This window comes from Tenrec ecaudatus, chromosome 4 (genome assembly GCF_050624435.1).
Source record: "Tenrec ecaudatus isolate mTenEca1 chromosome 4, mTenEca1.hap1, whole genome shotgun sequence".
In the NCBI taxonomy this organism is placed as follows: domain Eukaryota; kingdom Metazoa; phylum Chordata; class Mammalia; order Afrosoricida; family Tenrecidae; genus Tenrec; species Tenrec ecaudatus.
In genome coordinates this window covers 65627841-65699929 of record NC_134533.1, presented here as the reverse complement: position 1 = coordinate 65699929, position 72089 = coordinate 65627841, and the positions used below count along the sequence as shown (strand labels likewise).

General features: G+C 37.3%; 5 protein-coding genes across 5 annotated transcripts; 3 read left to right on the top strand and 2 right to left on the bottom strand.

The window, feature by feature from the left end:
- The first annotated feature begins 3473 nt into the window (after positions 1-3473).
- Positions 3474-4433, top strand: LOC142446777 (olfactory receptor 56B2-like). Its single transcript, XM_075548519.1, has one exon. It carries the CDS (start codon positions 3474-3476, stop codon positions 4431-4433), a length of 960 nt encoding a protein of 319 aa, XP_075404634.1.
- A 12032-nt stretch (positions 4434-16465) lies between these two features.
- LOC142445860 (olfactory receptor 56B34-like) lies at positions 16466-17422 on the top strand. The gene has a single exon (XM_075547737.1). It carries the CDS (start codon positions 16466-16468, stop codon positions 17420-17422), a length of 957 nt encoding a protein of 318 aa, XP_075403852.1.
- Positions 17423-27101: 9679 nt separating this feature from the next.
- On the bottom strand, positions 27102-28055 carry LOC142446776 (olfactory receptor 52N5). The gene has a single exon (XM_075548518.1). It carries the CDS (start codon positions 28053-28055, stop codon positions 27102-27104), a length of 954 nt encoding a protein of 317 aa, XP_075404633.1.
- An 8182-nt stretch (positions 28056-36237) lies between these two features.
- On the bottom strand, positions 36238-37191 carry LOC142446775 (olfactory receptor 52N1). Its single transcript, XM_075548516.1, has one exon. The coding sequence runs from the start codon at positions 37096-37098 to the stop codon at positions 36238-36240; it is 861 nt and encodes a 286-aa protein (XP_075404631.1). The 5' UTR covers positions 37099-37191.
- A 23737-nt stretch (positions 37192-60928) lies between these two features.
- LOC142446774 (olfactory receptor 52N2-like) lies at positions 60929-61891 on the top strand. The gene has a single exon (XM_075548515.1). It carries the CDS (start codon positions 60929-60931, stop codon positions 61889-61891), a length of 963 nt encoding a protein of 320 aa, XP_075404630.1.
- Positions 61892-72089: the final 10198 nt, after the last annotated feature.

Here is a 72089-nt window from a genome sequence, read left to right as displayed (position 1 = left end):
GTGAAACTACATTTGTGGGTTACTGAGACTGTAACCCTTAAGGAAGTAGAAAGCCTCATCTTTCTCCCTTGGAGCAGCTGGTGCTCTTGAACTGTTGACTGTTTGGTTAGCAGACCACCTCACCTAGACTTTCTTAATTCCTTGAGAAACTGCAGTAAGTATATTATTGGGCTGGGGCTAGTCTTTTCAACCTTCTGCAGAGATTTGAGGATGCTTTAGAAAAGAGTAGGACCCAACTATGATAGAAACATCTATAGTGATTATTTTTCTACTAAGGAAGTGTGTGTGTTTTCCCATAATTAACAGACATTTACAAAAATCTATAGCCTCCAAATGGTTAAGCCTGGATAATATTTTAAGGATCCTTCTGCACAACTTAGCTAACTGATGGCATTTAAAAAATGCAATTTCAGACTTAATTTTGTCATAGGCACAAATATTTATTAGCAAGCACATGTTCATAACGTCTATTTTCTAACTGGTGGATTTCTTTTTCCTCTGCATGTTAAGAGCACCCCCCCACCTATGACAGTGGTAGATAATCCTGAAAGACAGATTAAGAATAATATTCCAATGGTTCTTTAAAAAATAGTATTGTAATTTGAGTGAAAACTTATAGAGAAATTCATTTTCCATATAACAATTTATACACATTTTCTTTCATGATATTAGTTGTAAGTCACTCAATGAAATAGCACTCATTCCATTTCAATCTGGGCTCCCCATTTACAATAACCATATGAAGCACTCTCTGTATCAAATTCATATAAATACTAGAAAAATTTATAGGAACTTGACATGACAGAATATTAATTGTCCCATATCCGCTATGTACCAGTGCATAGAAATACTAAATTATACTGTTATAATAACATCAATACTTTTTAGAATCATTTTAATTTTTCTGCTTTTATTGGACGATTATTAGGTGTTTTTACTTATATATTTAAGAGCTACATGATTCTTCAAAAAGTTTTCCAAGCCTAATGATGAGCTGGTTACACGTTGTCATTATTGTTGCTATTGTTAGGTGCTGTCTATTCTAAGTAATAGAAAGCTAATGTCCAAGAGAAAAATGGCATGCCACATGCCGTGCCATTCCCACAGTTGTTTTTATGCTTGAGATCATTGTTGCCATCACCGTATCAATCTACCGCATTGAGGGTCTTCTTTTCCATTGACCCTCTACTTTACTAACAGGATGTCCTTCTCCAGGGGTTAGTATCTCCTTATGAGTGTTCAAAGTACAGGAGACAAATTCTTGGCATCTTCACTTTTAAGGAGTCTTCTGACAAACTGTATATTTTCCTATAATTATTCAAGCTAATATTTTTCTTAGCTCTCTAACTCCTAATAAACAGAGCCCTTGAGTCAGATCTTGATGGCTACAGTCCTGATGAAGGGAAAAGCCACATAGACTTCATAAAATAAACACATAGCTATTAAACCTCCTTCTATCTTGATTTTAATTAAGAACTTTCATAAAATTCAATCCTTACTATAACCCTAGGGCAGCGACCCCTTTGGGCGTCAAACAACCCTTTCATGGGGGTGGCCTAAGACCATCAGAAAACACTATTTCCGATGGTCTTAGGAACCAAGACACTGCTCCTCTATCCATCTCCAGGCAGGTCCGCCCACATGCAGACACGCTCACCTACGAGTACCGGTGTGAAGACTGTGATCCCTGCTACACCATGTTTCAAGGCAAAATTTCATTTATTTGTAATTAGGAACAAATATTTCACAATATATTATTATGTATTATTTTGTGATTAATCACTTTGCTTTAATTATGTTCAATTTGTAACAATGAAAAAACATCCTGCATATCAGATATTTACATTACAACTCATAACAGTAGCAAAATTACAGTTATGAAGTAGCAAGAAAAATAATTTTATGGTTGGGGGTCGCCACAAGATGAGGAACTGTATGAAAGGGTCGTGACATAGGAAGGTTGAGAACCACTGAACTAGGGGATGGAAGTGAAACAATAAATAAAACCTAGGATTCTAGAGGCAAAGGAAACATTTCAACCACACTTTATCTAAAATGTGCGAATGTTGGCAAGAATGATACAATTTTTCACAGTTCTCAGAGGCTTTCTATAGAGTTTCTTGGTGTTTACTTTTACATTATTATGTTTTCTTTCTTTTTTCAACATTTTCTTGTGAATCAGGTGACATTTACAGAGCAGATCAGTGGGCTGCACTGATTAATAGTCATTGAGATTGTAGGTATTTCTATTTTGTACATGAAATAATTTCCTTTGAATCTTTATTACATCATACTTATTGTATTATTTAAAATCTCCTTTTACTTAACTTAAATTGATTAAAAAATAATAAATTGATACAATCAAATATATCTTGGATCCATCTGAGCTTTTGTTATTGTTTCCATGTTGCTGCTTATTAGTGAATTATAATTCAAATGTTTCCAATGTTAAACCATATTTAATGACGGAATTAACTATTTTTATATATTGCATGATTAGATTAGCTAACATTGGATATCCTTATTTCGTCTAATCTAGTACTTTTTCTTTTAAAGGAAAATGTTGTCACTGTTGTCTAATGTCATCCAACCTGCTCTGACAAAAAGTAACTCTCTGTGCAATGAATGAAAGATAATCAGGTCATGCACCATCTTCAAACCATCTTTTCCCAATTGGAAATAGCTTAGTTTCTTTTTATAACTCCATGAGCGATATCTTGATTTTTAATACTTTAAAGAGGTGTTTCATGGCAAATTTGACCAATGCAATGTGCCATCTCATTTCTTGACTACTGCTTCCATGGACATTTACTTTAGATTCAAGTACAAGGAAATTCTTGATAGCTTCAATATTTTCTTTAACAGGTCACTAACATTTTTGTATTAAATTCTGCACTGTAATATTGCTATATTAATGCCCCTTATAAATTTAAAATTAAAACACCCTTAAGAATATTTTACATGATTTCAAGTATTTACATAACAAGATTTAAACTTATTCTGTACTCTCATGTATTCTCTGAAAAGTTTTCATTCATGCATAGCTCCACTTTGAGTCTATGTATTAAGTCTCTAAATAAATCAAAACCAAACATAAACATTCAGACATTAGTACAAGTTCACTTCCATCTTGTATTCCTTCCATGCCTTACTAGATTGAACATTATGAGCAAGAATCTGATTTTCTCCAAATTTCTTTCTTTCTTTTTTTTTTCCTGTTAGGAGAAGGTGAAAATAATGTGATCTTTCCTATGGAAATTTTGTGATGATTAATTAAGTTAGCTCATCAAATGTGTCATCACATTTCTTGTTTCATAAAAAATACCCAACATATGTTAGTGGGATGATGAGGATAATAAAACTAATAGAGATCTCACTTTAAAAATCATGATGATGAGCAATTGCTCTATTCAAAAATCGTGATGAAAATAATCAAGAATATTAACCTTTAACAATTTTCCTCTTAGGTAAGGATGTTCCGAGTTGCCAGAAATTCCAACAACTCTAGTTTCCAGGTCTCCGAATTCATGCTCATGGGATTTCCAGGACTTCACGAGTGGCAGCACTGGCTCTCCTTGCCCTTTTGTCCGCTCTACCTTTTAGCTCTTGGTACAAATCTCCTTATCTTGATCACCATCAACCGAGAGACAGCACTAAACCAGCCTATGTATTATTTTCTGGCCATCCTGGCTGTGGTGGACATGGGCTTGGCTACCACTATCATGCCTAAGGTTTTGGCCATTTTATGGTTCAATGCTAAAGTCATCAGTCTTCCTGAGTGTTTTGCTCAGATGTATGCCATGCATTGCTTTGTGGGCATGGAGTCTGGAATCTTCCTCTGCATGGCTATTGATAGATATGTGGCTATTTGCCAACCTCTACGATATCCATCAGTAATTACTGAGCCTTTTGTGGTCAAAGCAACCATAATCATGGTACTCAGAAATAGCCTATTAACCATTCCAGTGCCAGTGTTGGCTGCTCAGCGACACTACTGCTCCCAAAATCAAATTGAGCATTGCCTGTGCTCTAACCTTGGAGTCACTAGTCTATCCTGTGATGACAGGACAATTAACAGCATCTACCAGCTAATTTTGGCTTGGATACTCATGGGCAGTGATCTTGGTATGATCATTTTATCATATAGTTTGATACTCCACTCTGTGCTAAGATTGAATTCAGCAGAAGCTGCATCAAAAGCACTGAGCACCTGTTCTTCTCATCTCATTCTTATTATTTTCTTCTACACAACTCTTGTCGTCATTTCTGTTACTCATAATGTAGCAAAGACAATTCCCCTTTTCGGAGTTCTACTTAATGTGTTAAACAATGTAATCCCACCTGCCCTCAACCCCATGGTCTATGCACTGAAAAACAAGGAGCTCAGGCAGTGCTTGGTCAAAGTACTTAGACTGGGCATCCAAAGCAGCTAAGGTGAAGATGGTGCTCCTGTTTGTTCAGCACATACTTCCCAAGTATTTTTATTAAAGCTTGCTTCATGACAGAAGATAAAGAAAAGAGACACTATGTCAAATAAAAATCAGTGGCTACTAATGAAACATCTAAAATGCAAGGGGTAGGCCACAGTGATATTTGATATCCTTACAAGTTAATAAAAATCAATTAAATACGCTTGTTTTTAGGTGCTGTCAAGCCAGTTTTGACTCAAAGTGAGTGTATGAACAGCAGAACGAAACACTGCTTAATCCTACACCATCTTCACAAATGTTATTGTTTGATCCCATAGCTGCAGCCACTGTTAATCTAGCTCATGGAGGGTTGGTCAGTTTGTTGTGCTGTGATGACTTGCGTGTTGATGTGATACTATATTTCAAACACCAACAGGGTCATCCAAGGTGAACAGGTTTTATCAGAGCTTCCAGAATAACAAAAGACAATGAAGAAAGAGTTGATTGCCCACTATGAGGAGTTAGACACCGAAACATTATGACTAGCAGTGGAACATTGTCAGATATACTGAAAACCTTACACATAGAGGCAGAACATTTTCTGATTAGTTCTGGAAGATGAGGCCCTAATGTCAGGAAGGTACTAAATATCAGACCGAGGAAAAGCAGCCTTATCAAAGTAGAGGCAATCATAATGACATGCATCGACTAAACCTCTTAAGAATTTAATTTGGATTACTGAAAACAAGAAGGAACACCTTCAAACAAGCTGTAAGAAGTTGAACATGGAATTTACAAAATATGAACCTAGGAAAATTAGAAGTCAAAATTCAAAGGAAATGCATCAAGAGCAATAGAGTAAGCATTAATGAGCTGAGATTAATTGGTCTTGGCCATTTTGAACCAGGCGCTGATGTGATTTACTATGCTGTAATGACAACTGCTAGAGGACTAGCATCCCCTTATTGTCAAAAAGAACTTTTCAAGATCTATCTTGAAGTGCAATGCTCTCTATTATAAGGTATTATCCATATGTATACAAAGAAATACAATTAATCCAGTTTAATAAAATATGTTAGCATATTATAACAATGTTGATTGTTTCAAAAAAACAAGAAAAACACATCTGGAATATGTGGACTGATTTCCTCAGGTCTATTTTATGCATCTTTCTATGAATTTTTGCATTCATTTTTCTTGCTGAAGAATATTTTTTCATGTTCATTTCTCAGTCTATGAGAAAAAATACCTACTTTCAAAATGGATCATCCTTATTATATAAGACATTTTATAATTAGTTGGCATTTATTGTCTTTAAGCACTTACCCAGATAAGTTTTCTTATTATTCTTGCTTGGTTTGAGTAATCCATTCCTATATAATTCATTATGGTACAAGAGTTATATCCTTAATGGATTAATAATTAGAATGACTAAATATTCCTTACAGTCCCAGCAAACAAGAACTCATAAAATAATGAGCATAGTACACTTTCATTGAACCTATGGGAAGTAGTATAATATGAATTACTATGGCAGGAAAAAAAACTAAACACTTTTACAACTTGGCAAAACTTTAAACATTGTACATCATTTGAGTTCTTCATATTTTGAACATGTTCCAACATAATGAATATTATATATTCTGTGGTTTATTGCAATTGAAATATGACTCTCAAGGTTTCATGTTGCTGAACTGATAGTGGGTGAAAAGTCAGATCCCACAAAGAGGAGGAATGTTAGTGAACAAGTAATCAAAACAAAAGAAAATAAAAGAAACAAAACTCAATATAATTTACATGGGAAAAAGAAACATTTTCATGATTACACTATTTATAAAGTAATAATAATTATTAGAAATGAAAAATCATCAGAAATGTTTTTCTTTTTTTACATTTTATTAGGGGCTCATACAACTCTTATCATAATCCATGCATATACATACATAAATTGTATAAAGCACATCTGCACATCCCCTGCCCCAATCATTCTCAAAGCATTTGCTCTCCACTTAAGCCCTTTGCTTCAGGTCCTCTTTTTTTTTTCCCCTCCCTCCCCACTCCCCCCTCCCTCATGTCCCCTTGGTAATTTATAGAATGTTATTTTGTCATATCTTGCCCTATCCGGAGTCTCCCTTCCCCCCCTTCTCTGCCGTCCATCTCCCAGGGAGGAGGTCACATGTGGATCCTTGTTATCAGTTCCCCCTTTCCAAACCAATCACCCTCCACTCTCCCAGCATCACCCCTCACACCCCTGGTCCTGAAGGTATCATCCACCCTGGATTCCCTGTTCCTCCAGCCCCCATATGTACCAGTGTACAACCTCTGCCCTATCCAGTCCTGCAAGGTAGAATTCGGATCATGGTAGTTGGGGGGAGGAAGCATCCAGGATCTGGGGAAAGCTGTGTTCTTCATCGGTACTACCTCGCACCCTGACTGACCCATCTCCTCTCCTAAACCCCTCTGTGAGGGGATCTCCAGTGGCCAACACTTGGGCATTGGGTCTCCACTCTGCACTTCCCCCTTCATTCAATATGGTATACACACACACACACACATACACACATATAAACATACATATATACATGTACATGTGTGCGCACACACATATATATACATATACATATGTATATCTATCTTTTTTGCATGATGCCTTATACCTGGTCCCTTTGGCACCTCGTGATCACAATGGCTGGTGTGCTTCTTCCATGTGGGCTTTTTTGCTTCTGAGCTAGATGCCCACTTGTTCACCTTCTAGCCTTTAAGACCCCAGACACTATCTCTTTTGATAGCCGGGCACCATCAGCTTTCTTCACCACATTTGTTTATGCACCCATTTGTCTTCAGCGATCCTATCATGGAGGTGTGCAGCCAATTATATGATTTTTTGTTCTTTGATGCCTGATAACTGATCCCTTCGGGACCACTCGATCACACAGGCTGGTGTGTTCTTCCATGTGGACTTTGTTGCTTCTGAGCTAGATGGCCGCTTGTTTATCTTCAAGCCTTTAAGACCCCAGTCACTATCTCTTTTGATAGCTGGGAACCATCAGCTTTCTTCACCACATTTACTTGTTCACCCACTTTGGCTCCAGCCGTTGTGTCGGGAGAGTGAGCATCATAGAGTTCCAATTTAATAAAAGAAAGTATTCATGCATTGAGGGAGTGTTTGAGTAGAGGCCCAAGGTCCTTCTGCCACCTTAATACTTAACCTATAAATATAGAAGCATAGATCTATTCCTCCATCCTCCTATATATATTTGCATGTACATGTCTTTGTCTAGACCTCCATAAATGCCCTTTGACTCCTAGCTCTTTCCTCCATCTCCCTTGACTTTCTTCCTGCCCTACTACCATGCTCCATCCCCACCTGGGTTACAGCTATACCTCAATATAATTTACATGGGAAAAAGAAACATTTTCATGATTACACTATTAATAAATTAATAATAATTATTAGAAATGAAAAATCATCAGAAATGTTTTAATACAGCCAGCACGATGGTTTTATTATCCTTAGCATATATCAAAGATAATTAGAGCTAAAAGGCCATGGTCTTGCCCAAGATACTTCTTTTATATTTATGATTTACTCTTCTGTCTCAGAGTACTCCAAATGAGGTCATCAAGCAATGACCCGATTGATAGGCTAAACTCCACCCCTTCACTCTAAATAGTCTCAAGTTGACACCAGAATATGTAACTACCACAATTATAGATCCCAGAAAACAAAACAAAATCCTTGAAAACTTCAATCTTTTCTCCATTATTCATGATGTTGCCTGCTGCTCCAGTTGTAAGGATTATAATATTCTTTACATTGAGCTGTAAGCCATACTGAAGCTTACACTCTTCAATTTTTGTCTACAAGTACTTCAAATACTCTTCACTTTCAGGAAACAAAGTTGGGTCACCTGCATATTTCTAGTTGTTAATAGGCCTTCCTCCAATCCTGATGCTGCACTCTTCTTCATATAATATAGTTTCTCTGATTATTTGTTCAGCATATAGATTGAATAACTAAGGAGAATGAATCCAGCCCTGAAGCACACCTTTCCTGATTTTAAATTATGGCATATTCATTATTTCTATTTGCACTACCTCTTGATCCATATACAGGTTTTGCATGAGCACAATGACATTCTCTTGAATTCCCATTCTTCTCAAGGTTACCCATAGTTTGTTATGATCCAAATGGTCAGATGCCACTGCATAGCCAGTGAAGCACAAGTAAGCATCTTTCTGATATTTTCTTCTATCAGTCAAGATTCATCTGACCCAGAAGTGATATTTCTGGTTCCACATACTCATTTAAATCTGGCCTGAACCTCTGACCGCTTTGTTTCATGATCCCTGGCAAAATTTTATATTGTTCTATAAGCTGTCCAAAATCTTTGGTTACCTTTCCTTGAAATGGGTACAAATATAGATCTCTTTCAGTCAGGTGGACAAGTAGCCATCTTCCAAATTTCTGGGAATAGATGAGTGAGTACTTCAGTGCTCCATGAGCTTGTTGAAACAGTTCTATTGTTCTTCCATCAATTTGTGGAGCCTTGTTTTTGGCTGTTGTTTTCAATGCAGCTTGAACTTCCTCCTTCTGTACCAACTCTTACATTCCAATAGCAAATAATTATCAATGCAACTTGATTACATGTTTAATCAACTTTAGACTGAGAGTATCTTTAGAATTCTTCAATTTCTTTTTCACTAGCTTTAGTAGTGGGTGAGTAAATTTGAATCAGAAGGAGTAAAGCCTGGAAGAGTAAAGCCTGAAAGATCTTTACTTGCTGACAGGGTTTGACTCAGGAGAATATCTGGCCAACTCTACCTTGAGAAAGCATGTCCTCCTCAATCATATTCTGGGTGCCTTCCTACCCGAGGGCTTCATTGACTGGCACTACCTCTAAGGGTGTTCCGCTTCAATTCATTAGGTTTTCGGTAACTGACAATATTTTGTTGCTGTCAATAGAGTTTTTGAGATTTTCTCACCTGAGATGGATAGTGTATTCCTCCTCTGTCATCTGTTCTTAGTCTGGAAGCTCTGCTGAAATCTGTTAACCTTGAGTGTCTTTGCTGGCATTTGAAATACTAGTGGCACAACTTCGAGCATCCCAGGTCCTCTAAAACCTGTACTTGGGCAAATTTGGCCCTTCTGATTTCAAATGGCTGATAATTCTGATTATCTTGAGGAGAACCAACATTACTGATATTGAGATGTGAGTAGTATTGTTTTAAATGGCACCTGATCAAAATACAGGGCGATCCTGATAAGCCAGTGGCTAAGTTTTGTTTTTTTTTCCCTGCAAACCAAAAAGGTTAGTGGGTTGTACTCACATACTGTTTCCTCAAGAGAAAGATGTGGTAACTGAATTCTATAAAAACAAAAACACACATCTTAATTGCGGACTCTTGTTAATAGAGAGAATTATTGAATTGTATGATTTGTGAATTATATGCCAATAAAATTGTTTTAAAATTACGTACATCCTTGGGAGCCCTATGGAATAGTTTACTGGGTCCAGTAAGGTTGACATTAGGGTTTGAGTTTTAAACAAAAAACATTTCATTAAGCACTGAAATAACTTAGAAAAGTACCCCAACTAAGCTTGAATTAAATAAGGAATGCTTTGAGTAGATGAAAATTCCATAAAAAGTAAAGAGTAATGGAGCTGGAGGAGCCATGTGGGTGCTTCCACTGACACTGGATCTTCAAGACTTTCCATCCACTTGCCTGAGAGCTTGCATTTGGTATGATAGCATATTTTGCGTGAGTCTGAAGAGGAATTTAGAGATTGGTATCAGACATAAGGGCTACGTATGGACTTGATCTGGATTGGGCTGGGATGCTTTCTCAATATACAATTGCTCTTCTATATAAAGCTCTTTCTTATACACATATGAGTGTCTATAAATTTGTTTCTGTAGTGTACACAAACTAACGCAGTTATCCATGTTCATGGAAAGACTAGTCAGAAGGTCAAAAAACCCACAAGACTTCTTTAAGGTGTTGTTACTTTGAGAACTAAGGTGTGCCTGACTCAAGCCATGATATTTTCTATTGCTTAATATTCATGTGAAAGTTAGGCATTGACTAAGAAAGACTTAAGAGAAATCAATGCATTTGAATTATAGGGTTGGTGAAAAATTTGAAATTGACTGCCAACAGAATAAACAATTGCACTAAATCTTCATAGACTGCCAATAAAATTTTAAAAATCTGTCTTGGAAGAAGTAATGATACATCCTTGCTCACAAGAGGCAAAGGTGGTAAGATTTGTCTCACATACTTTGAACACGTTTTCAAGAGAGACCAGACCAATCCTTGGAAAAGGACATCATGCTCTGTAATGGCAAATGTCATTGAAAAAGAGGAAGATTCATGACAAGATGGATTGACATAGTGGCTATAATAGGCTTAGGTTTTCCTAGGCCAACACTTAACAACAGAAAGGTCAGATTTAGTTTAAATGTGAAGATTATGAAACCCATTGGTGAAAAGCCAGATGCAGTCAAGTGTGGCATTTTTAAAGCTCTTCTCGAGCAAGAGATGGACTCAGAAGTAGAGGTTCAGTTAAGCGAGCTGAATATAACTGCAGCCAAGAAAGTTGGTGGCTGTCAGAAAGCTATTATAATCTGTTTATGTTCCTCAATTGAAATCTTTCCAGAAACCCAAATCTGGCTACTATATGAACTAGAGAGAAAAAAAAATCAGTGAAAAGCACCGATTTGGAAAAGTCATTGAAAGAGTAAACAAAAGCATCCCCGGAGCTGCACTTTGACAGCTCTGCATAATGCAGTCCTTGCAGACTTGGTCTCCCCTAGGGAAATTGAGCAAGAGAGCTTACACAAATGTGGATGGCAGCAGGCTTATCACTTGATTTGGACAAGGGACAACAGAGCAATGTAGAACACAGGTTGAAACCTTTTCTGGAGTTTATAAGAAGTTCACTGGCAAGATGTTAATTTTGAATTCCCAGAGTTTCAACTATAAACAAAAATGAGTAAATAGAATATTATTCACATGCAAAGAAAACCAATGGGCACAAACATATGAGCCATTGTCAGGCACATTCCTTTCCAGTATTTTCTTCCATCATTTCCAGTATCTTGTAGTCACCTGAGCTCCAAATCTCTCTTCTCTACTCAGTCATAGTGCCGTCTTCTGTTTGAATGTCTGTGGTTCAGAAAGTACTTCCAAATGGCGAGCCAAGGTAGTCACAGATCTCACTTCACTTGTTTCCTATCTTTCAGGGATTACATTCTTTCACTGTACAATATTCCATGTATTAATAACTTTTTTCACTCATTCTTTCAAATTATCTACTTGTTTACATTGATTATACAAATTTTAGTCTGAGCCACTCTCTTCTGCTATAAACAGAATCTCTTATGATTATTTGACTTTGACAAAACAAACCAAAAAAACTCTTAGTTTCTTTAAAACTAATTCTAATATTATACCAACTGTGGATAATAGGCAAATATATTATCAAATGACTATGAAGACTGTATTAGATAATGCAGTGATAGAATCACCACTATAGATATCCTCTTGCTAGACAATGCTAACAAAACTTAAAATATTTTTTCCATAAGATAGAGGGAAATAGTCTTAAACATAAATGTACATACAGACAAGCAAAAGGTTATATCATATTAAAAATGTGTCTGATTTTGTAAATGGCAAGAAATGAGAAAGCAAGGTCCTGGCATTTCGGTGGAAAAGAACATGTCTTTCTTTGAATCAAGGTTTAGTAAGTCAAGCGCTATAGACTTTCAGAGTTAAAAAACCCCGTAACACTCACTGCCAACTGAGCAACCCAAAAGGACAGATGAGACCTGTCCTATCGAGTGCTTAAGAATATCAATCTTCATAAAGCCAGAAAGTCTACCTTTCTTCCACACAGCAGCTGGTAGTTTGTCTCTGCTGACCTTGTGGTTCCTTAAAAAAGTTTTTCATAAAGAATTCTGACACTTTGAGGTTGAGAAATTAGGAATCTGGGTAACAGGTATAAGCAAAGAAATCACTAAGCAAACTTGAGCATCAGTCGAATTTATTATGTTCTACCACAACCAAATTTTTAGTCATATTCCAAACTTCTGTTTATTAAACCAAGGTAGATATTTATACAAATTATTGTGTTCCCTATATTCTTTTGGTAGGGACACTGATGATAGTAAATCCCTTTCCCAAAGTACATGTCTCTGCTTCCAAATACCAACATGCATAAATATAATATTTAGCTCATAGTTTAAAAGCATGAAATGTTAGGGAACTCATGCTGGCTTTTCAATCTCCTCCTCACTGCCTTTTCAAATATTTAAAATTATATAGCCTGATCTAAATCCTTTATTATCGCAGACTCATCTATCAATTTCTACTTTAGATAAAATTCATAGGTGGGAACCTATAAACAGAAAGTTCACCATATATGGATTTGGATATTGTGAAGAAAGTTTGCAAGACAAAGCCCTGAGTGGCTGGCATTAATAACCTCTGTGGAATTAAATATGGCTACTTAAAGATTCTGCAGATGTGACACTGAAGTACTATCAATGCATTATTTTTAACTGTGGAGAGAGAGCATGTGAAGAGATGAAGAACTGTGGGTAAGTGCTGTGCTCATTTCCAAGTGCACAGAGAATGTGAAAGCCGTGAACTGGTAAGCTGTCTATAAAAATATAAATTCTTGGCTTAGTCTATCCTTGAGGAAGGAGTAAAAAATGGAGGCAGACCAGATAAATCTCAGAGATCAATATAAATGAATTCTTCCCAGAGGGAATAAATAAACGATTGTAGAATATTAGAAAATAAGCCATAGTGTTTCTTCAAAACAAAAAGTGATTAATAGTTTCAAAGTCTATAGAATAAATAAAGTACTTCCTGGATTTATAATACCATTGCTAATATTAGTAAGAGCAAATTCTCATTTGAGTCAACCGAACAATTAATATGGCCACAAGAAAGTAAAAATTATTGCTTCTTGGGTAGAAGCACTTTTTTAAATGATGAGCAGAGTATGTTGAGGGGATATTCTGGGGGAATGTAAGAATGTGTCATGGAGGGAAAAGTGAAAGAAACTTTATTGTGTTTATTTCTTGAAAGACATGTGAGAAGAATATGATCAATCACCATGGAAGAAATACATATTGAACGTCCACTGTATTTCCATCACATTCGTAGTTGCCAGTGGCATATAGTGTGCACAACATACAAAACAGTGAAAAAAACAGAGAATTCCTTGCAAAAATTTTCAGAAGTCAGATCATAAATCAAATCAGAATCTGTATTCACTGTGAAGACGGCATGTTGATTGAAATGGCATTGATGGGAATACTACTGGCTTTGTGAATCAGGAGCTGGGCCATTTTAATTTCCTTTTTAATTCTGCCACACATACCTTTTTTCTTTGGCAATTATTCCTTGTAATGTTCTAGCCCATTTCTTAACTGCACAAGTATTTTGTTGAGAATAAGCTTAGCTGTAGGACCTTGAAGGAGCTCTGGTACTGCAGTGCTTACCCAAAGTTTAGCAGTTTGAACTCACCACACTCTCCTGGAAGACAGGTGTGGCAGTCAGCATCTTTAAGATAACAGTCTTGGGGACCCTGTGTGGCAGTTCTATTTTGTCCTATTCAGAATCTACTAGATGTCAATGTGCTTTTAAAAGAGTTCATCCATTCATTATGTATGTGGGCCCTGGTGGTGTCATGGTTCAATGTCGGGATGCAAACCATGAAGTTGGGTGGTTCAGGGCCCAGCAGGCACAGAGGTGGAAAGATGAGGCTGACTTCTCCTATAAAGATTCAAAGCCCCGAAAAGCTTAAGGTTTCTACTCACATAACATATAATGGCATATAGTAAGTACTACTTCTACATAATACATATAACAATGAACACACATAAAGATGAAAATAAGAACCGTGCAAAAATACTTGCTTTCAAAGAGCTCTTTTTGATGAGGAAAGTACACAAAGCACACTATATCGTACATGTCAGAGGCAAAGACACGCTATGTAAAAGTTATAAAGCCCAATTTAAAATATGAGCAGGAAACCCTTTGCCAATTTGACATTTGAGCTAAAACTGATGGAGAGAAACATCTTCCTTAGCACAGGTGCCTCTCTCTCAGTGCCTTTCAGTGGATTCTGACCCATAGGGAGCTATAGGGCCAAGCACAACGGCCCCTCTGGGTTTCTGAGCCTTTGCAGGGACAGGCAGTCTTATCTTCTCCAGTGGAAGGGACTGCTGGCTGTCAAAGTTTGGTCTTGTGGGTAGCAGCTCAGAGCATAAGACACTACTCACTAGGGAACCTAAAGAGAGGATTTGCTAAAGAACATCATGTTGATGCTAAGACTATAATTTACACCCTTCTTCAAATATCTGACATAGCTTTCAGGCAACTGTCCCATAGTATCAGCTGAGAAATACAAGACAAAACCGAATCTTTTACTTACCACTGTATGGTACTAGATGAAAACTACAACCGCACCTTCCTGATTTCCACTGTTGAAAATCAAAGTACCCAAAGTCGTTATTTTCTGTTACTTTTCTTTCTACTTGCAGCAGAGGCAAGGCCCACCGATTCATGCCTTGGACACAGCGGCGTCTGCGCTCAGGCGGTTGAGCTCACTACCCGGCACATAGGTTAGACGTCCCCAGATGCGCGAGACCCTGTGCTTCTGAATCAGCCATATTGAGGAGGGGCTGAGCACCGAGCGGCGAACGAGGAATGGCTCCAAGGCCACACAGAGGATAGCAGGAAGAATGTCAGGAGCTGCTAACGGGGTGATGATGGAATTAGTTTTCCAAGTCTCTTCCACCCATTGAAGAAAACCACACGGAAAGGAATGTGCACACGCAGACCCAGCCTAGACAGCAAGACATCAGTTTGTCTGCCCCTCTACCTCTCCGCTCCAGGCACCGGTGCCAAGGCTGGGCCCTAACAAGCGCTTCTGGAAGAGGAAACTATCGCACTGTCTGTCTTGACGCATGGAGCTTTAACATAGAAAGATTCATTTCAACTTGTTGAATGACCCCTGACCTCCCGCAGCTGACAATGGAAGCGGTGATGCTGAATACAGTGCCGTACCCGCCATAGCTGCCATTTCTGGTCTTTAGCCTCTCTGGTGAATGAGCGTTCCAGGTCAAGGTAAAAACCCCAGGGTAGGAAGTATCCGCACCTTTTCCAAAGCAGTCGGAAGGCCATTAAGTCTGCATGGCGATGGGAAGATGTTAGGATTTGTGAAGCCGAGGTCAGGTATAGTAGATTTTGTGGAACCTTACAAAAATACATTGGTTTTTATTCTGAGTTAGGTGAAGAAGACGGCGATGAACTGACTTATATATTTAAAAAATTTCCTCATAAATTGTTTTGGAAATAAATGGATATATAGGAATTTCAATGATGGTCCACTGCTATACCATAAAACTAAATCAAGGTGATCTTGTATCTTAATATAGGGCAAAACTGGGGTGGGAGATTAGGGGTGTTTCTAAGCGATCAGTTAGATACTATTCAGAAGAAGCCAGTTACAAGATAAGTAGAGAGAACAACGAAACAATGAACTTCCTCAAAAAGTGAGAAGCAGTCCATTGCAAGGTGGAGAGCCTTCCCTAGTGAAAATATAATAATTTTCTCGTATTAATATTTTTCTTGTGTTAAGAGGGAAAAACGTTTGGTGCAGATTTAGGCACGTGTAGGTTTTACTCAGAGCCCTGGTGGTTCAGTGATAGACTTCTCACTTTTCCTGCATGAGACCAGGGTTTGATTCTTGGCTGATGTACCTCATATACAGCCACCTCCTAGCTGACAGTGAGATTTATGCATTGCTATGATACTGAACAGGATTCTGCTTGGCTTTCAGACGGACGCAAATTGGTGATCTCTGTGTGACAATTATTTAACCTAGACGCTATGGAGTACAAGGGCCCGCTCCAATTTAAAATGATATATTTTAAATAATATATAATTTGAACACAAACACACATATAGCTAATATTTTTTGTTGTGCTTTATAATATTGATAAAAGATTCCATACTTTTTCCCACTAGAACAATGTCTACTTATTTCAGTGTTTCCAACAGTTCTCAAGGACACGTTTTACAGTTTCTCCTGATGGGATTTCCAGGGATTCATAGATGGCAGTACTGGCTTTCTCTGCCCCTGGCAATGTTTTACTTCTTAGCACTTGGTGCCAACCTCTTCATTCTTTTTACCATCTATCAAATGACTGCTCTGCAGCCTATGTACCATTTCCTGGGTATCTTGGCTGTGACAGATATGGGGTTGGCCACCACCATTATGCCTAAGATCCTGTCCATTTTCTGGTTTGATGACAAGTCCATCAGCCTTCCTGAATGCTTCCTTCAAATTTATGCCATCCACTGTTTTGTGGGCATGGAGTCAGGGATCTTTCTGTGCATGGCTGTGGATAGATATGTGGCCATTTGCCACCCACTGAGATACCCATCTGTCATCACAGAAGCCTTCATCATCAAAGCTACCATGTTCATGGTGCTCAGGAATGGCCTCTTGGTAATCCCAGTTCCTGTATTGGCATCCCAGAGAAATTATTGTTCTAAGAATGAGATTGAACACTGTCTGTGCTCCAATCAGGGTGTCACCAGACTGGCCTGTGATGACACAAGTCTCAACAGGGCCTGCCAATTGGTCCTGGCCTGGGTTGGCTTGGGCGGCGACCTGGGTATGATTCTTCTGTCATACAGCTTGATCTTAAGATCTGTTCTAAAACTGAACTCTAGAGACGCATCATCTAAAGCCCTGAGCACATGTTCTTCCCATCTTATTCTCATTTGTTTTTTCTACACAGCTATTGTTGTAGTGTCTGTCACACACCTGGCCGAGACAAGGGTGCCCCTTATACCTGTACTTCTTAATGTGTTACATAATATCATCCCACCAGCCCTTAATCCCATGGTATATGCACTCAGAACTCAGGAGCTCAGAGTTGGTTTTTTGAAGCTTTTGAGGTGCACTGGAAAGAGAAAATGATATTACCATCTTGCAAATTACCCCCACCATCTCTAGTGGGCAGCACAATTTGTGTATGCTAATATGAAACTGTATTCAAAACTATGGCATTTACCAATTAAGGCATAGAATAATAAATGAAGTACATTAATTTCAATTCCATTCAATTAACTGCATACTCGGTAGCCGTTCATCGAAATGATTCACTCTTAGGATTTATATAACAGCTTATTGGGTGGGACTTGTGTCTTGAAGCTTAATTTGGTTGCAGATTCCTTAGAATTTTGACTAAAAGACTACTGAAGTTGATCCTGTGTTTAAAGTAATCAATTTTATTTGATTATGGGACTATCTATTGAGAGTGATATTTTTATAGGTTTTCAAAGTTGGGTACAATATGAGTTTGATTAAATTAAATTGTTCAAAGAGGCCAATTATTTGGCATAATTCTATAATAAATAGAAAAACCTTGTAAGAAGGCCTTGTAGTGGGGCTATAAAAATGAGATTTGTACGAAAGAAAGATAATTAAGATTGTAAGAGAAAAGTGAACTTTATATAATGAGACACTAAAGAAGAGTGATTGTTTGGAGTAAAACACTGATCAAGATTTTGCTCTTGGTCACTGCTTGGTTCCCTGTTCCAAAAGAAATTGCATATCAGAGTGCTTCATGAAAAAAATCCATTAATTAAAAAATTTAATAACTCTGAACTTAAAATAACAAAATAATTTTCTCACGAGGAGAAAAATGGAACTCAGGTTTGCCAAAGATTAAATGGAGGCATAAAGGGCACATAGACAATTATTTCTGGACACTGCATAATGACCTGTGGAAAACTAGAGGATTGGAGGCTTGGAAGGTTTGGAAACGAATACTATTTCTTTATATTTGTTATTTAGCCTTCATCGTGGTCTTCTGTGTGGGGAAGTTGTATTTGTTTCCCTCTTAGGTATGTCAGTGGAATCAAGGATTATCACAAGTAAAGGTTTCCTTTGTTTGGGGTTCTGTTTAAGGTCTTAAAAATCCTTAAAAATAAGTGTAGGTGGGAGAAATGAAGTGTATAGAAGATGGGGAAACGTTTACACATAGGAAATCTATTTAGGATTTACGGCTATTCCAGATTTCATAGTTATTGAAATCTAATCGTAGTGACACATGACCGGAAATAGACATTGGGGAAAATGTCAACTGACTGCCATTGAGTTGATTTGGACTCAATGTGACCCCATAGAACAGGGTAGAACTGCCCTAATGGGTTTCTAATACTTTCCTGGAGGGGGTTGGGTTTCTAACTGCTGACATTGCAGTTACCAGCCCAATCCATAAACACTGTGCTACCAGGGCTCAATGTTGGTTATAAAGAATTCAAAATCAGGACACTATGTCAGATGGCTAGTGGATCAATGCAATCACATCTGGGTTCAGCATTATTCTTCACTGTTAGTGGGTTGCATATTGTACCAGTAATAGTAGGTGTATCAACCATGGTGACTTTCATGATACTTTGTCCACGTTATTATTCCCGCAATCACGACTTCTTTGTCCATGGCCAATCACCCAAGAAACAAAGTAGCAAATACGAATATGACTTCATTCACTGGATATAATAACCTGTTAGTTTGGTTGATAGCAACCTCGAGAATAGATAAAATGCACTGAGTACCACACTGAGACATCATGTATGAGAGTATGTCTGAATGGCTTTTACCAAATGAAAAGATTCATCTGTATACCTCTTATTATGACTTCCTTATTTTCTAGTTGTCATCTCTACCAGACAAGGTAATTGTCATAATTTAATGTTTACCCAAGTCACCTCTTTCCAAATTAAGTTCATGCACAATTAGAGTGTTCATAGTTTTGTACTTTGTTTCTATTCTTCATGACTACCCAGAATTGGCATAATGAAGTATGCATTTGTTTCTGACTTACACAAACATATCACATGAATCTTATAATCAACCAGGCTCAGCTACTTCACTCCTCTATTGATCTGTTTGAGGAAACATCTTCTAAGGTAATAGATGGAGGTCAAAAGAGAGATTTTCAGTGCAACGGCAACAAAATATATGGGAGTTTAAGTCATGAAAGTTTTATAAATTGTGTCTTACTATCTGTTTGAGCTTAGTAATGGGTGTTCCATGGTCATCTAAAAATCCACAGCTATGTAGGCTGAACTTCGTCATGACTAGGTGGATGTGATTAAACTCAGCTCACCATTGGCATCTGACCTTTATATTCTTTTTGCTGTTCTTGAGGGGTGCTGATGGCACAGTGGTCGCTAACCAATGGTCCTGACAGATTGGCCATTCATACTCACCAGTCATTCCATGAAACCAAGAGGTGGCAATCTGCTTCTATAAAGATTTACAGCCTTGGAAACCCTAGAGGTTTAGAGTTCTACCCTCTTTTATAAGGTCACTGTGAGTCAAATTTGACTTAGCAACAATGTATTTGTTTGATTTTACTGCTATAATGATCCAAAACTTAAGCTCTAAAAGTATCCAGTTGTCCATTTAACCATTTGTTAAATTAAGATGCCTCTTTTTTTTAAATCTTAAAGTGATCATTGTGCCCATTTTTAAAAGTTTCTGTATGTTGATTTCCATTTTATGGGTATACCCCAAAAATTTCCTTCACTGTAGTATCTGCTTTTATGAATTTTGAGTATAATCCTTAGAACATTAATTGTTGCATCTCGTTAATGCATAAATGTGAAAAGCCAGTCAAGAAGTGTGTGTGAAATGTATATGTTTCCTTTATTTGTTTTTAATTACATCTATCCCTAGATTTTGCTCATCAAATGTGATGTGTAGGCCACATTTCTCTGAAGGATGCAGCTTTCCATCACTCAAATAAGTTTGGGCTTCTTTTCATTGACCATTGCAGTCAGTGTAGTGATTATAAGACCAAAATAAAAACTCAAATATGATGGTTTTGCAACAATTCTGACACGCATGTGTTCTAAAGTGGAACTACTCCATAGACTTTTCTTTGCTATAATGTTTGTAGAAGCAGTTCATTAGGCCTTTTCCCCACAGATTCGCCAACTGTATGAATTGCCAACCTATAGGTTATAAACCAGAACTTGGAATATTCAGAAATTTGCTGTGAGATAATAATTCTGTTTCTTTATTCTCCTAGTAAATACTTAAGCCCTATACTTGCACCAAATGGGAAGTTATCTATATCCTAAACATATACTTAAAGTAACTTGGGAATTACCTGAAATAGAAATATTTGTTTTTCCAAAATTGGTTCTTGTCTAATTTTTTTCTAGAAATCCCTATTACATCCCTGGCTTTGAATTGTAAGATCTAAATAGCTTCCCTGACATTCCCCAAGAGATAGTGTATTAATATGGTAACAAGTTTTAGACCAAGCACTGCTCCAAATCTAACTGTATATTTGAAAGCAAGCATGCATACACTACTAAATTTATTTTTAATGTTAGGTGACTTCCTAAATTTGTGTCCTTTGAGATACTCCTATATGTACCTTGCATGAGACAAATACATTCTGCAAACAGAATAAGTCATCATCTCATGCTTAGTATCTTTTATTAAGTCATGAGATACATTAAGGAGTGGAGTTTTATTCTCAAGTTTCTATTGTGAAATGGTTTGGCTGCTCCACTATTCAGATTTGTGTTGATCTTGATGTTATTTTACTAATTCTTTTACTTTGAACACTGGAGATTTTACCACTGGGGTTCAAAATATTATTATAGTAAGTGGATTATCTTATACAGGCTTTGCTTAGGCTCTTTCAGTTATGTAGTAACTTAGAGAAAATTACATTTTTATTTAAACTCCTTCTATAGATAACTTGTCTTTCATTTGTGCTACAGAGTAGCCATGGAGAACCACACACAAATCCATTGACTGGGTATGAATTGCCAACATTGAGTTTGTAAGCTAGAGCTTATATTCATATATTTTCTGCAAGCAAATTGTGCTGCCTCCCATTTGTTGGTCAGTTTATTATATGTAGTGGCTGTGTTGCTGTGACACTGGGAGCTATGCCTCTGTTGCTTCAAATACCAGCAGGATCACCAAAAGTGAATAGGTTTTTAAAAAAAATTCCAAACTAAGAATAAACTACAAAGAGGGAACAGACTGCCCACTTCAGAGAAAATTAGCCCGTGAAAATCTTATGGATCATATTGAAACGTAAGATACTGAAAACCTAGTGAACAAAACCAGAACACTGTCAGAGACAACGCCAGAAGAGGAGCCCCTCAGGTGAGAAGACACTAAAAATAGGACTGAGGGAAGAGCTGCTTTCTTAAAGTAGAGTCAACCGCTACATGGAGGGAGTAAAGCTTGATGGAAAAAAAGCCTTTAGGAATTTCATATTTTAATGATGTATCATTCAAAATAAGAAAAAATAGCTACATACATTAATAATAGAACTTGGAATGTATGAAGCATGAATATAAGAAAATTGGAAGTTCTCAAAAATAAAATAAAATGCCAAAAAAATGTGCTAGGTGTTAGTGAGCTAAAATGAATGGCTATTGGCCATTTTGAATCAGAGAACCATATGTTTATCATGCCAGGAACACCAGAACCAAGAAAAATGGTGTCACAATAACTGTCAAAAAGGACATTTCAATGCCTATCTTGAAGTTTAGTGCTCCCTGTGTTAGGATAATATTTATTCACCAACAAGGAAAGCCAGTCAATACCACTGTTATTCAAATTTATGCACAACCATTGAAGCTAGTGCCAAAAAATTTGGAGAATTCTACCAATGGCTTCAGTTTGAAAGTGATCAAACAGGCAATCAAGATGCAGTGATAATCAATGGTGATAGGAATGAGAAAGTTGGAAACAAAGAAGAAGGGACAGTAGTTGGCAATATGGTTTTGCTGATAGAAACAAAGCTTGAAATTGCATGACAGAATTTTTCAGGACCAATGCCTTCATCACAAATATCTTTTTCAACAATACAAAAAGAGACTACATGTGTGAAAAGAGACAATAGAGAAGCTCAATATCAGCAGCTAAAATCAGACCAGTGGCCGGCTGTGGAACAGACCACCAATTGCTCATATGTAAGTTCAGGCTGAAGATAATGACAATCAGATCAAGTCCACGAGAGTCTATCCCAGCTGAATCTCTAGAAAACCTCAAAAACATTTTTGCTACACTAAACACCATCAATAGAAGACCCGATGAGATGATATCAAGAGCACACATGTGAAGGAAGCAAAAGTAAGTTAAAAAGACGGGAAGAAAGAAAACAACAAAGCGGGTGTGAGAAGAAACTCTGACACTTGCTCTCAAAAAGTAACTAAGGGAAGTAGAAGAAATGATGAAGCCAAAGAGCTGAGCAGATAAGATCAAAGGACAGCTTGAGAAGATTAAATATTATGATGAAATATGCAAAGAAAACCAAATAGAGTTAGAAAACAAAAAAGAACAACTTATCATATCTTGAACTGAAAGGATTGATGAAAATCCTGGCCTCAAATCACAATACTAAAAGACTCTATGGTCAAAAGGTTGAATGATACAAGAAGCATCAAAAGAAAATTGAAAGAATACACAGCCAATCTACCAAAGAGATCTAGCTCATCTTAAACCCTATCAAGAGGTAGCATATGATTGAAAATCAATGATATTAAATGAAGCAATCCAAACTGCACTAAAAGAATTAGGCAAAAGCAAGGCTTCAGGGATTGTTTGTCCTGAAGCAAAACAAAAAATCATATTGTTTATAATAAAATGTTAAACATAAATAAGTACAATGCAACAACTGTTCTTTCTGACTTACTTGTATAGATATAAATTGAATATACTTGTTGAAATCTAAGTTCTTTTCCTCTTAAATGATTAAATACAATGTTACAGCCTGGTTCATTTACAGCTATTCAAACCAAGAGTTCAGGTTGCAATGTTGGGGCAGTATTGGACTGCTACCTACAAGGTGGTTGGTTCAGACCCACTAGTGTCTCCTGTAGAGGAAAGGTGAGACTATTTGCTCCCATACAGACCTAAAGTGAGTCAGAAAAGACTCTATGACAATGAATTTAGATTTTTGTTGTTTTTAAGATACAGTCAAAACTTCTAAAAGATACTATGGAAGAAGTGTAATTAGATCTATTCTAATGTGTGGCTTCTATTATACACACAAAGTTGGCCAAATGGCCAGATTAGATGAGTATAATCTGAAAAAGAAGGGAATACTGTGCTTTTGGCAAATTAAAATTTCCAGTTGGACTTAGGCTTCACATATCTAAGTACAAGAAAATTAGTTTGTAAAAGTATTCATGTTTCTTCTTGTATGCTAACCTCCACAGTCAGTATTTTATCTCGTTATTAAAATTCTACATCCTGTAGTTTCATAAGCATTTATTGTAAATCTACAGTAAAGTTATCTCTGAGCTCCTAGTTTATTCTCTCATTTTACTTAACTTTTACATTTATTTTTCTAATTACTTTGGTAAGTGTAAAAATCATATGATCCTGATAGAATTTCAATATATGGATTTATAGATATAAAATTTTACTTAAATAAAAAACCTAGAACTGGATAGGGCAGAGGTTGTACACTGGTGCATATAGGAGCTGGAGGCACAGGGAACCCAGGGTGGACGATACCTTCAGGACCAGGGGTGTGAGGGGTGATGCTGAGAGAGTGGAGGGTGAGTGGGTTGGAAATGGGGAACTGATTACAAGGATCCACATGTGACCTCCTCCCTGGGAGAGGGACGGCAGAGAAGGGTGGGGGAGGGAGACTCCGGATAGGGCAAGATATGACAAAATAACAATCTGTGGATTATCAAGGGCTCATGAGGGAGGGGGGAGCGGGGAGGCAGGGGGAAAAAAAAGAGGACCTGATACAGAGGGCTTAAGTGGAGAGCAAATGCTTTTGAGAGTGATTAAGGCAAAGAATGTACGGATGCGCTTTATACAATTGATATATGTATATGTATGGATTGTGATAAGAGTTGTATGAGCCCCTAATAAAATGTTTAAAAAAGAAAAAAAAAACAACCTAGAAAGTAACCCAATCATGACATGTAGGAAAAATCGACATTGTCCTAAATGGACAGAGATAGAGTGCTTTAAACCGCTAAGTCTGACTCAAAGAGTGTTCAATTGTAGGTAAATGTTCCTCTCTCTAAGCTCAGCCTTTTAGATCTCTATCTCTATATACGTAAGTGTATACATTAAACTAAAGGCATCTGGACCCAACTAGCCTGGATTTCTGGTACGGACCCCGCCCTAAACCTGATGCTTTTCTTCAAGTCAGGTTGACACATTCCTTAACAAACTAGGCACAAAGAGTTCTGATTCCCTGTGATGTAAGGTATAAATATGCAGTTTACTTGATTTGAATACCTCATTGATTAAAACAAACTGCTAGAAAAAGGCACATTTGGTAAATTCGAGGATGAGCGAAAACAGGAAAACTATCAATCACATGGATGGACACAATAACTTCCACAAAGGATTCACATTTACCAAAAATTATGGCGGACTGGGCTGCAGGGATTTCTTTCACCGTCAGGTCTCCATGAGGTTAAACCAACTCCATGGCAACTAACCACAACGCACTAAATGTCTAAGCTTACATATGGTTTCTGAGACTAAAAATCTTTATAGGAGCAGGTCATCTCATCTCCCAGAGGGACTAGTGGGTTTAGACTGCTGAAGCTGCAGTGAGCCGCACACAGTGCCACCAGAACTCCTAAACAACAAAGAGCCTAATGGGTGTAGACTCATTCGTTTCGCCACTTCACATGTGTTTGTTTAGTCACACCTTGTCCCTTATATGATGTTGGACCTGCAAATGCAAAGATAAATATACTTCTAGGGTTTTCAAAGACAACAGGTTCTAGTACTATATACAAAACATGAAATAAATACAGTATTATGATAATACAGTGTATGCAGTAAGCAAGAAGAAGGGAGGGTTCAGTTGTAATGAGAGCTTCAGTTGGGTTGATTGAAATAGTTTTACAGACAGTGTAAGATATGACAAAATAATAATTCATAAATTATTAAGGGTTCATGAGAGAAGGGGTAGCGGGGAGGGAGGGGGAAATGAGGAACTGATGTCAGGGACTTACGTGAGAGCAAATGTTTTGAGAATGATGATGGCAATGAATGTACAAAAAAGAAATAGTTTTGCAAATATAAATTATAAAGTAATGATTAAATTAAGTATAAATGAAGTAATGATCCAATTATTTCACAAATTAGTGGGCATTCAACTAGGAAAACCATACAACATGAGAAACAGCACCATATTAAACGTCTTGGGGCAAGTAAATCTTGTGTGTCAAAGATAGAGCTAGAATGACACTGAATACCTTGGAATTGAATACACAGAAGAAAATAAATTTTAAAACTTAATCTATAAGCAGAATTTAGATGGATAGACTCCCTAAGCTAGAAAATATCTTTTATCATCTATATAGATGATTAAGAACATGGACAAGACACTTACAGACAATCTGATTGGTTTAGAGCGTATCTTATACACATGTACGAGGTTAAGTCAAAGTGGACTGCTAATATAGTTCCAGCTCACACATGTACAGGTTCATTCCAAACAAACTGTGCTTCAACATGACCCTGTGGTCCGTGGTTGGCTACCCATAGTTTCCCTCAGGAATACATTTGTCTTAGTCTGATTAACAAGACACTGACTTGTTAATGATTAAGCGACTTTATAAGATAGAGGACAACTGCCTCTTTGAGTTTGTGAGATTAATCTTTATAGGAGCGGACAACTGCCTCTTTTTCACATCGGGGACTGGGAGTCCAACATGCTAACCTTGTGGTGAACGACTCCGCACATAGCCCACGATGCCGCCAGGGCCCCTTCGGTCTGGTTACAGTGCCTTACAAAGAGCGGGGTCCAATCTAAACAGCGGGTTCAGAGGGAATCTGCTAGGTCAGTCGAAGACCTTTGAGCAGTCAGCTCAGAAGGTTAGGGTCACTATTTTGTTGTTCTTTTGGGCTCCAAAGCGGTAATGTTGGTAGATTTTACTGAAGGATAAAAGGTGACTTGGGGTCTTATTATGAAAAAATTTGAAAAAAAATGGAAAAATGCATCGGTGAGGAAAAAGCCAGGAAAGTTTCAACAATGAATTTTATTTTCCATCATGACAATTCCCCTGTTCATTCTTTGAGAATAACAATGGCTGTCTTAACATTTCATTAGGAAACTTTACCCTACAGCCATTGTCTTGCCACATTATATGTTTCCAAAATTTGAAGAACATATAAAAGAAACACAATATGAATCCCTCAAGGATGCCAAAATTGTTTTGACAAAATAGTGTTTTGACATGATGTAAATTGAAGAGCATAAAATATTTCAGTGAAGAGATAGTGACAGGAAACACTACCTTCAGATCAAAACGGATGGTATTTTAAGAAAAAGAGCTACATGTTTTGATATTTTTGCTTAATAAACATTTTTATGATTTTGTAGCAATATTTTTAACTTACCTTTTTGTAAGTGAAAAGTAGGAGCAAACCCATATCAATAACTCTGTTTCTAAAATGTGAAGACAAAAATGAAGGCTAAGTATAAATTCAGAATTACCTATAAATTTATCCACTACTTTTGCAGAAAAAAAAACTCTGGGGCAGATCATGGGAAATATATGATAATGCACTTTAATGAACAGCCAGTTTCTTTGTTTTCCTTCTATCGAATTCCAGTTGCCACGGATCAACTTGCATATTTTTCACCATGGAAGAGTTTTATGACACTGTCTCGAATCTGTTTTGTTTTAACTCCATAAACAATGGGGTTCAGTGTGGGGGGAAGAAGCAGATATAGATTAGCCACAATGATGTGAAGAGAAGGGGGAATGGTGTGTCCCCCAAAACGATGGGTAAAGAAAGTGAAGAATGCTGGGACATAGGTGATGATGATGGCAGAGATATGAGCCGTGCAGGTGCTGAAGGCCTTCTGACGAGCATCGGCTGATGAGAGGCTGACCACTGCCCGGAGGATCATAGTATAAGACACAGTGATACAACAGATATCAAACACTCCAATCAAGAGAGCAACCATCAAACCATAGATGACATTGATTTTGATGCTGGCACAGGATAGCTTTACCACCGACATGTGGTCACAATACGTATGGGAGATAATATTACTTTGGCAGAAGGGCAAGCGTTTGACCAAGAATGGGAAAGGAACCATCAGCACCACACCTCTCAGGAAGGTTGCAAGGCCAGCTTTGGCAATGACAGGGTTAGTGAGGATCGTTGAGTAACGCAATGGGTAGCAAATGGCCACATAGCGGTCCAGAGCCATGAGCATGAGGACACCAGACTCCACACCTGTAAACCCATGGACAAAGAACATTTGGACTAAACAGGCATTGAAGTTAATTTCCTTGAGATCGAACCAGAAGATGCAGAGTGCATTGGGTAGAGTGGTAGTGCAGGTAAAGAGGTCAATGAGGGAGAGCATGGCCAGAAAGAAGTACATTGGACGATGTAAGGATTCCTCAGCTCGGATGAGGTACACAAGGCCAAGGTTCCCCACAAGGGAGATGGTGTACATCGCACAGAGTGGAAGGGAGATCCATATGTGTACTCTTTCCAGACCAGGAATGCCATTAAGAATAAAATATTCCGGTGCCACATATGAATTGTTAGACATCAGCATAATTCAATCAGTAGAGGAGTTGTTTTCCTAGAAGTCTCTACAATGAACAGGGGAAATTAAGACACAGAAATTGAGTCAGAGCTCTCTTGTGGATCCAGACTTAAATTTAGAATAAACTTGCATTCATAATGATATGATTTCAAATAAACAATGTAGTGATACAAATAGACTAATGACTGAATCATTATAAATTCCAGGCTTTCTTTGTAAAATTTTGAAGTTTATGTGTAATTTAAAAATCCCTACTATAAATTTATTATTGCTTTCTGCCATCTGCCAGAAAAAACTGAGACACAGAGAGATTGAATAACTGTCACATGTCACACAGCTAATGCAGGGCCAGAAATAATATTCACATCTGACTAATGCAGCATCTTTAACTGTCCAGCTTGAGTGAAGACTGAACATGTTTGATATAGAGAATTATAATTGAAAGTGAAGAATTGTCTGAGATGTGTTAATGTAATATTTTTGAACAATAGGAAATAGAACAATTATGGCTATTTCTGGGAAATAGAATGAAGATTTTTAATTTCAGTTCCTTCTATATCAGTTGTATGACTTGGTGAAATTAACTTTGCTGTTGAAACTTTTGTTTTCTATTTGAGAAATATCCCCACTTTCATAATCTCAAGTATAATTAATTAGGATAATTTTGGATAATTATGTCACAATTGATGAGTTGTTCTCCTCCTAATTGCTTGCAGGATATTTCTATTTTAAATTTCCATGGAAACTTTACATTTACCATGCCTAAAACTTAACTCATAATTTCAACCTCAACCTTCCACCAAAAATATGCTTCATCTCTGAGTTTTATGTTTTGAGAATGGCATCATAATCTAGCACATTATCAAAATGTTCATTCTCTAGTTTTTATGGCATTCATTTCTCTACTTTATCTTGAATATCATTTCCTTATGGCTCAAAATTTCTTGGCTGTTGTGCCATCCACACCACCTTAGCCTGTCTATTATCTTTAGAGCATCCGCAGGGAACCAGAACTTGTACTATGATGTCTAATCCAGAAATATTCCTGATATTAATCCTTCCTTCCTACCAACCTTCACATATCTCCTTTTAGAGACCATGGGTCACATCCACCTATTGGTATGTCACTTGAATTTTTCAGATCTTGTTTGCCTATGGCATCATTTTGAAGGCATTTCAAATCCACTCCTTACTAATCTTCAATATCTTCTCCTTCTTTTAAGGATAGGGCTCAAATTTCTTGGTATAATATTCAAGAAAGTAAAATGTAGATATTATTTTTCACCTCTCATTTTATATTTTTCCATTTGTGAAGACATTAAAAAGTATCCTTGTTTGAGTATTAATTCTATGGTCACTACATCTTATCATTTTAAGTTTAAATATTTTTTGACTACCTGAAATCTAATTACTCTATTAGTTTAATATATTGCATGTTATTTCCCTTATATCAAGCCTAGGTTGCTCTTGCTTAGTTTTCCCCCACCTTATTTGCAAATCTCTTTGTGATAATAGATACATTTCTATTCCTCTTCAAATTTCAAGATAAAATGGAACTTAAAAGAGCTATACATATCAGAATCCACAGTGAGTTTTCCTGGCCCAGGTACAGGGTGTTTAATGTACAGGGTGTTTAATTAACTTCCCCAAAGATAATAGTGATTACTTTAAAGGCAAACACAGGTTTTCCTAGATTCAGACTTTATATAGTATCCTTGATAAAAGTAATTAGTGCATTATATACCATTGGCTAGATTAATGATATTATTAGAACTACCAAATGTCCCATGGCGGTAATTTCTATTATTTCTCAAGAATGATAATACTGTCCCTAAAGTGAACCAGGGATGTATATTAATGGATTTTGAGTTCACGCTTAATTAATCTAAGAAAAAAATAGCTTTAAATATATGGCTCTGCTCAATACCTACCCTCATGAATATATAGGCATAAGAGTTGAATCTATAGGTGTAATAGTAAAGTGGTGAAGAGATCATATGGTGCCTCGCTATCAGAAAGCACAGTGACTGGGGTAGTAAAGGCTTCTTCTTCTTTTAAAAAAAAAATCAGTCATCTAAGTGAGGCTATGTTTGCACTGAAGGAGCAACTAGCCTACATGATACAAGGATTAGAATTAATAAATTGCAAGATCAAAGGAGGGAATTGTATTAGAGCTTAAATTCTGAGCACCTGGTTTGCAGAAGGTTATGGATGACAGTGAAAGCCTTACCTCCATTTGCAGAGCCCCATGTGGATTACACCTCTATTGAACTTCCTGGGTACGTTGACTAGGGACGTGAATAATGTTGTCCTCAGAGATAGTACATTTGAAAGTAGATTACTGAAGATATAGTTGAGTTAAAATTTAACATTCTCCCTTTTGACCCATTTTTTTACTTATTCTAGGTTTTATTGTTTTCTGCTTTTTTAATTGTGAATTTTGTTGATGTTTTTGGTGATTTTGCTTTGGAAGTTTTTTTTTTAATGAAATCCAGGATAGGTAAATCTATAGAGACAATAACTAGATCAGTAGTTTCTTAGTATTTTAGCAAGGGAGGTTGGAGAAGTAAAAGTAATGGATACAAGAATTTAAAAACCGTTTCATAATTGATGTGGTGATGAATACACAACTTCTTTTAAAATATTTAAGCAGTTTGATTCTATTTTGTTTAAATTATGTGTCATTGAAACTGTTTAAAAAACTAGTGCAGCAAAAAAAAATAGTGCAGAAATTTTGGGCTATAAAGCAGTGCATCCCTTAGTGCTAGTTTATTTGCATGTATGTTTCTTTCTTTGTTTGGTCATTGGCATTCTCTGGCAGCACACGTGGTTACCTGTTCTAACTGGAGGCCTCCACAGCTCCTACCTATAGTTCATCCGCTACCCCGCCTTCCAGTCACGGATTCTCCATCCAGGGAAGAGCAATGGCAGCGTGTAGGATGAATCAAGCTTAGCTACTCTATAAAAAGTTGAGGATATGACTGCAGGTACCATTCACAGCTACACCTTTTCATCTGTGACTGAAGTGAGAAAAAAAGATGCAGAATCTAAGAATGTGATGAAAGTAAATTGTCAACAAACTACAAGGAAAGAAGTGCATTTGACTTAGGGTTTTGCCTCAGTCTTACATTGAGCCATTTTCAATGAAACAGCCAACGAAACATGCTATAATTTAAAAAGAACAAAAGACAACAAGATATGCTGCATCACCTCAACACGCTAATTACGATTGCTCTTTTTCCTTGATGTTATTAGGTTCACTTACCTGACCTGGGTGTCTAAGTGTCCAGGACTGAAGGAAAGGATAGTTGATGTGATCACTGCACTTTCCTCTGCAGCTTCCTCAGCCCACGCTGGGCAGCCATTTGACACAAAGGCTGTGCCCACCCCCCATGGTTGCCTCTGGCTGTTTAAAACAGAAAATAAGTCACTTTGGATTACTTTTTGATCACAGGCCCCATTAGGATGAACCAGGATCTGTTTAAGAACGAGAATGCACAGGAATTTTGCTTTTGAACTTGTTTCATGTACTACTTCTCTAGTGATGGCATAGAAGAACATTATTTTTGAGAAAGCCAAGAACTGAACCACACACTAAAACCCTATTAACTGTCTGAATAAAACTTTCCTGAATCCCCTAAAGAAGAAAATCAGGAAAGAGTTGTTGCATAGAGAAGATTCTAGATTCTCTATTTCTGCTTCATCTTCGTCTTTCCCCAGAGATATCAGCCCTTTAATGACATGAAGTGCTACTTGGAGACTCTGCAAGTGCCAGGCAATGTATACCTGGTAGTTAGCAGAAACCCTTTAGTGTCTTGACCCTAGATCTTTTAGATTTACCTGAGCAGAAGCAATCTACTTGCATAAAACTCAAATGTCTACTCACAAACTTAAGGTAAAAACAAGAGCAACAGTAGTAGTAAAATTTGATTGCTTATACTTACCAAATACTATTTTAATTTATTTATGAATTTTTATCATGTTCTGATAATGAGTCTACTAATTCAATGTCACTGTTAGCTATATATCTAACAAAGGCTCAGTATATTCAACAGTTTGTTCTAAAGTATACAAAGATTAAGATAATTTTTAAAATGCTGAAAAAGGGAGGAAGTATGAAATAGCCATAGAAAAAGAAAAGTGACTTTCTAATAGAGAATTTAGATTTGTTTTGGAGATATGGACACATGCTTTAACATGCAATGTATACTTTGGGAATAAACTCTTGAATATACTGTCTTGGCTTGACATATTGTTATGTTAACATTGAATTTGTAGGCTCATTATAAGAACATAATTAAATTCATAAATAAATTGAAACCATATCTGGCAAGTATAAATATAAACAATAGTACTACTGCTATTGTTTTTGTTGTTTTTACCTTAAGCTTGTGGGTAGACATTTGAGTTTATATGCAAGCAGGTTATTTCTGCTCCAGGGAAATCTTAAAATTCTAGGGGAGTCATAGCATGGTTTCTGCTAAATGCCAAAATGTATATTGCTTGATACACTGTTGATGCTTAATAGAATTTTGTTTAATTTCATTTTTTATGACCTATGCCATAACTATTGTACATTTATCTTATCTCTTTATTCACTTATTAATTGTTTTAGTGTATGAGTCAAATCTCCCTATTTTATCCCATGCATGAAACGTACCACATGAAGGAGGACAGCACATGAATGAAAAACCAAGAAACCAAGCATTGTTAATAAGTTGCAATTGGATTAACTGACTGTAAGTCCTTTGAATGGATTAAAGAAGAAAAAGGATATAGGGAGAGGCAGAATTTTGACTTTGGAGCTAAGAAGGTGGACCTGTCGATTTATCTTTGATTTAGGGTGGTCAGAATTTTTATTATCCCTTATTAATTTATCTGTCTCTGACATTGTACCCTGTATTTGAAACACAATGAATAAATATGAAATTAAGAGTTGTTTATAGTCTGAAGCAAACTTTGAGTGCATCTAATGGACCACTTTCTACACAAGAACATGCATCTCTTGTCAGTTCTAGTTTTAATATTTATGTGAAAAGATCATGAATTTCTTAAAATTTCATATACAGACAAATGTGCACATGGTATCTAAAATGGGAGAGTCTCTGTCGAGCAGTTCTACTGGCCTTTGTGATAACACAGGCACAATGGAACAATTCTAGATTTTGTCACATAATAAATATCAGGACGGCAGAAATGCCCCTTACCCATAAAGGAGCTCCAAACAAGAAAGAATGTGCAGAGTGGTCATGCCAGAGTCAGTGCCCAGAATGTGTGTGGTGCCAGAGGCAGCTGGTTTCCCCTTATAGATCTTGGTGCAGAAGTGCTTAGCTCACATGGATTCCCTCAGGAAACAGGGACGATTTCTGAAATCCTCAGGAGTCTTGAGCTTTCTCAGTGCAAAATGGGTTTAGGAGCCCAAGGGACAATAGGGTCCTAAGAGAAGGCAGGATGCCAAATTTCAGCTATTTTAAGGGGGGTGGGGGGGAATAGTTGGCCTCCAAAACTGGTAATCCAGAAAGGAATTCCTGTACCAAACTGCTACTTGTACTGGAAGTTAGAAATTTGTTCTACGGCAATTAAAAATAAAGCAAAGACGTCTGTGTGTGCAAGTGTGAAATGTTTCCAGCTGATTATTATTCTAACTTCTGAAACAGTGACTGTCCTTTGATTACAATAGCATGCACTCCTTACACTCAGAAATACCCACTAATAGTTTGTTGCTTTTATTCTAATTCGTTTTTTAAAACCAGGTTAATAATTCACAAACTATTTTCTTACATTAACTATTTTCTTACATTAAAATATATTGTAAATACTTTATTGAGAACTTCTATGAGTTCCAAAGTTAGGATAATATTATACTGTATAGATATAACATTTCCATTCAACATTTAGTCCTCTAATTTAGGACCTCAAATCTATTCTAATTTTATCTTAAAATAACGTTATAATAAACATAAATATATCCATGATTCATTCCATAAGAAAATCCATAGATATGTATTAAAAGTAAGATTAAAATCCATAGAGTTGTATTAAAAGTAAGGTTGCACCAGAATCATCTGGTCCGTGCCCTTAAATAATGCAACTACATATCTCACTTCTTCCAGTGTTCCCGTGAGCACCTGGCCTCCTTCAGCGTTCCAAGTGCCCCCCCCCCCCCCAAAAAAAAAAATCTCTGCCATCAAGTCACAGGACTATTACTCTTTATGAGAGTTGAAAGCCTCATCTTTCTCCCGAGAAACAAAGGTGGTTTTGAATTGCTAACGTTGTGCTCTGCTGACCAACAGTAGGCCACTAGGCCACCAGGGACCACTGTTTACCTTCCATTACATTGTGTTATTTTAAAATACTCTAAATGATTGTAAATAAATAGTTGTCAGTTATTATTAATTTGTCTCCAATTTATAGGGGCATTCAGCAGAGAACCAAACATTGCCAGATGCTGCACCATCCTCATGATCATCGATACGCTTCAGTCCTTGAATGTGGTCCCCCTTAGCAGGTTAATTGTTCAACACTTTATTGGACATTGCTCTCTTCTGATCCACGTGTTTCTTGATTGGCTAATTTTGGAGAGAAAACATGACCCAATCTAGCTGTCTTGTCTAGTATTGGTCTGGGGGCACGACTGCAATCTCCAGCACGAGGGGCTGTTTGAAATAACCTGCTATATAGCTTCTATCTCATAGCAGCATGCCCAACACCGAGTAGAACAAATGCCCATGCAGGCGGTGTTTCCAACATAAACTCCTTTTTCCTTTATTGGATCTGCTCTGATCAGTTGCATTGCCCTCTTACAGCATCTTCAGGATGATGGGAATTCTTTCTTTTCTTTTCTAGACTGATGCCACTAGTTTTTGAATCGCCCCATGTTTTGGTTTATTCCTTCATCGCTTCTGAGTACAACTTCAAATAACTTACTAAGAAAAGTTGTGATACAATTCAGTGTTCTTTATTCTTTTCATATATAAAATATTTCTAACGTTTTCAAAATAAATTGATTATTATGTTGGGTACAGAACATATGAATATGATGTGGTTTAAAATCAGAAAAGATGTGTGTCAAGCTTGTATCTGTTCACAATCCTTATTCAATCTGTATGCTAAGAAGAAATAAAAAACTGGATATATGTCAAGAAGAATATGGCATCAAGATTGGAGAAAGACTTATTAACAACCTGATATAGCAAATGGCACAATCTTCCTTGCTGAAAAGGAGAAGGACTTGAAGCACTTGCTGATAAAGATCAATGAATACAGTTTTCAATATGAATCGCAAGTCAATGTAAGAAAAACCCAAAACCTCACAACTGGACCACAAGATAACACTGATAAATGGAGAAAGTTGGAAGTTGTCATGGATTTCATCTTGCTTGGATTCACAATCAATGTTTATTGAAGCAGCATTCAAGAAACCAAGCAATGCAATTCATTGGTCAAATTTGCTATATAAGACCTCCTAAAAGTACTGAGCAGCAAACACATCCCTTTGAGGACTACAGAGTGTCTGACCCAAGCCATGGCATTTTCAAATGCCTCCTATGCATGTGAAAATCAGGGTAAGTAGGACTAAAAATGAATTGATGTACTTGAATTATGGCAGTGGCAAAGAACATAGAGAGTGCCATGAACTATCAGAAGAATACCCAAATCTGTCTTAGTTACCCAGAATGCTCCTTATATCTGAGCATGATGAGACTTCATCTCATATACTTTGGAGATGTTATTAGGATGGATCATTCTCTGCAATGGACTTGGTGGCACATACCAACCACTTGTGGTACTACTGGCTGTGTAGTTGGTGAGACTGATACAGAAAGGAAGAATAAGAATGAACTAAAAATTGTTTTGACAGGAAATTTTTTTGGAGATAAATTAGCACATGCATAGAGGAAAATGGCTTGTGTTCTACTGGAGATTATACATATATATGATAAATATATCTGTCCCAAATAATTATAATAAACTTTGAAGTCCCATATCAATAAAGAGTATTGAACAAACATGAGGCCTCTGAAGAGTGACTCTTGGCTTACATGGCTACGATGATATCCATTCAAAAGAGGCTTAAACATCTGAGTCACCTGAGAATATTTCATGTGACTAAGTACAGCTTCCTTTTTTGGCCCGTATTGACTTGACCATGTTCCTTGGCTAAAAGAACTTCAACTTCTCAGAAGACTATTTAAATGGTATGTGAAGAAATGTCTTTTCCCTTAAACAGGAACCTAAGGACGCATTCCCGTATCTGCTTGGTTTTCACTCCATACACAATAGGGTTCATTGTGGGAGGCATGAGTAGGTAGAGATTAGCCATGATAATGTGTGCGTGGGGTGGAATGGTGTGTCCCCCAAAGCGGTGTGTAAAGAAGGTGAAGAAGGCTGGGACATACGTGATAACAATAGCACAAATGTGGGCAGTGCACGTGCTGAAGGCCTTCTGTCGAGCGTCTGCTGATGACAGACTTATAACTGCTCGGAGAATCATGGTGTAGGAGACCGTGATGCACAAGATATCAAAACCGCCTATCAGAAGGGCAACCATCAGACCATAGATAGCATTGATCTTGACATTGCCACAGGATATCTTGGCCACAGACATGTGGTCACAGTAGGTGTGGCGTATAACATTGCCCCTGCAGTATGGTAGGCGCTTTGTGAGGAAAGTGAAAGGGATAACAAGTAGCACGCCTCTCAGAAAAGTGAGGAGGCCAGCCTTAGCAATGACTGAATTAGTGAGGACAGTAGCATAGCGCAGGGGATAGCAGATGGCAACATACCGGTCCAGGGCCATGAGCATGAGCACCCCAGACTCCATCCCAGTAAAGGTGTGGACAAAGAACATCTGGGACAAGCAGGCATTAAAGCCAATCTCCTTGAGGTTGAACCTCAAGATGCAGAGGGTGTTAGGAAGGGTGCTGGTGCACATGAGCACATCAGTAAAGGACAGAAGGGCTAAGAATATGTACATAGGTCTGTGCAAGGTCTCCTCAGAGTAAATGAGGTACATAAGGCCAAAGTTTCCTGTAATGGCAATACTGTACATGGTACACAAGGGTAGGGAGATCCACAAGTGCACTTCTTCCAGCCCAGGAATGCCATTTAGGAAGAAAGAAGCTGGGGTTAGGCTGCTGTTGTTTAGGAATGGTTGTTTGAAATTCATTGTACAAAAGTTCCAGAAGGTCCTCTGCAAGCAAAAACAAAAGCAAAACACAAAACAAAATGTTTAGAGTAGCTGACAAGCATAACTTGTTCCCATATAGCCTACTTTAAATATCTCAAAGATGAATAATTGTATATGTTTTCTTACATTGATTATTTGGCATAAACTATTAAATTCACGCTTAAATATATTTTCACAACATGAATGGACAGAATTTAGTTGGTTTTAAGCTTTTGTTATTATGTAGTTCATTTTGCAGGCTTCAGTTAAGGCCCTTAATTGAACCTGTGCTGATTAAACAGTTGCTGTGCTTTTGGAGCTCACCATCATAGTCAGAGCTATCTGCCCCATTCTGAAATGTTAACACTCTTCATTGTACACCAACTATTGTTAATCAGTCTTTCCCGATTAGTGTCATGATTGATAATGATTCCAACCTAATTTTAGCCCAAATTTCCATCTTAAAGCATGTAAAAATTTTCTTAAATGGAGGAATTATTTATTAGTTGTGGTTGCAGATTTTCAAAGCAGAATCATAATATGATCCTAAATGTGAAGAAATAACCCTCTTCTCAGTATCCGCAAAAGATCACTCACTCTACAGCTTGAGCATCAGCAGTAAATGCAGGTGTGACCTGATGGCATTAGGTTATATTTTATTTTGAATTAGGCAAGTACTTTATTAAGGAGCCCTGGTTTCACAAAGGTTGAGTGTTCTGTTGTCGGCTGAGTAGTCAACTCTGTGAGCTCACCAGTCACTCCAAAGGTGAGAGGCCTGTTGACCTGCTGCCCTGGGCATGGCAGGGTGGAGAGATGTAGGTTGGAGCAGCTTTGTTTCATGTGGTTGCTGTGACTATAAATTGACTCAGCAGGATCTAATAACAACAATAAGCACTTTATTGAAAAATAGCAACCAACCAATAGTTTAGCATAATGAGCAAAGAACATCTTTTGTATTAAGCTCTTTTAAGAACAATTTATATAAACAGCAAGTAGAAATAACAAAAACAACAACACCATAAAAAAGGCTATCCTTTGATCTTTAAATCAGTATCACAAAAGTGATGATAAAGAATTCCTGGAAATTCAATAAATCATGAGACGTAATGTTTTCTTAAAGTTATACAATCAAATATGCAGTCCAATAAGAACAATGTTTATCATCATAAATGAAAATTATTGGCATGCAATTTAGAGCATGGTCTGTATTTTTTCAACCGTATCAAAGTTCAGATATAGCCATAAAATCATTTATTTCTTAGACTACATTACAATGAAAGCAAAATAAGAGATTTTCAATTAATTTTTAACGTTGATTTTAAAAAAGAGCGTGTGGGAAAACAAAGAAAGAGAAAAGACACAAGCACTGAGACAGAGATTTGGTATGGTGCTAAACTGTGAGGGCATCAGGACAATGTGATGATCAGAGGATGGTAGTAGGTATGACTCACGAGTCCAAAGATGAACCTATGTTGGGCTGGTATGTGCTGACTTAGGAAAATATATATTACTAAAGTGACAAAGGGTGTAATCTTATAGAAGAAGCTACTAGAAGAAAAACAAATAAACTCTTTGAATCAAAAATATGTAATTTGAAATTGTTAATGCTTCCTGGGCACATGAGAGGTAGGCTTCCAATCATCTCAAAAGTGTCTTTTAAATGAGAGGTTGGGTAGAGTTGGTTTGCCTTTCTTTATATTTGTCTTCAATAAAATTTTATCTATTTACTTATTTATTTGAAGGAGCAAAGTTAAATAGGTGAACTCTAGGGTCATATAAATTGAAGACAAATTCCAATATAATTATGATGCAAAATGCAGTAATACCTGAAATAGCAGATAATAGAGAATAAATAATAAATTGAGAAAATCATGGAAAATCATCATTTTGTTCTCTTTCTCACCGCAGGAGAAGTTTATTTTTCTCAAAAATACTGTTTTTGGTTTTCAGAGTCAGTAGAACTGATTATACCACTTTTGGATATTTCCAGAATATTTTATTGTAGAAGTTGAAACATGAGCACTTTATTCAAAGTGAAAATGGAACAGAGACATCAAAATAAACACACCACCATTCCGTTAATTCCAACTCGTAGTAACCTTACAGGGCAGAGTCTCCCTGCTCCATGGGATTGCTGATCCATATGTTTTCCTAGACTGTAAACTGTTACAGAAGCAGGTTGCCACATCTTTCACTCCAGGATCACCTTAGACATTCCAAACACTGTCCTTTCTGTGGGTAACCCACTATTAAAACATGATGTGCTGAAGGCAAGAGACGCTAGCAAGTAACATTAGCCTTATGGTCAGATACAGAGTACCTTTTCAAAGTTTCAGAGAATGAACTACTATATGTTAACTCTCCTTTTTATTCTCCAACCCCTTCAGTCATCAAAATCTGCCCCCATTCCTTTGTATAATAATTAATTCAATCCCAACTCAGAAATCTACTCACCCTGAAAGCTACACCAGTCCCTTCAGGAGCTATTCATGAATTAAGTCATAGTCACATGTATAGAATGTTCTTGGTCCTGCAGGAGAAATAAATAACCTGGTATTTTGGTATAATTGAAGAAAGATTGAGGGGAGGACACATCCATTGTGTGTGTGTGTGCGCGTGTGTGTGTGTTATGTTTCTGAGTGAGTGAATATATATTCTGCAATGAAGTAGGGAAAACTTAGTTGTTAGTATCTCATCTATTAGAGTCCCAAAGGAGATGTATTTCCCAAGTGTTATTTTTTTATACTGTGAACAAAAGAGAGACTTGGGATTCAGATATATTTATTTCAAAAATCATTGGCTGATACATATGGAATTTGTTGTAGGAGCTAACATATCATAATCTAAGGTTTCCCTCTAAGAATTACAAGATCTGGTGCCTCATACTAGGCCAGAATATCTGAGGATATAAATTTTTTATAGATACAACAAATAACGTGAAGGCCTGAAAACATTTTGGAAATTTAGAATTAAATCCTTTTGGAAAACAAACTTGATTTCTCTCTTTTCAAAACTCACCATAATGTCATGCAGAATGGATACGGAAAAGTATATTTTTGAAGAAAACCAAAAATTTGATGGTATCAAAGCAGCTTAGTTTTATCTGTGATCTTATATTTATCAAACTTGATAAACTTATTCAGACTAGAAAAAGTTTACTATATATTAGTTTTGATTATCTCACCATTACATGATAAATGGAGAAAAGATTGAAGTTGTCAAGGATTTTGTCTTGCTTGGATACACAATGCTCATGGAAACAGCAGTCAAGAGATCAAGCAAAGAATTGCATTTGCTAAATCTGCTGTACAAGATCTCTTTAAAGTGTTAAAAAGCAAGAAGCTTACTTTGAGGACTAAGGTGAACCTGACCAAGTCAGGGTATTTTCAATCACCTGACAGGCAAGTGAAAGTTTGTAGGATAATGAGGACCGGAAAGAAAGTGTCTATGGCTTGCTCCTAGTGCTTGTGAAACCCAGCCCTTGCCATCCTTATGAGAGGCACACCTCCACTGTCTGCATGGAAAGTGCCTCAATGCACATAATCCTGGAAGAAAGTTCCACCACAACATTTCTTTCCTCTCATACAGGGTAATATAAAGCTGTCTCCTACACACGCCTTGCTTCTCATGTACACAGTTAAAGGATGCTAATCTCTAACATCATTAGCTCCCTTTACCCCTCATTCTTTTGTGTGTGTGTGTTGAGTGAAAAAAAATTATTGACTAGTACACAGATCACAGTATAAGGAATTTTTGGAATCTGTTCTGATGGCTAGGAGAGTTAGTTTGAGTTTTTGTGTTTTTTTGCACCTCTTGCCTCTTGCATACCTGGTACTCTCTTTGAAGTGCTACCCTTGAAGGCTTGGGATATTCAGGATTAGTCCACTGCCCATTTGTTTGATGTGTACAGGTTAATTGAGGCTTGTATGCCTCAATAACTATAAAAATTTATTGTTGAATTAACTCTGGGCTCTTCTCCCTCTTCTTGCTGCTCCTGAGAAGCAAGACCCATCCGCTCAGTTGTCTGTGTTCCTTAGCTTCTTTAATTGTGCAAATCACTTCTCAGGGCCATTGGATTGTGGAGCTGGACCCAACACAAGTTGGACATTGACAGCGGAAGACTGAAGAAGAATTGATGTATTTGCATTATGGTGCTAGCAAAGAATATTGAAAGTACCATGTACTGTCAAAAGAACAAAAAATATCTCTCTTTGGAGAAGTACAGCCCAAATGCTCCTTAGAGGCAAGGATGACAAGACTTCCATCTCACAGACTTGCACATGTGGTCCAGGGTGACCAGTCCCTGGAGAAAGACAGCATGCTTGGTTGGTAAAGCAGAGCAGCAGAAACGAAAGGAAGACCTTAGACAAGATGAATGGACACATTGGCTGTAATGATGGGCTCATAACAATTGTGAAGATGACACAAGACTAGGCAGTGTTTTGTTTCATTGCACATAGGGTCTCTATGGGTCGGAACCGACTTGTCAGCACCTAACAACCTCCATCATTACACAACAATAGCACATTTGATATGTGGAAGCTAGTACCATTCCCTAAGAAATATCCACGAACCACGCCCCATCATATGTATTTTACCATGTTGCCAGGAAGCTAGACTAGGGATGAAAGTGGGGGCTAGGGCTAGGGAGGTACCTGCAAAGGGCCACGTAATAGTGTTGGAAAGAAGTCAGGCAGCCATTTGGATACCTAAGGGGAAACCCAGAACTGGGCAGTGCAAACTAAGCCCCCTAGGGGAAAAAATGCTTAAAGACAGCTGGGCCTGTAGCATCACACAGGTGGGACTGAACTCAGTCAATGGAATCAGCCAATACCTTCAGCCACACCTCCCCCAGGCAGGAGCCAGGACAGAATAAAGGCAGGGAGCACGACTGGCACACTTTCTAGGTCCCTTGGTCCTCGGGGAATCCCCAGTTCCACACGTATAGGTTTTTTTTGTGCCCAATTGTGAACCTAGTGTGACCTTCAGTGGCTTGGAAGTTTTCCAGAAATAACATGTACTCTTTTGAGACTGTAAAACCAGAAACTTTTCCTTTCCTGCATAACAACTCACTTGGATTACAAAAGTGCTTCTACCATGTGAATTCTTTCAGCGCTGTGTGGTAAGGAAGAGTTAGAGCCCACTCCGGAAACCTAGCATTGTGACAACACTGGATACCATTTCTACAGTAGAGCTTCTTGACTGTTTAACGGTGTCTTCCTTCAAAAAACATGGCATACCAATATATTAAATGGATTTAGAATTGGTTAAAGAACCATGGATCTTTATTGTGGTGATTTAGATAAGATGTCTATGACCAGATTTAGGCTCACCCCACTCCCTCGCTAATATAAATTAAGAAAGATTAAATTGGACTGACTTTGGTTATATTTTGGTTATAGAAAGACCATGATGAAATTGTCAACACCAAAATGTCTTTTTAAAAAAAAAACAAACAGTTTTGTGGTATATAATTCACACAGCATACAATTTGATAGTTCATTCACATCAAGAAGAGTTATAAAAACATCACCACAATCCATTTTAGAACATTTTCTTCATTCTTGTATTCATCAATTTTAGCTTTTCATTTCCTACCAGCCTCCCCTGACATGCCCCTAAAGAGCCATTAATCCAGGTCTTATCTCTAGAATTTTACCTAGCCTGAAAATTTTTTAAAAATAAAACAAAACTGACAGTAAGAAAAAAGTTAAAGTGTGAGCTGAAAATAAAGCAGAAATTACTGAAAACTAGAACAAATTTAAATGGCTCATAAGGAAGGTCAAATGATAGAATGCTAAATGTTAACCTAATTGCATTTACGACACTCCACTTTCCGATGCATCGGGCATACTGGTAAGGCTATTCACATCCCTTCACTTTTTAAAACAACTTTAAAACGGGTCAAAAGGGAGATGAAATGATATATTACATTTTGACCTAACCATGCCCGCCTTAATTGACGTTATAATGCTTTCTATCTGATAACAGGGCTATTCACATACTTCAGCTAGGATCTAGGCTTCCTCCATGTGCGGACACCCTGCAACACATTTTTTCCCATAGCCAGGCACCATTTAGTTTCTTCACCACGCCCAATGGCTTCTTAAGAGCAAATCATTTTTGTTACTACTTAGGACCACCAGCTGTACTTTGGGGTCGTCATTCACATCTGTGTCTAGGAAATACGTGCTGCCATTTGATCCATGATATTCCAAAATCCAATCACATCACTGAGTTTGGTGAGAGAAGTTGTATGAGACTCTCTCTCTACCACTCATTCTTTTCTAAATGAAGCCATTTGTCATAAAACCCCTGATTTTTATCAGCAAATTATCTCTCAATATTTTGGTGATGAAATTACTGTTTCATTTTATATGTAATAACATATTTAAGAAAATTGCATGATATAGATAAAGAACAGACGAGTGGGACATATGTAATGAATCAAAACAAAACATAAAATGAAAGTCTGAAAAGAATAGTAGAGAAATGTCATCAACTATAACTCCTGAAACAGCGATCTGAGGAATTCAGGAAGTTAGGTGAGCTCAGGTGCTGGAGAGGAACCAAACAAGTGAGCAAATAGGAAAGTCTACAAATATCTACAGAGCAAGCACTTCTGCATATTTTCAGCTCCGTTTCTGCTGCTGGGTCAGGAGGGTGAGTAGGGAAGGCAGTTGGGAAGAAGAACTACATGCAGAGTAGGATCATGCAGGGACCAGCAGGAGTCAACCATACACTTTGTAACTGTTTGTCACCACAAACATCCATGATAACATTTTGAGAGTGATGGATACTGTTTCACTTCCAAATAGAGTGCAAATTCTTTACTTGATGAAATCTAAAGATCACTACGCAAGAAAATAATTCTAGGAAATTGACATTGCTCAAATAATCAGTAGACTTTTTTTTCTCTAAAAGAGCAAACAGAGTTGAAATCATTGCTCTCTGTGATAAAACCCATGCATTAATCATTCCAAAAGACAGGGCTATGTGTTTATAAAATTATGTGAAGAAAAAAAAAGATAAAAGAAACTGACTGACAGCAATGAACTTTGTTAGGAAATATATTTTATTAATTAATTTTTCTCTGAAACACTTTTATTTACTTTATTTCTAATAATTTTATTGACACTTCTACACATCATACAATTCAATCATATATGTCAATCAAACTGTTTTTAAAGACTTAACGTATACAAGTCAATATATCTTATAATCCAGTTTAATAAAAGCCAAAGTGTTAATATTAAATATTATACCTACCAATACGTTGAAAGGAGATACCACTCCCCTTTCAATTTGTTGTTCTGTGGTGGCTTGTGCATTGCTGTGATGCTAAAAGCTCTTCTGTTAATTGTATTTCAAATAATTGGCGAGCCATGTTTTCATAGCAAATAAATTCTAGCACCCACTTTTCCTCCTGAAATATATTTTCATGAAATCTAATAATTAAAATTTCCCCTCTAAATTTATATTTTCCCATTATTTCTCCAAATTTGTTGGCCTATGCAGATGGCCAATTCTGATTTTTATCATTACTTTTATTTGATCCTCTCCCTTCCCAACTTTCCTCACTTACTCATCTCTCTCCCCCATTCTATGTTTTCTATATTTGTATGTTTTCTGGTTCCTATTACACCTCTTTCACATATCTAGACAGAGCCAGCTAGCTTTACACAGTCCAGCATCTCACAAAGCAACAATAGCGGCACCACAATACTGCAGTACACTCAAAGTCAAGCAAACACAAAGGGGATACCCTGAAACAGCCCTGGAGCTATCAGAACAGAATTCAGAATGATGATGTTTAGTCTCTTCAAGAAATCTGAGGAATGATAATGAGCACAGCAGAAGAAAATGAAAAAACTAAAACCCTTAAACCAAAAAATACCCAAAGAAGAATATAAGAGAATTAGGCAACACAGAAAAAGACCAGAGGGAGAGAATGGAAGAAAACAGAAAATTGAACCAGTGAGCTCCAACTACACTGACTATAATCGATGAGAGAATCAATCAACACAAATGTAAAATAACCAAAAGAAGGTCGGAGAATAATGAGGGGCACTACCAAGAGAAACAAGGCATTTCTCACTGGGATCCTGGAGCAAGAAGACACCAAAAAATCTACAGAGAAAATAGTATGAGAAATCATGGGAGAAAATGTCCCTAATTTCACAGAGGAGGAGAAAATAACTCCGGAAGAAGCTGGGAGGTTTCCAAATAGGATAGGTCCACAAAAGAAAAACATCATGACATAGTAATCAAACTAGTTGATTTTAAAGATAGGGAGGGATCCTGAGAAAAATTAGGGCAAAGAGAACCATGAAGAAAAACCAGTAAGGATAAACTTGGACATCTCAGTAGAAATGATACAGGCAAGACAAAGAATGACAAATATAAAAGTCTAAACAAGAAACAACTGCCAACAAAGAATCTTAAAGACCAGCAAATGTAAACTGCTAGCACTTTTAGATATGTCACAAAGGGGATCAAATCAGACGTTATGTTTTAATCTACTATAATCATGTCTACCATACTCAGTCTGATGATCAGGGTATTCATAGCCCTTGACTATAATCACAGGGAACCCGCTATAGGCTTCATCCTTATGTAAGTCTTACAAGTGGATTTTGATGTTCAACTGTCGTGCATAGCTTTCTGCAGACCAGAAGTATACAATTTCATCTCTGATACCATTCCCTCCTTTGGACTGAAAGTATAGTATGCACATGGGAGAGACATAGTTCTCCTATGTCTATTGCAGCACAGTTCTCAATAGCATTAAGTTGGAAACAGCCCAAGTTCCTATCAGTATATGAATGGATAAAAAAAATGTTGATACCTAACACTAAATGGAAAGCTACCCCTCCCTAAGAACCATCAGTTAACGCATAAAACACCTCATGACATCGGGGAATATGGAGACAATCATGCTGGGTGAAATTAGCCAATCACAAAAGGACAAATATTGTATGAATCCAGTACTATAAGGATAAACACCAAGATGAAGGTTAGCTCTTGCTTCCAGGTCATGCAATGCATCAACCCAGTCTACCAGGCAACGCGGTAGAGAGCCTGACTAAGACCCACGAAGCACACAGAAGCTATATGTACATCTGAGAAACCACTTTGACAAAGAAGGCTTCACTCCAACTGGGATCAGAGTTTCAAGATTGAGGCAAAGGGAGATGACCAGTTATTTGCTGCTATGCAAAATTGTTCCAAGGTCACCTCAAACCAACTGGTACTTCTACCAGATAAGCTATACTGTTTGGAAAGGTTGTCAAGATGCAGGGAAGCTGGTATGTATATCTTGGAGAAGGTAATTGCATTGCTGTTGATATGAAAATGGGGAGGACCAACCTTCTAGCGGTAAAATTCTTTAACAGTACTTATATGGAACTCAGAGGTAGAATGTGCCTGGTAATACATTCCTAATTGGGCACATTAGACCTAGTTTCTATTCAGCCCCTGGAGACCCAGGCTACTTGTTATAGAATACTGGGACTTCAGACCAGTGTTTTTGAGAAGCAAAACATCCTTCATAGGTTTGACGTGGAAACCCTACTGAGTGAACTGGAGTTTACTTCAAACACACCTGTATTCGTTGGACCTAAGTGAAAAGCTAAGTGGCATAAGAAGGAGCAGAAGACAACTATACCAAGGGTATAGAACTGGCAGTTAGTGGATTACCCTATACTTAACTACTTCAATGCACTTCTGCTATATTAAGAAATGTATTACTCTGGAATACCTGGTTCTACCACTGTTAATATACATTATTGAAAGTTTTGCCTCACCACCAACCCCCATTATTTGTATAAATAGTGCCCTGACACTTAAAGATTAAATCTGTACATGCTTAAATTTTGTATGATCATCAATTGAATCATTAAAATTACCCTTTTCAACACAAATAGTGGCTCACCTGATGGAATACATCGGAATCAAATAAACTGCATCTGTGGAAAGATACCACAGAGAAGCTCAAAATCAGCAGTCAGTATAAGGTCAAGACCAGAGTGTTCAGGAGACCATCAATTGCTCTTATGCAAGTTAATACTATAGAGGAGTGTGATAGTTTATTGTGGCAGCCTGGCCTTTAAACACAAGTGGGATTAATTGAAGAACAGAGAGATAAATGGCTCGGTGAGCCTCGCCTCTCTTGTCTCTCACTCTTTAATTATCAGTGTGCGGCTGCCTTGCTTGTCTGTGCCTCAATTTAAAGGGTACACTACCTATAGAACGCCTAGCCTATGGACTGTATCACTGTAAGTTGAGGTCCCTTTAAGCCCACACAATTGGAATGTACATCTCTGGAGCTGGGGACTGACAGTTGGTGGCCTGTCATGCTGTTTGCTGCCTGGGTATATATAGCCCAGCTCTCTCTACAGAGGAGGAACTGGCAGCCCTCAAGACTTAAAGGGCTGCTAGTGTTTCACTGCTTTATAATTTAACTGTTCATTTCTTGTATTATATATATAGCTATATATAATTTAATGGTTCATTTCTTATATTATATATATATATAATTTAACAGTTCATTTCTTGTGTTATATAGCTATCTTTATACATATATATAACTACTAGTAATCTAATTTCTAGTAATTTCTAGAGAACCCTGTCTAACACAAGGAGGAAAACTGAAACAAGACCACGAGTCAAAATATGCTGTGTATATCACACCTGAATTCAGATATCACATTCTCCTAAGAATATATTTTACCTATTTCACACTAATAACCAAAATTAGTCGTTAGATGGCATCAAAGATATCAGAGATTAATAAAGGTCATTAAAATACAAGAAAGAAAGAAAATGAAATGTCAGATGAGACTCTAAGTTTCTTTAGAAAGCATGGAAGGTCAATGGAGAGGCACAAATGATGGAGTGAAAGAGCTGAACAGAAAATTTCCAAGTGCAGCTCCAGAAGACAAAGTAAGGTATGACAGTGAAATACACACAATCCTGAAGTCAGAAAACCAAAAGGAATAACGCCTTAAACATATCTCAAACTAAAAGAACCGAAGAAAACATTCAAGCTTCAAGTTACAATTTTGAATGATTCTGTGAGTAAAGTAGTAAATGTTGCATGAAGCATCTAAAGAAGATGGAAATCACACACAGTCACTTTATCCACCAATTTTGTTCGACCATTTCAGGAAGTATACGATTGAGAGCCAACAGGATTAAAGGAAGATGTCCAACCTACAGCAAAGATTTTTGTGTTTTGTTTTTAAAAAAAGGCTGCTGGAATTGCTGATATACCAATTTAGAGACTTCAAACAAATGGATGCAAGGCTAGGAGTTCTAATATGTCTATGGAAAAAAATTTAGAAAACAGCTACCACACCATCCAACTAAAAGAGATTCATATTTGTGTTCATTCCAAAGAAAGGTAATAAAACAGAATGAACAATTATTGAACAATATTATATGCAAATACATTTTGATGCAGGTAATTAAAAAATGATTGCAGCAGTACAATGATAGGGAACTGCCAGAATTCTGGCAGGACTAAAAACATTCTTATTGGAATGAGGTATATTATTGCTGATATTGGAGCAATCTTGGCTGAAAGTAAAGAACACCAGAAAGATGTTTAGCTGTATTTTGTTGCCATTTGTCTCTGTGGATCATAATAAATTATGAATAAGTTTACAAAACATGGTAATTCTAGAACACTTAATTGTGCTCATGAGAAGCCTGTACATAGATTAAGAGGCAGTTGTTTGATTTGAACAAGGCGATTCACTGTGTTTAAAAGTACAAATTGAATCCCCTTTCCCTTTTGTAACCCTTGAAATTTGACATGCGAAATGTTTATTTAAAAAAATAAAGTTTATTTCACAGTATCTATATTTTCAGATTGAGAGATAAAACTTAATTTTTCAAATTATTTTTAAGACACATTACATGTTAAAGCCTCAAATTAAAAATGAAACCATGTTTTAAAGTAAGATTGGTAAAAGACTCATTAACAACCTTTCATATGCAGATAGAAGCTTTAATTACTGAAAGAGATGAGACCTTAAAACACATATTGATTTATTTTAAAGACTGTAAACTCCAATATAGATTACAATGCAATATAAAACAAAAATCCTCAAGTTCACCCATACACAATGTTATGAAATATAGATACAAGACTGAAGTTGTCAATTATATAATTTTCCTTGAATCTACCATGAACACAGCAGTTCAGAAAATCAAATGGTCTATTGCACTCTGTAAAAAGATCTCTTGAGAGACATCACCTAAAGGTGTGCTGAGCTGAAGCCACAGTGTTTTCAATCGAGTCATAGGTATACTAAAGAGGGACAAAGAGTACGGATGAGTAAAACTGATGCCTGAAGAAGATGGAAACTATGGACTGCCAGAGGAAAGCACAAATCGGTCTTGAGGGAAGAACCGTCAGAATCATTAGAAATGAAGACAGCAGGCCTTCAATCACATCGCTTGGACATGTTTTCAGAAGAGGTTGTTCTTTGGAGGAAGGTATCATGCGAACTGCAGCAGAGGGTCAACACAGAGAGGAAGATCTTCAATGTAATGAGCTGAGACAATGACATCGACCATGGGCTCAAGCATAGCAAGGGTTGTGAGGATGGTCACAATGGGCAGGGCTGTATTCTTGTGTCGCTATGTGACAGGACTGACTTGATGACACATAATAATGACTATATCTGTTCATGTTTATTCCTGAAATGCAAGGAGGGTTTAATGTTAAGATATCAAGCAATACTTTTCTTGATGTTAATAGAAGAAAATATTAAAGCCATATATACATATTTATGTGAATTATAACATTTAAAATTTGAAACTCTGCTTTGCAAGAGGAATCATTCTTTTAATCTCTGAGATTAAAAGGCTGCATTATGACAACAAACCACCAAGAACCAACACAGCTTTTGAGTAGAATTTTAAGATCCCACTGCCATGGAGTCAGTTATGATTCATGTTTATGTGTTAACATGTAGAAGTTGGTCATCTCCATGGAAAATGGTTTGTAATCTTTATGGAAATAGATTGCCAGATGTCTCTTGTGTGTGTGTGTGTGTGTGTGTGTGTGTGTGTGTGTGTGATTACTGGGTAATTTCAAACACCAGTCTTTAGGTTGGTAGTTGAACATAAACTAAGTGTCCCCTTCAGGGGCCACTGAGGGGAATAAAATAATTAAAACTGAGGTCAAGTTTTTCACCAAAGCCTCTTTTATACACAACTGATGCATGCCTTTAAATCTGTTTTCTGCTTGCAACCGCCAAATGGATTATACCTAACATTGAACTTCAACTATCAGCCTGTAATCCATGGCCTGCTGTTGTTAGAAGCCATCAGGTTCATTCTGACTCATTGCCACCTGTATAGAAAGCACCGCCTGGTCCCACGCAATTATTTCTATGTTTGAGCCCTTTGCTACAGAAGCCCCAGTCTAGGAGACTCATATTTCATAGCACTTTTAGTTTACAGAAGTTTTAGATCATCATAGACACTTGCCTTATCTCAGAAAGTAATCAGAAAATCATTTAGGCCAAATTTACCTCAAAGAGGCTTTCTCAAAAAAGGCTTAATTAATATAAGTTTTCAAGCTCTCGCGTATTCAGTTTACCCCACTTGCTTCAAACTGAAACTGTCGCATTCATGTACAGTAGAACCTGGACCTCAATGCCGATCCATTCCTGAAGGAGTTTCGAAATGCAATCCCAAAAGAAATCACTGAAAATGGATTAATCTGTTCCTGACCACCACGCTTTTACCCTAGCCTGGCCTTCTTATACAAAACATTCCACAGAAATTTCAAAGTAAATAAGTTCAGAGTCAAATAATACTATTTGTATAAGAAACACAACATTAAAAAAAATTTTAGCAACTATATTCTGGCCCATACCTTGAGATTGATGAGGATCTGGATCTGTGGACATGGATGTGGAGAGGAGGTGTGGAGAGAGAGTCACTGTTTGGAAGGGGATTTTGAGGATTTTCCCCTTCTTTTCCCTTTTTTCAATAGGACCTGGCTGGCTTTTTCTTAAAAAGAAATCTGTCTGATGTGGTCTGCTGCTAACATCTCCTTAACTGTTTTCTAAAAAGGTTTACTAAATTATCATCAACAATACTGATACCATGGCAAACTAGTTCCTTATTATGATAATTCTTTTCAAAAAACTCTTTCTTAGGATGCATATTCTTAATCTAAAACAGTACAAAAAGCCACAAAAAACTAAGAAAATTATAGCAAAATGCTTCGAACACAGCCACAAAGGTTTAAACAATGCATACTAACACCAACTAATGTCGAGTGACTGAAACACGAATTGCTATTGTTTACAAAAATTACATGGGTTGGGTAAGATTCTGATGTTTTGTTCTGTTGCAAAATTTTCTTGACATTTCATGTCAAAATCCAATTATGTTGAGTATTGATGTGATTGAGTACCGGGGTTCTATTATAATGGGGAAAACAGAGGACTTTCTTTGATACCCTCCTATCAATTGAATCCTTGCCTATTTATTATTCAGAAGTCCACTCATGAGCAAAGAGAAATAAAGGCTTCACTGCATATCTTGGCACACCCCAACTATAGATATAATAAAGATAGGAAAACTGGCTTTGTTTTAACCCGTACAACTTATAAACTGCATCATAAGTATATAACATAAAATAACGTATTTCTACTATTTATAAGCAGAGTCCCTACAGCATGCACATGGCTAAGTTCTTAACTACTTGTTGAAAGGTGTTGATGGAAACCTACCCAGGTGTGCCTAGGAATACAGGCTTATTGGTGTGCTACGGAAAGACCACGGTGTGAAAAGCCCTATAGATCTACTCTGCATACCAGTTAAGGCAAGGAACAAAGCAATCTTATAAGCAGATATGTATGCCTAATATAGTTTTCAAGAATAAAGCGTAAATAGGTAAAAAGTTTTTAAGCAAGCATATTTGTTCAAACATTTCCTACTTTGAGGAACATTCTAGCAGAAACTAGGACTTGGACCATATCTACTACTCACTAGTTCACTGTTTGTTTGATTTAGAGATTACTTTGCACTATGCGGTTAATATTTTAACTTCGCATACTTAAATGCCAGTCATTGCCTTCTGAGACTTTCAGTTATGTATGTAGCTATCTGCTCTGGGACAAAAACTTGTGATATTGTTGTTAATTATGACTCAGAGCAACACTGTGCACAAGGGGCAAAACACACACACACACACACACACACACACACACAAAGACAACGCCAACACTGCCTAGTCCCAAGTCATCCGCACAATTGTTCTGTTTGAGTTCATGTTTTACAGCCACTGTGTGCCTCCATTTCCATGACTGTTCCCCTTTTTCACTGACCTTCTGCTTTCTCAAGCAAAGCATCATTTTCCAGGGACTGCCCTAACATGTCCAAAGTTCTGGATCAGATTACTATTGGTTTGGGACTCCCACTCTTTCTGTACAGAAATTCTTTGTTTTGTGTTGCATGATTTAACACATAGGCTGGTTCACTGCAATCTAAAGTGCAGACTTGCAGGGTACCCACTTACTGTAGCTGCCTGTTCTAGAAGACAGACTGGGGATTGCACCAAATTTCTCCTCAGTGGGTTTTACTTCCCATAGATGCCACTCATTTTGATCAACAGTTACTACTAAGAACTATTGTGTTATGATTATACACGATAGTACCTGACCATCATGGAGATTTCACTAGGTGGCAGGGATGGCTAAGTACTCAACTCCATCTAGAAGATTGGGGGCTCCAACTCACACAGATGTGTCTCAAAGAAATAAAAGAAATGCCTGGGGAGGTGCTTCTGAAAACCATTTGAAGCACCGTTCTTCCCTGATCCACAGTGTGCCACAATTAGGGATGGCATTAAATTGTTTTCAGTCTCATTTGTGTCCTAACATTGAATAGGAGCTAGTAAAGCAAGCTAGAAGGCAAGACAGGTAGATACTGTATGAAATGGTGCAAAACTGCAAATGAACACGCACCCTGTTTTGTTGTGGAAAATGTATTTTATTTTAATGAGTTCTCATATAGATTTTGAATTGGTTTATTATTAGCATTTACATATTTTTTCTTAGAAAGCTTTGACACCTATAGACATCATATAGCCGGAGCTAAGCCAAAGCAATTACACTAGAACTGATGTCTTCTGAGAGGGTCAATAAAACCTCATGTTTAAAATTCAATAGATTCTTTTCCCCCACAGAGAACCACCCATCTCCAGCAGGTCATACATATTTAAAAACAGATCTAATTTGAGTAAAACTAATATTAAATGCCTCTCTGATCAGAGACCCATGGGACATCTATCAGTTAAGCCCCAATCTTTTTGTTGTTGCTGTTCAGAAAATCTCCTGGGAAGATAAGTAGTTTTGTATAAGAGACATAACCAATTGCATTGCAATGGTTTCTGAGTAATTTTAATCATGAATGAAGATTTTTAAAAATCTGACAGTAGGGTGAGTTTGGATTATTCTGAAGGAAAATCAAAACCATCTTATGAGATAACCAGCTCTGTGACTGAAAAGCAAGTATCTGCGCCAGAGCATTATTGACTAATGAACAGTCTAAAGTATCCCATCTCACAGCCTTCTGAAATCAAAGAAATTTGCAAACTTCCTACAGGAGAGAGAAAGAGGAAGTCAGGAAAATTAAACATTTTTTCGACATCGAGAGGAACCCAAAAGTGAAGTGTTTGGCTGCTAATGCAAAGGTTGGTTGTTCTCAAAGGAAGAAAGATGTGGCAGACTGTTTCCTTAAAGAGTGTATCCTTGACAGTTCGTGGGGCCATTGCACTCTGTCTCATTGGATCGCTGTGAGTTGTAATTACAAGAACCAAGCAAATACTTTTACAGACTAGCAAATTTCTTTATAATAGTAGAAAAACATGTTTTTACCTTTGATAAACAGAGGAGGTTAATTCTGAAAGTGAATTAACACAAGAGTTCGAAGATATTCCAGGGTACTCTACTTCTTGAGAAAATTCATAACACATACCATTTTCCCCACTGTTTGGAAATATCTGATGACTGAAATATCATTATTTTACTGTCTTTATTACTGCAGGAATAACTTCAACATCACTTTAGCTAAATCTACTTTCCTATAACTTTTATTTATCAGATAAATGCCCTTAAATTCCCTAAACTTATTGCCATCAAATTGATTCCAAGTAATAGTGATCCTACAGGATACATTTGGATGGCCCCATTGGATTTCTGAGACTTCAAAAAGGGAGCAGGCAGCCTCATCGTTGCAAAATGACCTGAGACAATTCTGGTATGTATTCTTGCATATACTCTGCTGTGCGCCATTGAGTGCATTCTAACTCATAGTGATTTTCTATCGCAGAATAGGCCTTCCCCATAATGTTGATAGGCTATAATCTTTACTGGAGCAGATTGCCAAATATTTTTCTCAAAAAAGTTGCTGGTGGCTTAGAACCTCTGATTGTTCAGTTACCCTACCAGCACTACATACGTGCTCTGATCAAGTGTAACTATCTCCAGTTTCCTTTTTTTATCTTTAACATTCTAGACATCTTAAAACTGTGTTTACCTTTCTCCAGATGCCTGCTTATTTTTTAATATAAAAATTAATTTATTAAGATATTTATTACAAAAAGAGGATCAAAATATGGGTTGAAATTTGTTTATCCATTTAACTATTACTTTATACCATGCATTATTTATTGCACCTATAAATGTCAACAAATATAGTGCAAGAAATACAGCAGTGAACAAAATCAATATAAATCACATGCAACAACAATCACACGCATTTATATTTTACATTCAATTTTGTAACAATAGACTACAAATATTTATAAATGAAAGTTGGAATGTAATATATGCAATGCCAATATTAGCAAGAGTAGAATGTAGTTTGTGTAAGAGACAATGGAAAACCTCACTTAGGGGTTTCACTGAGTGGAGACATGAAACCATTCAGAGGCTGCATCATGGTCTATCAAGGAAGGAACTTAGCGGACAGTGAAACCGGAGCGTACAGAGACCCTGAGGTGCACCCAGACGTTTTGAGTGTGAGAAGCCTCAAGTAGGTGTGGATGGACTGCAAGAGTCAGTGCTGTAACAGTGGGAGGCATAATCTGAGATATAAAAGGGTCCTAACACGCAGGCTTTATAATCAGTCAGGGTATTCGTTTTTGCTCTAAGTGAAATGAAAGAACACTGGAGGTTTTGAAAGTGGCTAGAAAATATTTCTATTGCATTTATTTCATAAGTAAAATAATTATAATAAAAATGTTCACCTTAATTTTGATAGTATGACATATTTTGTTTGGGGGCGTTGGCATTGCTACATTTACAGGATTAGTAATTGATCAGGAATTTAACCTCAATCTGCTTCATTCAAGTTCCTCTATTTTTATTTTCTAATTTTTACTTCTTATACCAGATCAAAGTAATGCTGCTTTCACAGAATATCTATATTTAAATTACAGCATTTCTCTTCCCCTTGAGGTAGTAAATTTTTCAGAGCACAGTTTGAAATAGAAAACTCCCGTGTTCATTAGGGAAGGAAACGATACTTGATGTTCCCATGTCCTTTCTCTCTGTGTCTCTTTCACTCTCCCTCCTATTGCTTCTGTCTCCTGGCCAAAGACACCGAGGCTTCAGGAGCAGCACCATATAGGTTAACACTCTTTGGAAACTCAAAAACTCATTTTGTTTGGTTACTGCATCATCATGAAGAGTTTCTATTTAGGGGGAGTGGGCGGTGGGAGAGAGGGCATGAGGGAGAGAAAAGAAAAGGAAGAAAGAAAATAAATGATAGCTTTAAGAACTGTGAAAATATTATTACCAAGATTGAACATGGCATAGATGTCATGCTATCTCAGCGGTAAAAGAAATTAAAATATTTTAAGTGAGTATATATTAATTGTTTAGTCCAGGATGTTTTATAAAACAATAATGAAAAATAATGGAGCCCAGAAAGGAAATGATGTGGCAGTTTTATTTTTTAATAAAGGCTCCTTTCAGTTATAGTTGTAATAACTACTCCCATTACTTATTGACTATTTCATTACATGATATTTGGTATTTGTAAAACTAGCAAAGAATCTCATATCTGACGATTCTGCACAGCAGTGATGCCGACCTGACAGTGAGGGATCCTGGGCTCCAGAGCAGGAGGTACGCTTGCTAGGATGGTTGAGATTATGTGTCAAGTTGCCGGGGCCTTAGTTTTAGTGGTTTGGTAGGTATGTAAGGATGGTGCGTGTAAGTGTGTGTGTGTGTGTGTGTGTGTGTGTGTGTGTGTTTGCATGCACGTGAGCGTGTGTGTGTTGGTAGTTGTATGATGATGTGATTTGGCAGCTCTGTAGTGAAGTGATAATCTTCTATTTTGTAATCTTAAGTGGTCATCTTCTCTTTTACCTAATGCCAGTTTTCACATAATAGCCTTGCCTTTGGAGCCTGGTCATATTGAAAGTAAGGAAAGGATATAGTTAAAAACAGAATTCGTGATTTTTCACCTTTTGGTATGAAAAGGAGCAAGACTTAAGTTAAATGTTTGTCAGTTGTTTTCAACTTGTTTAACCACCAAAAAGAGCTTTGCACTTCAGTTAGAATTACTATCACTTATCTGAGGAGCCCTGGTGGCTTAGTCGTTGTGAATTGGTTTGCTAACTACCAGAGTGGCAGTTTAAAAGCACCAGTCATTTCGTGACAAAAAGGTAAGACTTTTTTCTCCCGTGAAGAGTTTCAGCCTCAGAAACCCACAGGAGCAGTTCTACTCTGTCCTACAGGTTCACTGGGAGTCAGAATCAACTCAGTTACAATTAGATCTGTTTTATACATTGAGAATGTTCACATGGCATCAATTGTAAAATAATTATAATTAAAACTAATGGTAAAAGAATAATTACTATAAAAGACTAGGCTAAATCTTCTCAAAAAAGAGAAAATGAAAACTTCATTACAACTGCTTACTGGTGACATTAAAATATGAGAGGTGACATAAAAACACAATAAGATGTACAATGCTTTGGGAATTGTAATATTTAAGTTTATAATTTAAAATAAGTAATTATGAGTTATAAGGAGTTTATAAATATATAAGTTAAATAATTTTCTCAAAAATGAAAAAATGATCCTAGAGTCATGATTCCAATCAGGTAAGATTTCAAGTGACATCAAAGTGCCAAATCATGGGGGGAAAATGAAAACCTAACAAATTAATAAGGGTTCCAGTTTACCATAAATTTTCATAGTTATTTGAGGACTACAAAGAATACTTTAAGATAAAACATAAAAGTATGATTATTTTATAGTCTGTGCTCACCTACATAGAACGATAATGAAAATCAAGACCCTATAACAGTGATTTTACAATGCTATCAGCTAACTGTAAATGTTGCAAACATTTTTCGTATTTACTAGAAATAGACAATTTCATATTCACTAGGGAAATACTTCAAATGTTCACGGTTATACTTTGTAAGTTGTAACATTATTTAACTCTTTGGGTGCCTATTTTTGATAATTCTAATTTGAAAACTGAGATGTGTCAGGTTTAGGCTTGTAGATGGCTTCGGCTTTATCCTACAATATTTTTTGAAAAACCAATAGGTGCTCCCATATTTAATTTATTGTAACTTGAGGGAAACATAAGAAAAACTTTTTGGAGGAAGAATAAATATTTGTTGGGCAGGGTCTTTGGGGGACAAGGGAACCAGTGTTGTTTATTTATTTAGATAGCTAGTTATTAATCATTTTATTGGGAGCTCTTACAGCTCTTATAACAATCCATACACCCATTGTGTCAAGCACATTTGTACATATGTTACCGTCATCATTCTCAAAATATTTCCTTTCTACTTGAGCTCATTTATCAGTTCCTTATTATTTTCTTCCCCCCCCACCTTTCCTCCCTCATAACCATTGATAATTTAGAAATTATTTTAATTTTCATATCTCACACCAACTGCTGTCTCCCTTTACCCATGTTTCTATTGTCTGTCCTCTGGGGTGGGAGATTATGTGTCAATCATTGTGGTCAGTTCCCCTTTTCTCCCCTCACCTTCCCCCCACCCTCATGGTATCACTACTCCCATTATTGTTTCTGAGGGTTTATCTGTCCTGGATACTGTGTGTTAAGAGCTCTTATCTGTACCAGTGTACATGCTCTGGTGTAGCCAGATTTCTAAGGTAGAATTGGGGTCATGATAGTGGGTGGGGGAGCATTAAAGAACTAGTGGAATGCTGTATGTTTTGGCGGTGCTGTACTGCATCCTAGCTGACTCATCCTTTCTTTGTGACCCTTCTGTGAGGGGATGTTCAATTGACTACAGGTAGGCTTTGGGTCTTCAGTCTGACACCCATCATGGAACATGGAAATGGTTCTTTGTTTTGTGTCTTCTGATGTCTGATTCCTGATCCCATTGATACCTCATGATCACCTCATGGGTATGCACTCTGCTCCTCACCCCCACTCTGCCTTCACATCAATATGGTTGTTTGTTATGGGTCTTCTGATGCCTGATAACTGATCCCACAGGTTGTTGTGTTTCTTTCATGTGGGTTTTGTTACTTCCTGGCTAGATGGCCAGTTGTTTATCTTCAAGCCTTTAAGACCCAAGATGCTATATCTTTGATTAGCTGGGCACCATCAACTTTCTTCACCACATTTGCTTATACACTCATTTTGTCTTCAGCAATCATGTCAGGAAGCTGAGCATCGCGGAATGCCAGGTTATTAGAACTAAGTGTTCTTGCAGTGAGGGAGTACTTGAGTAAAGGCCCAATGTCCATCAGCTATCTTAATATTTAGCATATATGTATATATCTATGTCCCTATTGTGATATATACATATATTTTCATGTATATGTGCTTTTATTTATATCTCTATAAATGTTCTTTGCCTCCTAGCTCTTTCCTCTATTACTTTTACTTTCCTTTTGTCCCACTATCATATTCGACCTTCATTCAGCTTTCTGTAATTTCTCTCAGCTACATTGCACTTGATCAAGCCCCACCAGGCATTCTACACCCTCTTCACCATTGATTTTAGATCACTTGTTGTTCCCTTGTCTCTGGGTTTGTTGGCTCCCCTCTTCCTTTCCCCCACCTCTCCTTCCCCCACTTTCCCTTCTCCCATGTACCCCCAGAAGCATCAGTCCCATATTTCCTCCTTGGGCTTATTTATCTTGCCTATCCTATATAGAAAACAAAAACAAACAAGCAAAAAAGGAAAACCTATAAGTAGTTCCAGGTCTGTCTGCTGACCTTTATGAATATTTTCTAATCAAGTTGGATGAGGTGCCACGACCTGACACCAAAGTCTATTTTTGGGATTCCTTAGGGACTTCATTGCTTTCTTCCCTTTGCTCTTCTGTTGCACTTCCTGCATGTTTCACCTGGTGGGGTGGGTCAGTCCGGGCACAATTCCCACACTGTCTCCAGTGTTGTCCCCTATATGGCTATGGGTCAGTGAGGGGACTCCGTTTCTCCTGGTGGGGCCTGCCCTATGGTATTCTTTGTGTGTTGGCTGCTCTCAGAAGGAATAATGTCCTTGGGGCTTGGTGGGCCAGGATGCATTCCACTCTCTCTCTCTTTCCCTCTTTGTTCGCTCCAGTGTGGTCTGAGCAGACCCGCCTCTCTCCCCTGAGTTGTAACTTTAGTGCTGTCTTTTGTCGTGCATTCTTCTAGGGAGGGGGTTCATGTAGCTGGGATTGGGACTGGCCCTGCAGACCTCTCTATTGGTTCATTGCTTCATGCCAGTATGTTGCTCTCAAGTCTTGGAGCACCAGGTTGAAAGCTGGTACCTCTCTCCCTTTCCTGTGGAGATATAAACAATGCCCTCCCCTTACATGGGTTAGTGCATGGAGAGTCAGTATTATTAAACAGAGTTGATAATATGGAAATGGGCTAAGGTAACAAAAGCAAGCATCAGTGGCTAGACTGGGCATACGAATAGGTACATATAGAAAAAGACACTTTGGTGGCAAAAGCGGTTCATGATTGACTGCTAACCTGAAGATTTGGGTTCTGATCCAATCAGTAGCTTGGAGGGAGAAAAGTCCAGAAAATTGCTTTTCTAAAGATTACAACCAAGGAAACTCTTTGAAGAAGTTCTCCTATGCAATATATGAGATTGCAAATGTCAGAGTAGACTTAAGAGCATTGGGCTTTGGGCGGTTTGTTCTGGGTTTTTTTTGGCATATAAATTAATAATCATAGCAATAAAAACTAAACCCATTAGTATCAAGGTGATTTCAATTCAGAGTGACCCTATAGACAGAGTTTCTTTGGTATTATATTTTCACTCTACTGAATTATTGGATAGCACAGGTTGGACTTCTTGGCTAACCTGAAGTTTGTGGGCTAAAACCCACTGAGCAAAACTAGAGAGAAAGAGAAGAAAGGCCTGACTGGCAATCTGCTTTCATAAAAATAGTAACCATGAGATCACTTGGAAAGTTTCTGTGCTGTAACACATAGGGATGGCATGAGTTGCAGTTAACTCATCTTGTTGATTCTGTGCCAGGATCAGGATCACTTGGTAGAATCAAACAATATAGTCTGGGTACAAAAAAGATAAAAATCTTCTTAGATGCATTATTTATTTATGGCCAAATATGAGTTCACCTTTTGTTTTTGACTGAAAATAACAATGATGGTTTCTTTTTGCACAGAACATCTTAATTGGTACAGAGAGTAATATGCCTTCTAGTTGACCATCATGCATAGAGCCAACAGCTCTAGTCTTTCACCAAGATACTTCATCCTCAATGGGATTCCTGGACTGGAAGCTGCACACATCTGGATCTCCTTGCCATTTTGCGTCATGTACATGATTGCTATGGTTGGGAACTGTGGACTCATATATCTCATTAGCCATGAAGAGGTCCTGCATAGGCCCATGTATTACTTTCTAGCCCTATTATCTCTTACAGATGTTAGTGGATGTACTTCATTTGTCCCTAATATGCTGTGCATCTTTTGGTTCAGTCTCAAGAAGATTGACTTTAATGCCTGCCTAATACAGATGTTCTTCATACACATGTTGACAGGCATGGAGTCTGGGGTGCTTATGCTCATGGCTCTGGACCGCTATGTGGCAATTTGTTATCCTCTAAGATATTCCACCATCCTCACCAACTCCGTGATTACCAAGGTTGGCCTTGCCACATTCATGCGAAGTGTGTTGCTCATGATCCCATTCACTTTCCTGATCAAGCGCCTTCCCTACTGCAGGGGCAACCTTATTTACCACACCTATTGTGACCATATGTCTGTGGCCAAATTATCCTGTGGCAATGTCAAGATTAATGCTATCTATGGTCTTATAGCTGCCATATTGATTGGAGGGTTTGACATGTTCTGTATCTCTGTGTCTTACACCATGATTATCCGTGCTGTATTGAATCTGTCATCTTCAGATGCTCGCCACAAAGCCTTCAGCACCTGCACATCACACATATGTGCTATTGTTATCACCTATGTCCCAGCTTTCTTCAACTTCTTCACTCACCGCTTCGGGGCACACACCATACCTCACCACATCCATATCCTTATTGCCAATCTCTACCTGTTGCTGCCCCCCACTTTGAATCCAATTGTCTATGGAGTGAAGACCAAGCAGATCCGGGAAGGAGTAATCAAGCTGTTTTTTAAAGAGAAAGATATTTTGACTATGAAATAAATATTTTATCAAGAATTATCCAATTACCACAAAGATAACAAAAGAAAAAAGTTATAGAGGGAGAAAATGCGGATATCAGTAAAAATGAACTCACGGCAGGATAAAATACCTGTGGATTTAATGCCATAAAATACATTAAACAACCTCATAATTTTAAATCCAAGACATCTCATTCAATAGAAAAAAATGAAGCAGCCACGAAACAATCTACGTTTCACACACTTTAAATTTCATTAAAAATTTATGGAATGGGCACACATGATAGACTAATTAGGACATTTAATTTCAAGTGAACTCTTGATCTTTTATATATTCTGCTTAGATAACTATTTAGATTTATAGGACTATTAGTATAATCCTATACCAATACTGAATCTAGACTGAATGCGGTATGATCATATTATAAAGTATTCATTGGAATTAATATCAAGTTGAAATTTTTAATAGAATAGATACCATTTGTCAGCTGTTCGAGGATTGTATTTATAAATAGAAGAAAGGATATTAAAGAAAATTTCTATAATTCATCAAGACATGATATATACATATGTATTTTTTCAGAGAGGACCTTAATCAGGGACAATGGAGAAAGCAGTCCCTTCCTTAGACTTCTGGATCTAGCCAAGAAATAGGAAATGGAAATGGAGTGGCAAGTGTGGTATTCAGACGTAGTAAAATTGTGTAAAAAAAGGACTTAGCAAAAGAGCCTTCTTTAAGAGAGTTGGAGTAAAAAAGTAATTTTTATAAGAAACTGGATATAAATAGATATGCAGGTAGAGAAAATACTAATATTGATGAAAATTAAATTTCCTTGGTCTGTTAATATGAATGACATATTTTAGTATTATGTGATATAGGTGAAATTATTGTGAAATATATTTATCAGTCCATGTACTTTTAAAATGTGGTTTTCACAGATTTGAAAGCAAACCCTGACATTTTTTAAAATACTAACATAATAAAGATGATCTTGCTGATTTTGCTGAATTTAAATGGTAAGATAAGGACTATATTGTCATTGATAATTTTTTTACATTGGAATTATATTTTTGGATTTAGAAAATATTTTAAGGACATTTTTATTAAAATTCTACCAAAACACTAACAGATCATGAAGTCACTGCTCCTAAAATGTCATCTATTAAACCCATAAACTTTGTCAGGAACTTTAATATTGTTATATATATTATTTTAGTGAGCTTTTATGTTAATCCTTTGGGATGTTTGATTTTACCTGCTTTATAGATGAAGAATGTGAGCTATACAAAGAGCAAGATTAGATAAATCTAAGAATATTAATATAAAATGGTGTATACTGATAAAAATAATTTGAATAAGTCTATTCAGTGTGCTGGGAACCCTAGTGGTGGTGTAGTTTTATGTGTTTGGGCTTGATCTGTATGGTCAGTAGTTTCCAAACCACCAACAGCTTTGCGGGAGAAAGACTTGGCTTTCTACTTCCATAAACAGGTACAATCTTGGAAAGCCACAGGGGGTCGCTGTGAGTCAGCACTGACTCGATGGCTATGATCTGGTTTTGGATTAAGTGTGGTGAAACAATAGCTGCAACAATGACAGCAAAAAGATAAAACCATAATCTGAGTTTAAAATCTGGAGAAACAAAACGCAGTAAATCCAATTGATTTGAGACCCTAACATCCTCTAATTAATGTTATATAATTTTCTTTATTATAAATTGAAAAAGGCCTTGGTAATCATGATTAATCACAATTTTGAAAACTAAGACACATGTAAATTATAGAAGCTGGCAAGAATCAATGGCAATTTAAAAATTATATTTAAATATTTTAAATAATTATAATGAAATAATCCTACTCAGTATTAATTAGGTTATATATACAATTTAAAGAGGAAGAGTAGTGAGAAGAGAGAAGAAGATGGAGGGGGAGGTGGGAAGGAAAAGGAGTAAAGAGAGAAGAGAGAGGAGGGGAAAAAGGAAATAAGAGAGAGAGAAAGAGGAAACAAAGAAAATGGAGGGAGAATTGGGAAAAAATGGTATCAGACACTTTTTCAAATATCATTTCTCTCTCAAGAAGCCAAGTGTGATGCAGAGGGCAATGAGCGCAGAGAAAGACCCACCTTCGTACATGGCACTGATGAGCTCTAGAACCAAGACTAGGTACAGAGTTCACATTCAACTGTATTTCCTTTCAAATTTTGAGATATTATTTTTCCCAAAGTAATAGGGAAACCATAAAATGATTGTGTAATATACAAAGAATTTCCTCAACCCAGTGTCCAACCTCTTCAGATTGGTCATGCATGCGGATACAAAGAGAAAAAGAAAAGAGAAAACAATTAACAAACAAACCCAACACAGGTTGGAAGAGCAGTGAGCATTCTATGTTCCTTTAATAATAGTCTAATAGCAATTGTGCTTTACATTTTACTGAAAGCAATATAGATGCAAAATTAGAAATGGAATTTTATCTGATTCTTTCCCAGATTTAAGGTTCTCAGTATCAAGAAAAATTTTTAATGTACCTCTATTCCATTAAAAAATATAGATGTTTCTGAAGAAAATCTAAAGCTATTCCTAAAACTGATTTATAGAACAAGCAAGAAATTAACAAGATTGAACAAAGAGGGCATAACTATCTTGTGGGAAGAATAAAGATAAGAACCGTGAATATAAGACTTTTATAGCGCCATCGGGAGTCACAGGCATTTCAGTGAAATAAACAGAGGTTAATAATTTTTAGAGTGGCAATGGTTTGAAATAGAGTACCTGGATCAAGAGCAAAACCAAAAGGCTATTTATAAGAAACAAGAACTATTAGAAGAATCAAATCATAGATGTAATTTTTTAAAATCAGTATGATTTAATATCAGTTAGATAGGGTCACTATGAGGTTTTATGTTTCTCAGCCATACTTATCAATATGAGTTAGCAAAATCCATCCAATCAAAATAAACCCAATTAGCATTCAGTGATCAAATTTCCTAAAGCAAAAAGAAAATAATTGTTATTAGCCAACCAAACTGCATATGTTTATCTAAGTTTTAAAGGGCACTGTAACTATAAAAACTTAAACCCCTCATTATTTTCACCTTGTTTGGGAGCACTGCCTCACTCAGTAGTGAATGCCAACGGACTCATTTATTTTCTTTTTGCCATCTGATCGCTCCTGTTGATTCTTTTGGAATAATTGATTTCTGCAGAAATTAGAGAATTAAGCACACATAGATTACTCCCTATGCAGTGATTTACAGAAGGGGTGCAGGTACAGCTGTCTTTATCCCAACAGACACACCTTAAGCTCCCAGATGTCAACACAACACAAAGAATTTATGGGGATGATTTTACGTAGGTTTGAAGGTGCAAATAACTGGAAGGATTGTGTAAGAATTGCTGTATACATGCTCAGGGTAAAGTACTGTACATGACAGTGTTAATCAAAAGAATTCTGGTTGCCAGGTTCTGCTATTGGGAAAAAATGCTTAATGTTACTTATGTAGACCTCCAAGGGGAGACTATGCCTAGTAGGATGATCCTAACTGGCCATGGGCCTAGTCTCCAGCCAACCCTGGGTGATCCAGGCCGCATGCTAATGGACAACTGGGACTTTAGACTCTTTCGTTTGGATGTGCACAGTATCTTTTGTAGGCCACACCAGAATTATCCAATTTGGAAACTCCATATACACAAATATAGATATATAAATGGGTTTTGAGCTCATTTAAACATAGCCCTAATCTAAGTACAATTCGTTCTTATGAGGTGGACCTAAGTGGGGTGAAGAAATAAAATGGGGTCCAGCTTTCAAAGAGGATAGCATTTGGGATCTTAAAGACTTGTCTTAAAACCAACAGCCACAAATGAAGTGACAGCTAAGTCCACAAAGACAAAGCACACCAGGATGTGTGATTCAAAGTGTGGTAGTTAGATCATTTTGTGTCAACTTGAAGGGTAGGGATGGAATATAAGCCGATCCGAGTTTTAGCCCAGGTACTTACTTATTACCTGGGAAACGAGAAAAACTGATTGACTCGAGTATAAGCATAGTATGGGAAATGCAGGATGTGAATTAACACAGAGACCAGAGGGGAGAGACGGAGCGCAGCCACAGACACATCCTTACCAGTTCAGCTGCTGCCGTAAGTGAATCACTACGGTGCTTCTGCGAATTGGCGCCGTCCACGTCACAGGACGGCTCTGATTGGTTAGATGTGACTAAACAAACATTCAAAGCCCTGCAGTGTCAGCGGGGCTTTGAATGAACAGCAGAGGAACTGGTAATCACCCGCGAGATGTTATACCTTCCTGGGGTCCCACTGACCCGTGTATAAGTTGAACCCGTTTTTCAGCTCATTTTTTGTGCTGAAAAACTTGGCTTATATACGAGTATATTCAGTAATTACTTCTTGATGTAAAGCTCTCTCTTACACATATAAGTGTCCTTGGATTTGTTTCTCTAGTGCACCTGGTCTAACACATAGTGATTATAAGTAATAATACTGAAGACCAGGGAGGGTACAGTATTAGATCTCAAATCCCGAGCACGTGGTTTGCAAAAGGCTATGGGTGACAGTGGAAGCCCCACATTAATTTGGAGGGTTCCCATGGACCTCTGTAGCTTAAGCCTCTGGTGAGTCTCCTCTGACTATAGAGCAGGGAAGTGACCAGCTTTGCTATCAGTCAGAGCGCACTGGAGAGTGGGTCATGCAGATGCAGCTAGCTGAAAATGCACACCTTCTTATTTGGTCTCCCTTTAGGGCCGTTTTATACTTGCACTAGGTTTGAATCTTCTTTTTTATTGTGGGTTTTCTCTTTCTTATATTGTTCTTGCTGGATTTTTGGTATGTTTTTCTGTATATGAAATCTTGGATAGGTAAATCTATAGAAGCAGTAAATGGAATAATAATTACCCAGGAGTATGGCAGAAGTTGGTAGAGGGAAATAGGGACCTTATCACAATTAATTCAAGAAAGTAGAAAATGTTCTAAAATGTATTGTGGACATGATCACACAACTCTTAAATATAATTAAACTATTGAATTGTATTATATGTAAATTAAATGTCAATAAAACTGTTTAAAAAACCCAAAATAAAATCATGGCCCTGCTCAATACTTGCCCATAGGAAGAGAACATGGAAATTATGGGTGCGATAACAAAGTGTGGTGAAGAAATTAGATGGTGCCCGGCTATCAGATAAAATAACTTCTATGATCTTAAATGCTTGTCTCCAAACAAGCAACCATCTAAGTGAGATGGCAACTAAGTCCACATGGAAGAGGCACATTCAGGGACAGAAGGTTTGTCAATCATAAATCTGAAGACAAAAGTGGAAATACAGTCAGAGCCAAGATTATAAGAGTACAGTTACAGAGGGCTATGGATGACGGGAGCCCAATACATATTTGTTAGATCTATGCAGGAAACAATACTCGGGTGAGTTCCCTCTATCCACAATAAAGAGACAGGAAGAAACTGGTTACCAAACAAAGCACATTAGAAAGATGAGTATAAGTGATCAAAATGATAGACCTAAATTGAATGGTTAAAACCTTGTCAGTTGATCCCCCCTCTCATGCAAGTTGAACTTGATTTGGTTTTCCACATTTTCTGTTTGGTTTGTTTGTTTTTGTTCATTTTGGGGTTCATCTCAGATGTATTTTGTCATTGGGAGTGACCCTCTTGAATTTTAGTTATATGTTTTTCTGTTTTCAGTATATGAAACCCAGGAGTGATGAACCTATAGAGTCAGCACGTAGAATAAGGGTTTCTTGGAGGTACTGTGGGTGGGGGGTGGTGGTAACAGGGAGCTGATGTCAAGGAGTTCAAGAAGGAAGAGAATGTTTTGAAACGGATTGTGGGAGCAAGTGTGCAATGTTGCTTGGTGTGATCGAACCATAGAATTATATGACATTTGTATTAACTCCCAATAAAATGGTTTTGGAAAATATAAATAATTAATTATTTTAAAGATTTGAAAATACAAGTTCTGTGTGTTAGTTAAATAATCAGGTATCAATTTGAGAGGATTAGGAGCAAAGGGTGGAGTCTAGTCTGTCAATCAGATCATAGCCAATGAGGCCTCTGTGTGGGCGTGGCTCTCTCCTGAGAATTCCGGTATTTCCTCCTTGGAGGCAGAAGACACACTCTCTCTATTCACTCCCTGACAAGACACATGGAACTACCCTTGTGCCCTTACCTAGAGAAGCCACGTGGAGACCCCTACCAGCACTGAAATGCTTATACTTCCGCTGGATCCAAAGATTTTCTACCCGATGGCCTGTGATCGTCCTGCATTTAGTGTCATTGCATGTGTTTTGTGAGTTTGAAGATGACTTTATGGGTTGGTTTCAGCCATATGGGCTAATATCAAAATTATGGACTCGACCTGAACTGGGTTGGGTTGCTTTCTTAATGTACAATTACCCTTTATATAAAACTCTCTCTTATACCCAGATGAGTCTCCCTGGATTTGTGTCTCTAGTCTACCCATACTAACACACTCTGGGTATCATGAAATAAAATGTAGAGAATCATAAAATGAAATAAATCTGGTTTTGGAAAAACGTTTGCAAATGATGACTGAAAATGGGCTATATTACTTAGTATGTAAATAAAATGAACACTAACACCTCCACTAAAAAAAATCCACAAGGAAGTGAATGAATAATCATAGGAGGAGAAAACAATTGTCCAAAAACATTTTTAAAACTATACTTTTAATAATACTATAATATCTTATAATAAATACTAATAATACTGATAATAAATACTAATGAAGTTCATGTGAATTCAAGTAAGTTCACTCCAGCAAGAATAACATTCTTTTATTTTGCTTTTCTGGCAAAGAAATTTTATTAGTGCCCCATTTTAATCATCAAAACTTATGATCTTGGTCTTTCTTACTGCCTTTGTAGAAGGCCAAATGCGACACATTGGCTACTTTGCCAACCTTGTCCAGGCATGTCACCAATAGCATGACCTTCGCGAGAAAATCAAGCACCAAGAACTTCATTGTTTTCCTCAATAAAATCCACTCAACTGTTCTTAGCCATGAGGGCTGTGGTTTCTTGTCATTCGTGATCAGCTGGACTTGGACACACTGTCTAATGACAGAATTTGGTTGTCTGACTTCAGCTCCCACTTTTTCATGATACATTTCCCTTCACAAGAGGAGCACTTCCAAAAGGCGTTGACTTTCAGAGCTGTGCCCAAATAGGCTTTTTGTCCTGTTTATTGTGCTGCTTATGGCCTTATCAGTGGCTACAGAGCTTCCAGGCAGTAGAAGACCTCAGCCCTTGCCCTCGTTGTTGATGCCACAGCTCCCAACAAAGGGCACAAAACCATTCTCACCAATCCAGGATGAAGTGATCACAATAAATACTTAGAGAGATGCAGTCCACTCACTGTGTGTAGAAGTGAAATCCAATACAATATTATCATGATAATTTGTGCTGATCCTTTAATAACATAATTACGATGGTTCGTGTCTTAACCTCGCTTTGGTTCTTGTGTGGTGCTATTGAATATAGTTTCATAGCAACCCTCTGTAGAACAGAACAAAACCCCGCCTGGTCTTGCACCAGCCTCACCATTGTTCTTATGTGTAAGCTCATTGTTGCAGCCGCTGTGTCGATCCATTTCGCCAAGGGACTTCCTTTTGTTTTGCTGCCTCCCCCTGCCCCGCCTAATTTAGCAAGCATGAGGACCTGTCTCGCCTGGCAACATGTCCAAAGTACATGAGACTCAGTCTAACCATCCTTGCCTCTAAGGAGCCCTGTAGGTTTCTGTGGCTGCACCTCTTTACTATAATAGAAAGCCTCATCTTTCTCCTCGGAGCAGTGGATTGTTCACCTTGAGGATAGCAGCCCAAGACATTGCTACCACGTCACCAGAGCTCTATTCAATAATAAGGAAGTCTTTAATTAAATTTAGCACACTATTGTATTAAAGGAGTCCCGGGGTGGTACATACAATTCATATGAGTGGCTGCTGATATAAGGGCTGGAAGTTCAAGACCACCCATCGAAAAAGACCTGTTGATCTATTTCTGAAAAATCAGTCATTGAAACACTGTAGAACATGTTTACTGTGACAAATACAGTCAGAATAAACCATGTCTTCAACATTTTCATGGAAAATGCTTATCAAGCATAACTTTATAGATTTCATTCTGGTGGGGTGGGGGTAGCACCAGAATCAGTGTGCATTAGTATGATATGATATGTCTGAGGAGGATTAAGTTTGACACACTAAGAAGGACAAGACATCAGAAAAGAGCTCCTAATCAGGGCACCATAAATTCTGCTAAGCAAGACCAAACATCAAATTCATGGTGAAGCAATGGTGGAAGAAGGATTACATCACTGATGCTGCATAGAAAATTTACTGCGATAATGGCCCGGAGAAATAAGCAGTTTACAAATGGATAACTCATTTTAAGAAGGTACAAGTTGATGCTGAAATTGAAGCCTGCAGCCTAAGATGATTCTTAAAAATACATGAGGAGACAGTCTTGTCGAGGCCCTTCCTGAAGAGGACCAGGAACTGACAGCAGACAAATAGCCATCATAGACTTCTCAAGTGGATCAGTTTATACAGTTTTGTCTGAAAAATTAAAGTTCAGCAAACTTCCTATTCCATGGCTATCCACAGTGTTGAGCTTCGATTCTGAAGCATTTATTTGAAGAATTGTAACAGTAGATAAAACATGGCTTTATCAGTACATTCCTGTAAACAAAGCACCATCAAAGAGGTAGAAATTGGACAGATGGGCCATGGGTTAAAGTCATGGAAATAGTCCTTTTGTGTATATGTAAGACATTTTTCATATAGACTTTCTGGAGAGCCGAAGAAAAATAACATCTGCTTATTATGATAGTATTTTGAGAAAAATAGCCGATGCTTTCTCAGAAAAATGCCCAGGAAGCCATTACCAGAGTCATTTTCCACCATGACAATGCTTCTACTAATTTTTCTACTCAAATAAGGGCAAATTTAGGAGCATTTTCAATGGGAAATCATTAGACCTTTGCCAACCAGTAGTAATTTGGAACCTGATTTCCTTTTGTTTCCTGATCTTAAACACAAAAGCCCTGGTGGCATAGCGGATTATATGATAGGCTATCAACCTCAAGTGATAAGTTTGAAACCACCAGTCGTTCTGAAAGAGAAAGAAGAGGCTTTCTGCTCCTGGAGAGAATTAGTCTCAGAAACCCACAGGGGCAGTTCTACCCTGTCCTATAGGATTACTATGAGTCAGCATCGACTCCTAGAACAGGAAGTTATCATCAGTTTTATCTCAAATAAATATGTAAAGGCCATCTATTTTTCTTCAGTTAGTAATGTGAAAAAAGACTACATTAACATGGTTATATTCCCAGAACACCCAAGTTATTCAGGGATGGACTAAATGGATGGTCTAATCACTTATCAAAGTGTCTTGATTTGGATGGAGCTAATTATGAGAAGTAAAGTTAACTTTTATAACATTTTCCTTTCAATTATATTTTCTACTAACTTTTAATACTGTGAAAAACTGTTCAAAATATATTATTATGCCTAAAAGTAACAGTGTACAAAACTCCATGTGGTTTGAAATTTATGTTTAAAACTCAGTCTATTGGATATAATACTAATTAAATAAATAAATGAAATAAACAACTCTTTATACTAGGATTATTTCTGAGTGGGATTACAAGTGATTTCCAAATCTTTATTACAATTTTCTGTATTTTCCAGATTTTCAGCACCAAGGAAGCGTTTCTTGTATTATTAGAAGAAAAATAAATGTTTAACTGTGCTCATCACCACCAGGCATGGTGCCTATATTTCCCACCTGGGAAAATGTAACAAATATTAATGTATTTTGTTCCTTTTATAATCAAAAGCTTCTAAATACAGATCTATTCCCATCATACTCAAGGTTCATTTCCTTTCTAATAGATCCCTCAGAGGGTTTTAATTTGGGGGACCTCAAAAACCTGGAGACACCTTGCTGGTGATTCCCCAAGGAAACTAAAACCCCTATGTAAGAAGATGTCAACCTAGAATTTGAAGAACTCCTAAGGATTTTCAACCATGAAGAAAGATTTAATTGTGCCTGCTTCTAAAGTGAGTTTTGGAAATTTCTAAAAATATTATTATCTTAGGAAAATAAAAATTTCTGTCTAAGAATACCATAACTTGGGATATAGGACAGTTACCAAGTGGCAATGT

What these genes read in the sequence shown, in the direction of transcription:
- LOC142446775 (XM_075548516.1), bottom strand. Translation starts at nt 37,098, where the DNA reads ATGTACAGTATTGCCATTACAGGAAACTTTGGCCTTATGTACCTCATT.
- LOC142445860 (XM_075547737.1), top strand. Translation starts at nt 16,466, where the DNA reads ATGTCTACTTATTTCAGTGTTTCCAACAGTTCTCAAGGACACGTTTTA.
- LOC142446774 (XM_075548515.1), top strand. Translation starts at nt 60,929, where the DNA reads ATGCATAGAGCCAACAGCTCTAGTCTTTCACCAAGATACTTCATCCTC.
- LOC142446776 (XM_075548518.1), bottom strand. Translation starts at nt 28,055, where the DNA reads ATGCTGATGTCTAACAATTCATATGTGGCACCGGAATATTTTATTCTT.
- LOC142446777 (XM_075548519.1), top strand. Translation starts at nt 3,474, where the DNA reads ATGTTCCGAGTTGCCAGAAATTCCAACAACTCTAGTTTCCAGGTCTCC.